General features: G+C 52.7%; 2 protein-coding genes across 2 annotated transcripts; both read left to right on the forward strand.

The window, feature by feature from the left end:
• Window positions 1-26991: 26991 nt before the first annotated feature.
• On the forward strand, window positions 26992-30768 carry LOC142825322 (maestro heat-like repeat-containing protein family member 7). The gene is made up of 10 exons (XM_075917261.1): window positions 26992-27176; window positions 27489-27611; window positions 28147-28214; window positions 28328-28433; window positions 28703-28798; window positions 28964-29068; window positions 29458-29593; window positions 29823-29917; window positions 30166-30318; window positions 30673-30768. Exons 1-10 carry the CDS (start codon window positions 27012-27014, stop codon window positions 30688-30690), a joined length of 1065 nt encoding a protein of 354 aa, XP_075773376.1. The 5' UTR covers window positions 26992-27011; the 3' UTR covers window positions 30691-30768.
• A 10803-nt stretch (window positions 30769-41571) lies between these two features.
• LOC142825319 (NTPase KAP family P-loop domain-containing protein 1-like) lies at window positions 41572-45483 on the forward strand. Its single transcript, XM_075917259.1, has 3 exons — window positions 41572-41752; window positions 42402-42811; window positions 45478-45483. Exons 1-3 carry the CDS (start codon window positions 41572-41574, stop codon window positions 45481-45483), a joined length of 597 nt encoding a protein of 198 aa, XP_075773374.1.
• Window positions 45484-70129: the final 24646 nt, after the last annotated feature.

The following is a 70129-nucleotide window of genomic DNA, read 5'->3' on the forward strand; positions in this document are numbered from 1 at the left end:
GCAGACTCAGGTTCCCAAAGTTCTGGCAGTCCCCATCACTTGGTGCCTGCGCTGGGTCTGACTCGTAGGGTTGCCAGGTAGACCCTCCCCCAAAAAAACGGACACACTTGATCCTGGGCAGGGGGGAGGGAGGAAGAGGGACTGGCTGGGGGGGGGGGGGCAGGAACTGGCTGGAAGGAAGAGGGGATGGGAAGCAGCTCTGGGGGGGAGGGGCCAGATCCTGACCCTGGCCCCCCCTTCTCCCTCCCCGAGGCCAGTCATGCTGCCTCTGACCCCCTTCCTCCCTGAGGCCAGTCGCACTGCCCCCGATCCTGACCCCGGCCTCCCCTTCTCCCTCCCCGAGGCCAGCCCTGCTCCCCAGCTCAGTGCGGGCCCCTGCTCTCTCCTTAGCTCAGTCCCACTCTGCCGACCCTGGCCCCCTCCTGGCTCCCTGCTCTGCCAGTCAGGCTGAACTGGGACTTTAGCCTCTCCCCGTTGTTCCTGGGGACTGTCAGTCTCAGGATCTTGATCTCTCATTTCCCCTGCCTTTCACTGAGTTTCAGTAAGGAGCTAGCAGCAATAATGCCTCTACTTTTTCCCCCACTCCTGTGCGGAATACATTTTGTTATGTGCACCAAGGCATGCACGGATGTGCACTGTTACGTCACGTGGAGTTTCACAGCATGGGAAGAAATCAGTGGAAATACAGAGAGCTTGAGTAGTTGCAAGTGTCCATTTTATTGCATAGCACGGAGCTAGCTAGAAAAAACCCAAACCAGCTGGGCTGACCCCCAGTGACCTCACGCAGTTACTATAACAACAAGATCTATGTCTACACCCAGTACACCACATGCATCCACCACTAGAAACACATACTACCGGCTAGCAAACTGGGCAGCATTTGAATGTCTCCTGGCTGGCCGCCCAAGAGCTCAGCTTGCAGGGAACACTGGCTAACCGTCCCCTTCCACCTGGAGAAGGGAGAGACAGGAAAGCAGCAACAGAGCATCTGCCTGGGGGAAGCCCGAATCCCATGCAGGAGTGGAGCCCTGTTCCTTGTTCCAGGCCCTTGCTAGAGTCCCCTCCCGTAGCTGCAGCTATGGCCGGCAGTTTTAAAAGCGGACTTACGCTGGCCCTGCAACCCGAGCGACTCTGTCAGTGGGTGCTTATCACTCCATCACCTCGAGCTGTTTAAGCAGCTTGTTTAACCAAGGAGGGAGGGAAAGGGAAACCTTTGGCCATTTGAGGGTTGCGTGCCAATGGAGGGAAAGGGGATGGATAAAAAGGGGCTGAGCACACGGTACTGCCTCTTTTTTAACCCAGGCCCAAAGATGTCCTGGAATTCTGGGCCACTGGCCTGAAGGAGATGGTCAAACTGCCTGGCAGCTGGACTTTTGGAGTCTTGTTATTCCTGGGCTCCTGGTAGCGATGGCTCCCATTCCAGGGGATTCCTGCCAGGTAGTTTACCTCAGACAGCAGCTTTTATTCCCCCGTGTCACTTCTCCCAGTATCTGAGACTTTGGTCATGGGGATCAAGCATTTAACATGATTCCAAGAGGAACCGGATGGTTCATCTAGCGAGCCAGGCTCACCGATATTTGAGTAGTTAATAAAAATCCCTAGTTGCTGTGTGTAGGTCTAAAAAGGGAAGGTTAGTATCATTAGTCTTATTTTACAGACAGGGAATAACCTCTCCAACCTGTGGGAGAGGCAGGAATAGAACCCAGGTTTCCTGATACCACAGTCAGGGCTTTGTTACCAGGCTACATCCTGTACTAGAAAGGATGGGCCTGAAGCATGGGCCTGGTGTAAGGCCTGAGGCCTGAACCAAAGTAAGCAAGAGTTAGCTGAAGAGAAACAGGCAGGTCGTGTCAAAAGCAGACGGTTGCCTGAAAGTCTTGGGACTTAACCCTAACTGTCTTGCCTGGAAAGGTTGAAACCATAGACAAAAGGTCCTAGAAAGTCTCCAGGAATGCTAGAGAAGCAGGAAGCGAGTTGACAGGAGGCCAGGAAAGAAAATGGAAACAGAATTTGGGGTTTTGAATTGGAAGCAGTGATGTGCCTGTTGTTGTGTGATCATGCCTGGAAGATGTGAATTAAGCCAGGAACCTGGGCAAGCAGAATCCAGCGACTTTCTTGGCTAGGGAAAGACTAAATCTTGGAACAAGAGAGATGTGAGTAGAACAGGGAATTTTTAGTCAGACGCTACTAGGTTATTTTTTTTAGTTTGTTGGACTTCTTTTTGCTAAGCACATGTAACTATCCCCCTTTACCCTGGAACTCTTCAAACTGAATCCCAGGGAAGCGATTTTCTGTGTTTTAATCTTTCTTTTTTCAGTTTCTTTGTAACACCTAGCAACCAAGTAGATACGCTGGAGGGCAGTAGATATGCTGGAGGGCAGGGATAGGGTCCAGAGTGACCTAGACAGATTAGAGGATTGGGCCAAAAGAAATCTGATGAGGTTCAACAAGGACAAGTGCAGAGTCCTGCACTTGGGATGGAAGAATCCCGAGCATAGTTCAGGCTGGGGACCGACTGGGTAAGTAGCAGTTCAGCAGAAAAGGACCTGGGGGTTACAGTGGATGAGAAGCTGGATATGAGTCAACAGTGTGACCTTGTAGCCAAGAAACCTAATGGCATATTAGGGTGCATTAGGAGGAGCATTGCCAGCAGATCCAGAGAAGTGATTATTCCCCTTCATTCGGCTCTGGTGAGGCCACATCTGGCGTATTGTGTCCAGTTCTGGGGCCCCCACTATAGAAAGGATGTGGACGCATTGGAGAGGGTCCAGCGGAGGGCGACCAAAATGATTAGGGGGCTGGAGCGCATGACCTATGAGGAGAGACTGAGGGATTTGGGTTTGTTTAGTCTGCAGAAGAGAAGAGAGAGGGGGGATTTGATAGCAGCCTTCAACTTCCTGAAGGGAGGTTCCAAAGAGGATGGAGAGAGGCTGTTCACAGTAGTGACGGATGGCAGAACAAGGAGAAATGGTCTCAAGTTACAATGGGGAAGGTCTAGGTTGGATATTAGGAAAAACTATTTCACTAGGAGGGTAGGGAAACACTGAGATGGGTTCCCTAGGGAGGTGGTGGAATCTGCATCCCTAGAGGTTTTTAAGTCTTGGCTTGACAAAGCCCTGGATGGGTTGATTTAGTTGGGATAGGTCCTGCCTTGGGCAGGGGCTGGACTTGATGACTCCTGAGGTCTCTTCCAGCTCTATGGTTCTATGATTCTAAGTAATGTTTCACCAAGTGTATTTGTTTTGTTAATAGACGTCACATTTTTAAAACCATGATCTGATTCCTGCATCCTAGAGGGCGGAAGGTTCTGTATGCACGTGCCTAAGACAGCAAGCCATACTTCTAGGAGAAATTACAGGTTTTCAAGCTCTCTCTGGAGGGAGTGTCAAGGACAAGGAAGGTACCCCACAGGAGGGAATTCTGAAATGCGCCTGTCTGGTTCTCAAAGGGGTTTGTGCATTTGGATGATGGCAGCAACACCAACACAAGCCTCCAGTGGCAGGGTATTTTAAAGTCTCTTGTGGGCCCCCACCTTCTGCACTTGGAGTGCCAGAGTGGGAAACAGCCTTGACATGACCCCTCTCCAATTTATCAACATCCATCTGGAATTCTGGTCACCAGAGCTGGGCACAGAACTCCAGCAGCAGAAGTTCAAGTGCCGAATAAAGAGGCTAAGTCGGTTCCCCACTCTGGCACTTGGAGTGCAGAAGGTGTGGGCCCAAAAGAGACCTTAAAATACCGTGTCTCTATGGGCTTCTGCTTCAAAACTCCCCAAGGTCACAGATTCCCTGAGCTTAGGAGGGTTGCTGCCTCTACCCAAGTGGAAAAAAACTTTTTCTTCTTGAACGCAGGAAGAAGTCACTTGGGAACGTATTCCAGAAGGGTACCCCAAACTCTTTTACACAAGAGCCAAAAGAAATCTGATGAGGTTCAACAAGGACAAGTGCGGAGTCCTGCACTTGGGACAGAAGAATCCCAAGCATTGTTACAGGCCTGGGACCAACCAGCTAAGTAGTAGTTCTGCAGAAAAGGACCTGGGGGTTACAGTGGATGAGAAGCTGGATATGAGTCAACAGTGTGCCCTTGTAGCCAAGAAGGCTAATGGCATATTAGGTTGCATTAGGAGGAGCATTGCCAGCAGATCCAGAGATGTCATTATTCCCTTTTATTTAGCACTTGGAAAGAAAAAAAGAAAAATGAAAACAAACTGTAATTTCTGATAGCTGTCCTCTTAGTCTTAGGCAGGTATACACAGCCCTCCTATTACTTTCCAGGATACAAAATCAGATCATAGCCTTAAAATAGGTGATTATATTAAGAAAACAAAAAGGTATTCATTTGTAAAGCTGACTTGGCTGCTAGGAGTTATAGCGCAACTGAGAAAAGAACAGATTAAAACACAGACAATTGCATCCCTGGGATTCAGTTTAAAGTTATAGTGGGGAGAGGAGGGGATATGGATTTAGCACAGAGGAGTTTAACCAAACAACAAAACAAAAAAATAACCTGATCGCATCTAAATAAACATTCTCTATCTACTCAAGTATCCACACTTCCAAGGTCCAGTCCAATTCTAGGCCCAGGTATTCTTTTTTTTAGGCATGATGTCCCTACCCAGTTCAATTCATCCCCCCCCCCCCCCCCCATCCCCTTCCACAGCTCCAGGATTAAACTCACAAAGAAAAACAGCAGACAGATTCCCTTTTAATGCAGATCTGAACTCTTTCTTCTCACTGGTGCTCCTGGCTCCCTGCCAACACTTTCTAGCTAGCTAGGTTTAACCCTTTAGTCACTGAATACTGGGATGTTCAGAAAAGAACAGTGGGCCTCCCATCCATCACAGAAGCGAGACAACCTCTTTACTCCTGCTCAAGCGTTTCCTGTTTATACATCCCAGAATTACAATAGCTTTTTAAGCCCCAACGCCACAATGGGAGCTCATGTTCTGCTGATTACCCACCATGACCTCTACATCTCTTTTCCCCGCCCTGAAAGTCTGGCCCACAGAACCATGGGAAGTGGCATAGGCTAGCCTGGGCCAGGGCAAAGGAACACGTGGGCCTTTCTCTTCTCCATCTCTCCCTCTGCATTGCACAGCAGGGCGCAGGAGTGCCAGGGGGCTCTGTGGACGCTGTTTGGCTTAATGCCAGCGAAAGCAGGGTCTACAGGAGTACTTACAGGCTCCTAGTGTTAAGAGCTGTGATGTGGTTGCCTCAGCAGCGTGGCTCAGTGCTTCTGTTCTTGGAGCTCTGGTGTTATCAGTGGTCAGTGCAGGTAACGCAGCCTGCTCCTGCTGCAGATCTCGCTGTTATGCACAAAGACCGACCACAGGCACCGTCTGGTGACAGAGGCACTTGGCCAGGTTTATAGCCGTGTAGTCACAGATCTAGTGCCCTGGATTTGCGGTTACGCGTGCACCAACTCAAGTGCTCCAGGACGAGGAGCAATTCAGTCAGTAAGTCTCTGTTGTCCCTTCGGCCATGCAAAGGGGGTAAGGCCAGGCACCCCAATATTTATAGCCTAAAATAAACTTGTGTGGTTTCGGACATTTGTTTGCTCCCTCCCCTTGTACCTAGTACCTTGAACCGAAAAATATTAGAAGAGACACTGTTGAGCATCCACTGAGGATGCGCTCGGTGAGGCTAATCTTCGTGTTTTACCTCATCCCCGTTGCAGGGTTCCAGACCAAGGAGGATATCTACTGCCTCGCTTTAGCAAAGGTCCTGTACACTGTGCCCACGCCAGTGACTGCTGGGTTTTATGCACCATGGGGACATTGCAAAAACCTGCTCTTACACAAAATCAAGGGTGAGTACTGCCCCGGGGAATGTAAGACGGGGAAGGAACCTTGTGGGGATGGGGATTAGTGGATGACAACCATCTCCAGAGAGCCAGAGCCACCCGTACTCATTTGCCGATTATGCAATCGCATAGGGGACCTGAAAATTTGGAGCAGCACTGGGTTTTCATGTCCACTCCACCCACCTGCCTCTTCCTATCCATGGTCTGTGGCTCTGCTTCCTCCAGCAGCAGAAGTTCTAGAAGATCTAGTTAATTTACAAGTGACAAAGTCTGCTCGAGCTACTAGCAGAACATCGACGACATGGTAATGAAGCCATTTAACAGGCATTTGCCAACCTCTGCTAAATGTTTGCTGAATTTACTGTGAGAGTCGACAGGACCTTAGTTTAAAATGTGTTTGTTTATTAGTGTGTGGATGAGGATTATAAAATCACATCGCTAAAAATTCAACATCCATCTGGGCTGCTGTTGGGCAGATGGGCACCAGTTTAATAGTACGGCGTAGGATCCCATCAATCCTAAGGATGGCTTTGCCAAGAGCTACCCATTCTTGATTGCTTCCCAGAAGGGAGGGATTGTGAAGCTGGAAGACCCTTCAGGAGGAGAGATTTAAGGCACTGCCAGGTACCTAACATATCTTCCTCTTTTATCTCAGAGAACATGGAAAACGAATCGAAGAAGAAAGACCAGGAGGAATTTCAGCGGACGCAGAAGATGCAGCGTGACAACACTGGCCGGGATCTACTCAAGCTCCTGTTACTCATGATCTTCTACCGGCCGGTCCTGACGGAGCAGCAGAAGTGGAGAAGGAACGTGAAACACGTCTTCATCCATTTCAGCGCCTGGGAGTACGCGGGCTGCGACCAGCTCTGGGCAGGCCTCATCACCACACTGTGTGATGGCATCGAAAGCCACTTTGGTCTCCTACCCATGAGCATTTACAGGACCATAGACAGGAAATGTAGCATCATCGAAAGACCAGGGGATCAGGAATGGGTTAGCAAGAAGTTCCTCTTCCTCCCGCTGTGGGTGGCTGTGATCCTTTTGATCATGGTAGCTATTGGGGTGGGTGGTCTCCTCCTAGTGTTTGGGATCCCCATCGGGGATGCCTCGGGAGACGCCATAGCTGTCGTGGAAGGCATTGGGGTGACGGCTGTCAGCGTCTCTGCAGCAGCTGCCATACGGCTCACTATCACAGTGGTACGAAACATTATCGTCACCCAGAAGAGCCAGCTGGAGAGACAGATGAACCAGGCGGCTCTCAGCGCACAGCTGGGCTTCATGAGCTGCGTGAAAAGCGAAGTCAGGACAATCACTGGGTTCCTGCAGTACATGGAGATCTTCCAGCCGCGGAAGCTGCGGGTGGTGCTGGAGATCACCCACTTGGATACATGCAGCCCTGACAAGGTGGTGGGCGTCCTTGATGCCATGAACATTCTCCTCTCAGATGATGACGCCCCTTTCATCTCCATCCTGGCTGTTGACTCCAGCATCATTGTCGACTGCGTGGAAAGCTCCAAGTATATGAGAGGTATGGCCAACAACGGCTACGAGTTCTTAAACCGCATCGTCACCCTGCCCTTCTCTGTCCCTCGGATGGACTGCGACACCAAGCGGAGGCTGATCAGGAATATCATCGCGCGCAAGGAGCAGCTAGAGGCAGAGGTCGGCTTCCGGCAGGATGGCAAGATGGAAGCCAGCTCTGACTTCCTCAACATCTCTCGCTACCATTCGGCCAACCACGATGCCCAGAATCCAGTTGCAGAGGACAGCCAGATACCTCTCATGGTTGGAACCCCAGCGCTGGGAACCGGCAGCTGCGGGAAAGGTATCCGAGCCAAAGACCTCATTCAAGATGCTTTCGACTACCTCCTGGATGACGCCTTGAAGGAATTCATGACAGACAACGTGGTGCAGATGCGGCGCATCGTGAACACCGTCACCATCACCATCAGGCTGCTGGCGAGTAACATCCCCAAGGATGAAGTGTGTCCGAAGAAGGTGGTGGAATGGGTGCTCCTTGCCAACCAGTGGCCGTGCCGTCTGAGCTGGCTCTTGCAGTGCATCGAGGATGAGGAGCAGAGGAGCCGAATGGGCAGCTGCCATGGAAGCCCGCTCCGCCCCGACATGTCTCTGTGGGAGGTCTACGAGAAGTACATGGAAGAGCTGGACATGCTGAAAGGCCAGATGGAAAAGCTGCTGGAACTGGACCAGGATCCCGAGCTGTTCCACACTTTCCTGTGCGGCAGGTTTCGGGTGGAGGAGGCCCTCTTCTACCTCCCCTTCACGGTCAATTTGGACCCATCCCTGAAAAGACAGATGGAGCTGCAACGTGGCAGCCACAGACTGAAACGGACAAAGAAATTCGACAAGCTCAGCGCCTGCACTCTGCTGGGTATGACGGTGGAGGATGTCTGCCGAGAGGTGGGTCACCCTTGGGTTTCCTTCCTTCGAGCAGGGCCAGCTGTCGATAGAATGTCCATGCCTCTTCATCGCAAGAAGCATGTCATTCATGTGACAGCAGCTGCCCACAGATGACGGCTACAGGCAGAGCCATCTTTGCAAATCGTGGGGCCCTGAATAATTGAGGGCCCTTCTGCAGGATTGCCTGGGCCTTTTCCCCTCATGCAGCTTCTGCTGGAGGTCTGGTCGTTCCTACTACCTCCCTACCCCAAGCAGGGCTCAGGAACTAGAGCAGAGTTGCAGATCCTCTCTGCTTGCTAGCTTGCTGCTGCTGCTGATTTGAACCCCGTAGCAGATTTGAACCTAGGCCCTCTAGGAGTGTGTCTAAACTACATGGCTCCGTCGACGGAGCCATGTAGATGAGGCTGATTGGCAGAGGGAAATGAAGCTGCGATTTAAATAATCGTGGCTTCATTTAAATTTAAATGGCTGCCGCGCTCTGCCGACCAGCTGATGATCAGCTGTTTGTCGGCAGATCGGGGCAGTCTGGACGCTTCCCCGTCGACGTGAAAGCCCTTTGTCGACCTCCCCGGTAAACCTCATCCCACGAGGCATCAGGGGGAGGTCGACAAAGGGCTTTCATGTCGACGGGAGCGTCCACACTGCCCCGATCTGCCGACAAACAGCTGATCATCAGCTGGTCGGCAGAGCGCGGCAGCCATTTACATTTAAATGAAGCCGCGATTATTTAAATCGCGGCTTCATTTCCCTCTGCCGATCAGCCTCATCTACATGGCTCCATCGATGGAACCATGTAGTTTAGACACACCCCTAGAGGCCTCGACAGCTGGAGCCATGAAGGCAGCTGGCTCCCAGCTTAGGATGTAGAGCTCCCTTGTTCTTATCTCTGGCTGTAAGAGGTCCAATTGCCACAGGAAGGGACAGTGAACCACACACACTAGGTGTGTGGATTACACTGCCAGCTGAGAGGAGCACGTGGGGGAGGGCGAAGGGAAAAGCCCTGCAGCAGACAGGACAGAGCGTCCCCAGAGACGAACCGGCAGAGGCATATCCTCAGACATACAAGAACACATGGCTGCTGCATTGGGGAACTCAAAAATTTGGTGCCCAAATTTTCCGGTGCCCTATGCAGCTACATATTTCCCATGGGCCTAGGGACAGCCCTGACTACGGGCCCCAGAGCTGAGAGAAAACTGTCCCACATAACTGGTGCATAACTGGAGGGAGAGGAGCGAGAACTAGTGGGGGTAGGATGTTGAGGGGAACAGGCGGTGTGGGATGGGGGCTTTCGGGGAAGGCACAGTGTGGGTTTGAGGCCTCAGGAGTAGGGGGGGCACATGAGGGGGAATGGGCAGAGTGAGGATGAGGGGGAAAGGGTGATGTAGGGGGCAAGGCCACAGTCCGGGCTCTGCTAGTTCCCCCACTTTCTGCTGCTCCTGACTCTTGGTTTGCACAAAAAATTTCTGCTTGGAACAACTCGGTTCCTTGCAGCTCTTTCCTCCAACCCCGAAGCCATTGGCTGGCTCTCCCCGGGTTCATCCTTTACGCTCTGAAGTGACTGGTCGGTTTTAAGACTGGGAGACCCGTAGCTGTCTGTTATGCACTCCAGAGAGAAGAGAGGCAAAAACATAAATACTCTTGCTGGAGGCCTGCAGCGTAATACCCCTTATCCAGAATAACACACAAGAACCCTGAGGCTATGTCTACACTGCTAGCTTTTGCCTGCAGAGAGCATGCTAATGAGTGCCAAGAAGTTTCTAATGAGTGCTTCATTAGCATACTCTCTGCCTGCAAAGGCCCGCAGTGTAGAAATAGCCTTAGGTCGAGAGGCCCAACTCCACCCCCGTCAGGCTGACTGCATGCTTCCCTCCAGCCTACAAGCAGGGTCAGGAAACCTTCCCTCTTCATTTCAACACACCCCTCCAGTGGTCCCTGCATTGCTAGCTTTTGCCTGCAGAGAGCATGCTATTTCCCCTGCCGTGCCAACTTGCTCAGCGGTGCCCCTAACAGAATCCAAGCACACGGCAGTGGGGTGTGCCGGGTACCATACCTGGCCCCACAGCCGGCCGGCCCGCCTTGTTTGCTAGAATCTGAGCAAGCCCAGACAGGTTCCTCTCGGGAGCTATAGCGGACCCTTCCTAAAAACGTGTTTGGCGACCTGTTCAGTAGATGCACGGCACTAACGGGTGCTCCCACTTCTCTTCCAGATGGACACAATCGGCTTGAAGGAGGAAAACGTCCCGCTGTACAAACAGAGGCTCAGGGACCATAATCTCAACGGGCGCGCGCTGGTCTACAGTGACAACACTGAAATCAAAGAGGCCCTGCACATGAGTCTTGGCGAATGGACCCTCTTTAGCATCCATTTCCTTGGAGTGTTTCCCCCGGCGAATTTGGCCTCTTCTGTGGTGTCCCCCGTCCCGTTCCACGTCAGGCCAGAGGCTCTGAAGAACATGGTTGCCTTAAGAGAGACTGTGGCGAGAGGGAGCAAGCTCTCTCTGAACAGCTCCAGGGAAGATCTTTGGGAAAAGAGATAACTCTGAATCCTGAACACAGAGGTGAAAGTGCCCTGGTGCGCAGCTCCAGCAAGAACTGCAAAGACCTGGGCTGCAATAGGACAGTACCTGTGAGAAACTGTAAAGTTACTTTCACGGCCGCCTGTACAAAACCAGAAGCAAGATCGGGGCTTTCGCCCACAGTGTACCTCTCTGCGTCTCCAGTGACATCGCACGGATGAATCATAGAATCCTAGAGTTGGAAAAGACCTCAGGAGTAATCAAGTCCAGCCCCCTGCCCAAGGCAGGGCCAATCCCAACTCAATCATCCCAGCCAGGGCTTTGTCAAACGGAGACTTAAACACCTCTAGGGATGGAGATTCCACCACCTCCCTAGGGAACCCAGCCCAGTGCTTCCCCACCCTCCTAGGGAAATAGTTTTTCCTAATATCCAACCTAGACCTCCCCCGCTGTAACCTGAGACCACTGTTCCGTGTTCTGCCATCCCTCACTACTGAGAACAGCCTCTCTCCATCCTCTTTGGAACCTCCCTTCAGGAAGTTGAAGGCTGCTATCAAATCCCCCCTCACTCTTTGCTTCTGCAGGCTAAACAAACCCAAATCCCCCAGTTTCTCCTCATAGGTCATGTGCTCCATACCCCGAATCATTTTGGTCAAGCTCCCCTGGACCCCCTCCAATGCGTCCCCATCCTTCCTGTAGTTGGGGGCCCAGAACTGGACGCAATACTCCAGATGTGGCCTCACAAGAGCCGAATAAAGGGGAATAATCACTTCTCTGGATCTGCAGGCAATGCTCCTCCTAATGCCCCCTAATATGCCATTAGCCTTCTTGGCTACAAGGCCACCCTGTTGACTCATCTCCGGCTTCTCATCCACTGTAATCCCAGGTCCTTTTCTGCTGAACTGCTGCTTAGCCAGTCGGTCCCCAGCCTGTAACAATGCTTGAAGCAATCAGATGACAAGAGAAGAATTAAGGATCCGGGGGGTGGAGGGGGGGAGGAGGGGGGGACTGTACTGGGTCTGAGGGATTTGGGGCACATTCATGTCAACGGGGCTGGTGACAGACGTTGTCGGGCCCTGGGTAATGTATGGGAGGTGGTCGGCTCAAGACCCCCTCAAAGGGGCAAGGCTCTAGACCCCCTCAAAGGGGCAAAGCTAAAGGTAGGAGGGGCAAGGCGAGGGCCATTCAGGCCTTAGCGCCACCCACCTTGCACCAGACAGAGCTCTAGGATTGATTTCATTTGCCCGGGTCTCTGGCAGTGGCGGCTGCCATAATAGTCGATACAGTGACCCAGAGGCCTGGACCCTTTTAAATCATCAGCTCCCGAGACAACTGCCCCCTTTGCCTCTCCCCCTCCCCATCCGTGGCCCCTGTCTGTGGGGCTTCAGACCCTGGTGGTCAAAGTATTTTGGTCTGGTTAGTACAGCAGGGGACAGGGAGTTGGGACATACGGGTCCTATTCCTAGCGCTGCCACTGGCTTGCTGTGTTTTTGAACAAGCTGCTCCTCCTTTTTGGGACTCAGTTGCCTCTGTAGTAAGTTGCGGGTTGGTAACATAAAATCAGCAGGCCCGAATAAAGGCCGGTAACATAAAAACAGCAACAGGCCTGAAATCTAGGAAGCAAGACTTTGGCTCAGTGGAACCGCAGGCAGGAAAGAGAAATAGTATAAGCCAGATCAAGCATAAAGGTCCAGGCACAGGTACCAAGCACATTTATAGAATCCTATAAATGGAAGAGACCTCAGGAGTCAACAAAAAATCCTCATTAAAAAAAAAAATTGTTTGGTGTTCCTCGGTCTTAAAAAGTTTAAGAAACACTCGTCTAGACAGTACTGGGTCCTGCCATGAGGGCAGGGGACTGGACTCGACCTCTCGAGGTCCCTTCCTGCCGGCTACATGTGGCAATGAAACGGTAATTCGAACTAAGTCCTTAGTTCGAATTAACTGTTACATCTCATTCTATAGCCGCGCGGCAGTTACTTCGGGCTAGTGGAATTTCAAAATGGCGACCGGACGGGAACATGCAAATAAAGCCTGGGCTATTTAAATCCCGGGCTTCATTTACAACTCCGGTTGCCTGCTTTGCCTACCTAGCTCAAATTAACGAGCTAATGTAGACATACCCTTATTGACTAATTGAGTAGTCGATGGAAATTCCACCAACTACTGGATTAGCTGATTAAGCGCAATTTAACATCCCTCGGTTGAGCTACCACATATGTTTTAGAAAGACATCCAATCTTTATGGCTTGTGTGTAGTTCAACGCATTAAATTCCAAGCAGGTTGCTGAAGTTTCTTTTTTTCATCATGATTGGCAATTTGACCAGCCTTATACAGTAATGGATCTTTACCATTCCTCTGATTTCTTTTGTTCCCGATATATTTAAACATTTCCTAATTATCCTTTATGTTACTGGTTATAGATTTTTCCCCCCAATTTTAGCTTCTCCTATCAACTGTTTGCTTTTTCATAACTCGCATCCTCCCTTTTTTCCCATTTGCTTTATATTTTTTTCTTGTGGTGTTTATGACAAAAACTAAAACATAGGACATAAACTTTGAGTCCTATTTATAGTACTTTAGGTTGGTTTAATGGAAAAATGGGTTGATACAGAGTAAATTGGAGTTCAAAATAACCCTTTCTCGGGCAATTTTTCTCTCGAAAGCCTCACCTTTTTCAGCCTCCTTCCACTAACTTCTGATTTTAAATGTCTGGATTGTTAGACATGTGCTCAGGAAACCTTACCTGTCACTAAACATAGATTTTGTTTGTGTTAATTATAGATATGAATGGAGCTAGTTAATCCCTGTTGTAAGATTCCAGTGGAGCCAAAGAAAGTAAACAAGTAACTAATTTGGGTCAATCTTTCTACTTGACAGTCCCTAGGAATCTACCGTTTCAACATTTCCTGGGAACAGAAACACAAGTTAGAACAGTGATAGAAATGTAGCCGTGTTAGTCTGGTGTAGCTGAAACGAAATACAGGACTATGTAGCACTTTAAAGACTAACAAGATGGTTTATTAGATGATGAGCTTTCGTGGGCCAGACCCACTTCCTCAGATCAAATAGTGGATCTAATAAATCATCTTGTTAGTCTTTAAAGTGCTACACAGTCCTGTATTTTGTTACAAGTTAAAACACTCATTAATTTTGGCTTCATTCAGCTTTCCCTTCGAACAAATTAAAAACATAGTTGATAAGTGGCAAAGTTGGTGCATGGGAGTGAAGGACACGTTAGCTCATTATGCCTACACAGGGGGATGTCACACTGGTCTGACCAGTTCCAAGGACAGTTGGGCTGCCATAGAAAGGGATGCAGAGCTGCTCTTCAGGAGCTCCATGGATTAGACCTATACTGCTGTTGAAGGAATTGGGGCTCTCAAATAAAAGAAGTCCCTTGCCTTAGAATCATAGAATCCCAGGGCTGGAAGAGACCTCAGGAGTCATCGAGTGCAGCCCCCTGCCCAAAAGCAGGACCAATCCCAACTCAATCATCCCAACCAGGTCTGTGTCAAACCAGGACTTAAAAACCTCTAGGGATGGAGATTCCACCATCTCCCTAGTTAGCCCATTCCAGTGCTTCCCCATTCTCTTAGGGAAAGAGTTTTTCCTAATATCCAACCTACACCTCCCCCACTGCACCTTGAGACCATCACTCCTCGTTCTGCCATCGTCACCACTGTGAACAGCCTCTCTCCATCCTCTTTGGAACCTCCCTTCAGATAGTTAAAGGCTGCTATCAAATCCCCCGTCATTCTTCTGCAGACTAAACAAGCCCAACTCCCTCAGCCTCTCCTAAGTCATGTGCTCCAGCCTCCTAATAATTTTTGTTGCCCTCCACTGGACCCTCTCCAATGCGTCCACATCCTTCCTGTAGTGGGGGGCCCAGAACTGGACACAATACTCCAGACGTGGCCTCACCACATCCCAATAAAGGGGAATAATCACTTCCCTAGATCTGCTGGCAATGTTCCTCCTAATGCACCCTAATATGCCATTAGCCTTCTTGGCTACAAGGGCACACTGTTGACTCATATCCAGCTTCTCATCCACTGTAACCCCCAGGTCCTTTTCTGCAGAACTGCTACTTAGCCAGTCGGTCCCCAGCCTATAACAATTCTTGGGATTCTTCCATTCAAGTGCAGGACTCTGCACTTGTCCTTGTTGAACCTCATCAGATTTCTTTTGGCCCAATCCTCCAATATGTCTAGGACACTCTGCACCATATACCCTACCGTCCAATGTATCTACCTTTCCCCCTAGCTTAGTGACATAGGCAAACTTGCTGAGGGTGCAATCCATCCCCTCATCCAGTCATTAATAAAGATGTTGAACAAAACCGACCGTAGAACCGGTCTTTGAGGTACTCTGCTTGAAACTGACCGCCAGTCCGACATCGAGCTATTGATCACTACCCATTGAGCCCAACAGTCTAGCCCGATTTCTATCCATCTTACAGTCCATTAATCCAATCCATACTTCCTTAACTTGCTGGCAAGAATAAGTCCAGGTATATCACATGCACTGAATTCCCCATGTCCACAGAGCCAGTTACCTCGTCATAGAAAGCAATCAGGTTCGTCAAGCATGACTTGCCCTTGGTGAATCCATGCTGACTGCTCCTGATCCCTTTCCTTATTCTAAGTGCTTCAAAATGGATTCCTTGAGGATCCCCTCCACGATTTTTCCGGGGAGTGAGGTAAGGCTGACCGGTCTGTAGTTCTGTGGATTGTCCTAAGGAACATCTTGGTACCATTTACCTCCCACAAATAAAGTACATACCGACCTATGTTCAGGACCAGGTCAAAGTTGACAGCATAACAGATAGTAAGTTGACAGTATGAAGACTAGGAAGTAAGCCCCCTTCTGCAAGGTAAGGGACGGTAACCAGGTAACAGGGGGTAGCAACCTGATACATCAGGAATGTATAAAAGTTCACCTCAAATGGTGTTCACCAGCTGACTGTGTGGGGGCACTGGATGGTGCTCAGTGGGTGTTAGGACATTGCCACGGCTTCCATAAAGTGTAGCGGCGCAGCGCTGAGTCTGTTCGCTGGCAACTATTATTGCATGTTGTTACGCAAAAAATCTGCTTGGGCGATTTCGAATCTTATCTGGTTTGTGGTCTCTGGGGACTCTGGGCACGGAGACCACATCCAGCGATAGTGACTCGGCTCTGCAACTTTAGCGAAGAGCCAGGTGGCTTGTACCTCATGCAGTAGAGAAGGCTCCAGACTTACAAACCAGGTAACAGAACTTTTGCGTTCTCCTCCAGCAGCAGGCGCTCCGACACAGCTGGACTGAGTACAACACCTGCAAATAACCCAGTTAGTTAATGCAAGCATAAAGAGAGGCAGCCTGGCCAGATGTAACCATTCATTAACTTCCAGGCCAGAGAGGGCCATTGTGATCTTCAGTCTAGCCTGGCATCCTATGAGGTGCACACAGGCCCTTCTCTTCCACTTGTTTAAACAGAGGCACCCTGGGGCACCTTAAAGACTAACACGTGTATTTGGGCATCCGCTTCCAGGGGTAAAAAACACTTGGACCTGCTTTTCCTCCGCAACAGCTGATGCCCAAATAAATCTTCAAGGTGCCACAGGACTCCTTGTTAGTAATGACTGTTGGGGTTGCCCCTCTAAGGCTATGTCTACACTGCAGGCTTTTTGCACAAGAACAGCTGTTCTTGCGCAAAAACTTGCAGAGTGTCTACACTGCGTGCGTGTTTTTGCACAAGTATTACAGTACAGCATCAGCAAACAGGGCTTCTTCCGGAAGAGTTATTCCTCTCCCCACGAGGAATAAGCCCTCTTGCACAAGAGCTCTTCCAGAAGGCGGCAGTGTAGACAGGCAACATGAATTTCTTGCGCAAAAAACCCCTACGGCTAAAATGGCCATCAGAGCTTTCTTGTGCAAGAGAGTGTCGACACTGCCATGGATGCTCTTGTGCAAAAGCACATCTCTTCTGCAAAAGCACATGGCAGTGTGGACGCGCTCGTATGGAAGACCTTTTGCACAAGAACTCTTCTGCAAAACAGTTCTTGTGCAAGAAGCCTGCAGTGTAGACAGAGCCCACGAGTTTCAGAGGGGTAGCTGAGTGAGTCTGTAACAGGAAAAACTTAAAACACAACATATAGTCAGTCACCTTAAAGATTAACAAACCGTGTCAATGGGATCATGAGCTTTCCTGGGCATAGCCCACTTCTTCAGACGACTGGAGTGTTGTATGTCCAGAACCAAAATGAACAGGGGAGGAAAAAATGGGAGGGGCGAAAAAAGGAGGCAGGGGGTATGTAAATATCAAAGGGAAAACCCAGCTGGTATGTAACAGGCACCACTGATAAGAGTTGTTGGGAATTTCCCAGGAACCGATCGGGGTTTCTTAGGAACAAGTTTAAAAAGGGGTGAGAATCGGGGTGAACTGGGTGGATGCCTGGGTGAGGGTTGGGTCGAACAACGCAGGGAGGGAAAAGCAGGAGCGTGGGGCGTGAGGGCAGGTGAGCGCTGCGGTGAAAGCCACGTGCGCAGGCCGGGCCGGGCCCCTCTCTCCTCCAGCTGACTTGCAACTTCCACTGCCGGCCCACGTGGCCCTCGAAGGGCGGAGCTTCCCCTTTCCTGCGCCCGCCCCTGGGGCCCTCCAGCCAATGGGAAGCGAGGGCTAATGTTGCTGGTGTTTCAACATTCGGAGCCGGCTGGCACAGCTGCTGCCGCGGGCCCGGGAGCTGCGAGCAGGCAGGAGGCGGAGGTGAGGGGCGGGGGGCGGTGACTCCTGGCCCCCTAGCGCAGGGGGGTCCAGGTCCGGGTCCGTCCGGGGTTACCAGGCCGTGCACTCCCCTCGCTCTTGGAGGCGACGCTGGTGCCAGTGTCTGCTTCAATGCGACCCTACAATAACAAGCCCCAATCGGCCGAGTCGCTGCTTGTTTCACCTCGTGTCCCCCTGCGCTGCAGAAATCCCGCCTCTGCTGGGCCAGCCCCGAGACACGGGGTTGCCCCTGGATTGTAAGCAAGCTGCCCCCTTCTCCCCCATGCTCCCCATTCCCTGAATATCAGTCCTGCCCCCGCAGCCTGCACAAATCTTCATCCTTTAGGACCAAATAGGAAGGGGAGGGGGCGAGGGATTATTTTCTTTATTCCCACCCCCCCTAACGGAAGGAGCTGTTCTCTGTGTCTGTGTTTACAAACCAAGGAACGTGTTTCTCCCTGGTTTGGGTTGGGGTTTTTTTTTGCCTGTTTCTTGACAAGATTGATTGAAATGTTGGTCTGACTATAGCAGTCCCCAAGTTTAGCGCCCTGCCCTGAAGCAGGACGAAGTCAACCAAGACCTACGGGTTTGTCTAACCCTGTCTAATTCTTTCTTCCCACCCATGCTTCCCCAGACGGGATCAAACAGGCTGTACACAGTGGGTGTTTAAGTCTCAGCTTGACAAAGCCCTGGCCGGGTTGATTTAGTTGGGATTGGTCCTGCCTAGAGCAGGGGGCTGGATTTGATGACCTTCTGAGGTCTCTTCCAGCTCTATGATTCTATGATTCCCTCCCCTTTCCTTCACCATCATTAATATCCTTTTGCAGTGAGTTCCAGAGGTTGATTTTACACTTCACAATACATCCGTTTTAACTAGAGCTGGAAGGAAGTTTTCTGAGGGGATGTTTTTCCATTGGAAAATGCTGATTTTAGTGACCTTTTGTTTGGAAGGGGAAAACTCCACCATTTCAGAACATTAAAATGTAGTTTTCCATTCCTGAAATGACTCTTTGTTTGGTCTCTTTAAAGTTTATCTTCCGTAATCCACCGTACTACATTTAAAAAAAGTCAAAATCTAAACAAAACGTGAATTTATTTGCAGAACTGTGTGTGATCAGGAAAAAAAAGTCAAAATCCTGGAATTTCTAGTCCCAATTCAACCCTACTTTTAGCCACCTTGGTGCCAGGGAGGTAAAATCTCATTTAATTAGCTAACCAGTTAAACAATATGTTGAACCAGTTAACCGATTAAATGGGACACGTAGGACGTGTTAAAGATGGGCTTGGAGCAGCCCACACACCTACCCCCTTGGCACACTGCTGTGACTGCTGAGCAACCCTACCCGTGGCGTGCCAGAGTGCCCTCTGCCTATGGCTGGTGGAGGGCTGCTCCAGCCCCCTCTGGTTAACCATAACCGGCTTACTGGTTAACCATTCACTTCCAAACTTGGTGTCCCCACTGCTAACATTAGGACAGTGGTCCCCAACACGGTGCCCGCATTTGTATGCGCCCGCCAAGTGCTCAGGGCTGGCCTGGCCCCGGGCACGTGGCGCATGTGCGGTGCCGGAGCTGGCCCCGGGCGCATGGTGCACGGTGAGCGCCGGCCCCGGGGGCGCCGCAGATTGGCTGCCCGCGCTATGGCCACGTGGCGCATGGGGGGAGCGCAGGCTCCGTGCGTGCGGCACTTGCAGGGTGCGCCAGCCCTGGGCGCACAGCGCTTGGAGAGCGCCGGCCCCGGCGCGCGGTGCTTGGGGGGGGGAGAGTGCCAGCGCTAGTGCCGGCCCCGGGCGCGTGGCGCTTGCAGGGTGCGCAGGCCCCGGGCACGCGGTGCTTGGGGGGAGAGCGCCGGTCCCGGGCGCGTGGCGCTTGGTGGGAGGCCCGGCCCTGGGCATGCGGTACTTGTGGGGGGGGGGCGGCCCTGGGAATGTGTCTATGGGGGGGCCCCGCCCCCGGGTGCGCAATGGGGGGCTCCGCTCCAGGGCGCCCTGTGGGCAAACAGCCACACCCCTTGGCGCCCGGCAACCTCAAATGGTTGGGGACCACTGCATTAGGAGAAGCCATTGGCTGCCTCCCCTGCCCCGCCCCATTCCTTCTTTGACATTCCCCTGCTCCCATGGGGGTCACGCTGCCCCCGTTTGAGAGCTGATGCTGAAAAGTGCTGGGAAAGCTCGGGGCGATTATCTGCCTGACCCCGGTGAATAGGAGCTGCCAAAGGCCCTGAAGTGTCACAGACCCTGGAGCTGTGACCGGCCCTTTCACCCAGCAGGATGTGCCGAATGCCCCAGAGGACCAAGGGATGGTGGGCGTGGCACTTCAAGCACACCTTGATTTTCTTCTGTCAGGGCTGGGGCATCGGACCGTCCAGGCTGGGTTCCTGTGATTTCCCGCGCGTGCTGGGCGGATGGTTTCCTGTCCAGTGCAGATCGCTGCTGGTGCGGGACCTCTGCATATAAATGCTGGGTAAGTCCTGGTGGGTTTTTAATGGGCAGTGTCATGTGGTTTGGTAACTCAGGGTGCCCCTGTATAAAACTATGGGACACCCACATCTTGAATACTGTGTACAGATGTGGTCTCCTCACCTCAAAAAAGATATTTTGGCCTTGGAAAGGGTTCAGAAAAGGGCAACTAACATGATTAGGGGTTTGGAACGAGTCCCATATGAGGAGAGGTTAAAGCGATGGGACTTTTCAGTTTAGAAAAGAGGAGACTGAGGGGGGATATGATAGAGGTCTATAAAAACATGAGTGGTGTGGAGAGGGTGAATCAAGAAAAGTGATTTATTAGTTCCCATAATAGAAGAACTAGAGGACACCAAATGAAGTTAATGGGTAGCAGGTTTAAAACTAATAAAAGAAAGTTCTTCTTCACACAGCGTGTAGTCAACCTGTGGAACTCCTTGCCAGAGGAGACTGTGAAGGCTAGGACTATAACAGGATTTAAAGAGAAGCTAGATAATTTCACGGAGGTTAGGTCCATAAAAGGCCATTAGCCAGGAGATAGAAATAGTGTCCCTGGCCTCTGTTTGTGGAAGGCTGGAGAAGGATGGCAGGAGACAAATCGCTTGATCATTGTCTTTGGTCAACCCACTTTGGGGCACCTGGTGCTGGCCACTGTCAGCAGACAGGCTACCCAGTACTGCCGTTCTTATGTTAGGGTTCTTGGTTGGGGCACAGGGCAGAGCCCATCGGTTCAGAGCTGCTAAGAGCAGAGTTATTTGCACTTACGTACCAGCCAGACTCCCTCGTATCCCCTAACACAGGGCTGGGGGGATCCTTTTTTGGGTCGGGGGCCACAGAGAAATCCGTCGGGCCTTGTAGGAGTTGGGCGGCAGGAGTGGAGCTTAGTGCCTACGGGGCCAAGGGAAACAGAGAGGGCACCATGTCCACAGGGCCGGGGTGCCATTTTCCCTAGGGCCTCCGGGGGGGTGGGGGGGGGGGAGTGTGTCTATGGTCTAGGAGCCAGGGCCCACCAAAGATGAATCCGACCCAGGCTCTGGTACATCTCTGCAGCGCTGCCGGCCGGTTCCCCCACCTCTTGGTCCTCAACCCAACTAGACCCGCTTCCCGACGGCTGGTTGCCCCCCGGCCAGCCCCGCTCCCTCCAGCCCCCTCCCAGCCAGCCCTGCTTCCCGGCGGCCGGTTCCCCCCCACCCCCTCTCTTCCAGCCAGTCCCGCCGCCCCCCCCCCCCCCCGGCCCCTGCTGTTCGGTATTTTTTTTAAACCATCTGGTAACCCTAGCAGGTGGGGGTGAAAAGTGCATGGAAATGCCCGCACAGGCGCGTCTGGGAATGAGATGCTGCTCTAACATCTCCGCCTCTGTTCACTTCCAGCCCCTGCCTCGTGGCGCTGGCCCCCCCGTGGCCTGGGAGGGCTCCCCAGGCGCACCATGGCCCGGCATAGCAAGCTGCAGAAGCACGTCCTGAGCCTATACAGGCAGTTCCTGCGCACCGGCCGGGAGAAGCCGGGATTCCTGCCTCGCATCCAGGCCGAGTTCCGGAAGAACGCCAGCATCCCCCGGGCCGACGTGATGCACATCGAGTATCTGCTCCGCCGTGGCCAGAGGCAGCTGGCGCAGCTCCGAGACGCCAACACCAAACAGATGGGCACCTTTGTCCAAGCCAAACCGGAGGAGCAGTGACCCCTGCTGGTTGGCGCAAGCGTCTGTCTTGTACTGGGACGGTTGGGGGTGAATTCACAGATCAGCCTTCCTGGTTCTCACATCCCTGTGCACCCCTCGTGTCCAAACACAGGTGCCTGGCTTGGCATTTGCTGAGCTAAGGTGTCTTTATTGGCAGCCAAGCTTTTAAACAGTTCAGGTGTGGATGGGTGATCTGGAGGAGATGCTCTTGTTTCCAGGACCTGGTACACAATTCATTCTACCCCTGCTGGCTCCTCTCTTCGGGTATGTCTACACTACAGCGCTAGTTCGAACTAAGCTAATTCGAACTAACGCGTCTAGAACTAAAAACTAGTTTTGCTAATTCGAACTAGCAAGTCCACATTGAGTGGACTCTGAACAGGGCTTAAGGATGGCCGGAAGCAGTGCCAGCAGGGCATCAGAGGAGGACTTAGAGCGTGGAGATGCAGTCTCAGGCTAGCCGAGGGCTGCGCTTAAAGGGTCCCGACCCCCACCCCGGACAGACAGTTCTAAGGGGTGCCCCGCTTGAAAACCAGTCCTGGCTTGGAGTGCCCGGAGTACCCACACTGGGCACATCACACCACTCAGCCATCAGCCCGGCTGCACTTGCCGCAGGCTGCCATCTGGGGAGAGGGGGTAATCGGGGGGCTGCAGGAGAGCTTCCACCCCCAGAAGCCTGCAGAGCCAGCCCAGTCCTCCCCATCGGGGGCTCGTACCCCATTCCTCCCTCACCTCCTTCCACTTACCCTTCCCTAGCCCCCCTTCTTATTGATGTACAAAATAAAGATAACGTTTCTTCCAACATTGACTCTGTCTTTATTGAACAAAACTGGGGGAGACTGGGAAAAGGAGGTGGGAGAGGGGAAGATTAAGGCTGGGAGAGGGGAGGGCAACTAACATGATAAGGGGTTGGGAACAGGTCTCATATGAAGAGAGGCTACAGAGACTGGGACTGTTCAGCTTAGAAAAGAGGAGACGGAGGGGGGACAGGCTAGAGGTCTCTAAAAGCAGGGGTTGGGTGGAGAGGGTGCATTCAGAAAAGTTCTTCCTGAGTTCCCATAAAGAAGGACTAGAGGACACCAAAGGAAAGGACTGGGTAGCAGGCTTGAAACTAGTAAGAGAAAGTTGTTCTTCTTGACAAAGCAAATAGTTAACCGGTGGAACTCCTTGCTGCAGGAGGCTGTGAAGGCTACAACTAGAACAGAGTTTAAAGGGAAGTGAGATCAAGTCATGGAGGTTGGGTCCATGGAGTAGTCTTAGCCAGGGGGTAGGAGTGGTGTCCCTGCCCAAAGTTTGTGCAAGGCTGGAGAGGGATGGCACGAGACAAATGGCTTGGTCACTGTCTTTGGTCCATCCCCTCCACGGTCCCTAGGGTTGGCCGCTGTCGGCAGACAGGCTACTGGGCTAGATGGACCTTTGGTCTGACCCAGGACGGCCATTGTAAGCTCAGGGCTCAGGGTCAGGGGTCTCAGTGGACCCCCTTGATTTTCATGCAAACCTGCTCCTGGGTGGCCAGGCTGGCAGCTCTCCTGCCCTAGATGGCCACTTTCCTGTGCCTAGTGCGGAGATCGTGGACGAGGTCCACGATGTCCGCACTAGCCCAGGAATGTACCCGCCTCTTGCGGTCCCGGGCAAGCTTCCGGGAGCCGCCAGCCTGGTCCCGGGAAGAGGGGGTGGGCTGGGGGACATCGGGTGGGTGGCTCTGTGCCGTGCCAGGTGCAGGGTCTGCTGGCTGGGTGCTAGCAGGCTTGCACCTGGCACGGGCACCGTAGCCAGCCCGTGCCCCTTTAAGAGGTCCGGGGCCGGGCATGGAGTTTCCCTGGTGTTGGCCAGAGTGGCCACCAGGGAAACCTGGGGAGGGCTAGCCTCCCACTCGTTCGAATTAAGGGGCTACACAGCCCTTAATTCGAACTAGTAAGTTCGAACTAGGCTTAAGCCTCGTAAAATGAGGTTTTCCTAGTTCGAACTAAGCGCTCCGCTAGTTCGATTCAAATTCGAACTAGCGGAGCGCTAGTGTAGCGGCTATGAATGTTAGTTCGAACTAACGTCCGTTAGTTCGAACTAACATTGTAGTGTAGACATACCCTTCCATCCTTAGCCAAAGAGGAACAAGCCAGTTAGCCCAGGGAAATAAAAGAAAGGGAGAGCGGTGACGGAAAACCCTGTGTCTGTCATTTTTTCAAATGATCTATCTTGCCTAAAAGCCTGCCAGGGATTGGGCTCTGTTGCAGGAGGTGCTGGCGAAACACTCCGTGGATTTGGGTGCTACAATTCCTGAGTGTCGTCCGCCTTCCTGCCCCCTCCCCCCACCGAAGCGCTTTGGAAGGCTCACAAAGGACAGAGACCTGCCTTTTGAAAATCCGACTCCCCACCGGTGTCTCAAGACAGGCGGCTCTCTCTCGCCAAAAACGGAGGCAGCAGCGTGGGATGACAGGCAGCCAGGTCGCAAGGGGAGGTGCTTTTTAGACCAGTTCCCTCCTGGCACTCCGTACTGCTGCCTCTGTATCAGAGGCAGCAGCACAAGCTGGCAGCAGCCCTTGCCTGGGGGCTGGGTCTGAGCTTCTGGACCTGGTGCAAACTGGAACTGAGCGAGGCTGCCTGCCTGCCTGGCTCCTAACACACTGTAAATGCAGAGCCGCAGAGGGGGTAGGTCCCGCACCCAGCGCGAGCCAGGACTGAGACAGCTGGCCCCTGGGGACTATCGAAAAGTCAAGTAACCGATAAGAAATCATGAGGTTAATTGACTACTCAGTGAATATCTAACGTCCCTAATCCCTTTTCATAGTTCCCCTCTAGACTCTCTCCCCTAAAGCATGGCCCTGAGATCTGGACACAGTGCTCCAGCTGAGGCCTCCTCCGTGCCAAATAGCTAGGAGAGTGACCTCCCATGTCTGCCGTACGTCTCCTACCACGCCCCAGGGCTATGCCCTCTTACTGAAGGGCTTTGTGTCTGAGATCGCTTCTCTCCTAGGCTACGTCTACACAACGAGTTTTTTTGGCAACAAATATGCTAACGAGGGACTCTATGACACGCAATGTCATTTGCATATTTTCTGCCGATCCGTTTTTGTGCTCGGGGTTTGTGCGCAAAACGAAGCCGTGTGGATGTTTACTTTTTGTGCAAAAAAACCCCTTTTCCCACAAGATCCCTATTTCTGCAAAAAGGCCGACCGATCTTGTGCAAAAAGGGGCTTTTGCCTAAAAAGAAAACATCCACATGGCTTGTTTTTGCGTGTTCTTGCGAAAAAACTTGTGGCGCGTCTACACTCTACGTGTGTTCTTGCAGAAGTAAATTTGCAGTAAAGCATCAGAGAACAGGGCTCCTTGCACAGGAGTTATTCCTCTCCCGACGATGACTAAGCCCCCTTTGTGCAAGAGCTGTTGTGCAAGAAGGCAGCGTGGACGGGCACCAGGGGCTTCTTGAGCAAGACACTTTTATGGCTAAAATGACCATCAGAGCTTTCTTGCACAAGAGAGCGTTCACACTGCCATGGACGCTCTTGTGCAAAAGCCCATGGCAGGGTGGAGGCACTCTTGCACGAGACCTTTTGCGCAAGAACTCCGGCGTGAAACAGCTCTCGTGCAAGAAGCCTGCAGTGTAGGGCAGGGAGCAGCCTATGAGGGAGGGGGAGGGACCCCTAGTAATGGCTCAAACTTCCCAGGGGGGTGGCCAGAGGCAGGACGTTTGCCTGGCAGGGTGGGGGGGGGGCGGTGACCTCACAGGGGCTTTGGGCAGCCCTCAGCATATAAGGCAAAGGGCAGGTGGGGAGGTGATGACCTCACAGAGGGACCCACATCTCAGGCTGATAAAAGCGGGGGGCGGGCCCAGGGGACTTTGGAGACCCCCGGTTGCTTTAGCTCTGGTGCGTCTCCTCCTCACGGTTCCTTCGCGTTCTGTGAGTTCCACATCCCGACACCTTTGTGACGAAGGTAAGAGCCCCCAGGGGTTGGATCCCGCCCGGGGCCGGCTGGGTTCCAGGCAGGCCCAGCCCTCGGTCAAGGGCCAGAAGGTGATTCCTCACCTGGGCTGCGTCCTTAGCGCCACTGGGGCTTTCTCCTGGTTGGTTTCCCTTTTCCTCCATCCCCCCACATTTCTGCTCTGTTCTTGCCTCCTCTGTGACCTTCCCTTGCTGCCTCCCCCAGCTTGGGACCCAACAGACTAGCTGAAGGACGGGGGGTGGTTTGCAGGAGCCGTGGGGTGGGGGATGCAGCCCCCATTGTGGGGACTGGGGAGGTGGGGTTGGAACAAGTCTATGCCGGTGTCTTTGGGGAGAACGCTCCACCCCCCACACCTTAGATTCTCCCCTGATTGGCCAAGAAGGGGCAGTTGATGGGCAGGAGACTCGTGGAATGAGGAGTAACGGTAGTTTGAACTAGGAAGCCTAGTTCAAACTACCTAGTTCGTGCCCCGTGTAGCCGCGCTGCACGGGGTTCGAACGAGCGGGGTTTTAAAAATGGCGGCTCCCCGCTTATGCAAATGAAGCCCGGGAAATTCAAATCCCGGGCTTCATTTGCAAGTGCGGTATGCCTACATTACCCTCCTAGTTCGAACTAGCGGGGTAGTGTAGACATACCCTCAGGTCCTTGCAGTGCCTGTGCAAGACCGAACCGATAAGCAAGGGGCCATTTGGGGGCTGGGGGCAGTCGCTCTGGGGAGCTGGAACCCCTGGATTTCATTCATCAGGCTGCGCCCCAAGCTCCCCTTTGCTCCCCTCATTTGCAGCATGGCCAAACGTTTTCGGTTGTGGTTCAAGAAAGCCCTGAAGATGGCCCCAGGGCCGGTGGGGAGCAGCTTCTCCGTCCCCGCGGGTGGGGAAGCTGGATCCCACCAGCTCGGGGCGACTCGCCCACCGGCCAGGCCCCCCCGGACCTGGCTCCAGAGGCGGCTGGGCAGGCGGGACCCAGCCCAGCGGGAGAGCCGGGTAGGGTGGCTCCGGGGCCTCCTCTGTGGAGAGAAACACCTGCCCCGGGAGCCCAGCCCCCATTACCACCAGGGGGCATCGCCCTGCCCGGCCCCCGGGGACCTGCCAGTCTCCGGGAGCCCCCAGCCCGTCGCTCCCCGCACCAGCCCCTGCAGCTGTGGGTCCAGGTCCATCAGCAGCAGCGCCTGGGCCTCCAGCTGCAGCCGGGCCACCTCCCGCAGCCGCTCAGACCCAGGTGAGGGGCCGTGAACACGCTGGGCCCAGGGGCTCACCCAGTACCCGGGGGGGGGGGAGGGGCAGCCCCAGTGTCTGCCCCGCAGCCAGGGCAATGGATGGGGGGGGGGCTGCTTGGCTCTCTTGTTGCTGGTGGGGGCTCTGCTGAGGGCGTTGGCAGATGTGAGGGTGGAAGGGGGATGGGTCCCTGCGAGGGGCGTGTGGGGCCCAACCTGCCCTGGGTCCCTGACATGGGGGCGCGTGACCCCTGCTGGCTGCTGGAGTCACCCTGGTCCCTTCCCTCCCGCACAGAGCCCCCCTGCGCCTCGGCGGAGCTCTGCCAGGAGCGGGTGGACTCCCGGGTGGAGGAAGGGGCCATCTATGACATCGAAGAGCAGCTCCACACCCGGGACACGGTAGGAACCTTCTCCACACGGGGGGGACCCGAGATTGTCCGGCCCCTTCCCAGCACGTCCCCCCCTCCGGGAGGGGCTTGTCCCTGGGGATCCCCCTGGGGCCCCTTCTCCTGCATGACCTGGGCCCCCCAAGCTGGGGGCTCTTGTCATGCACCAGCTGGGCCCCCACAAGCCTGGGGCAGCAGTTGGGGGGGGAGTGTGGGTGCTTGGACAACCGGCAGCTCCCACCTCCACTCCTGGGAGGCCTGAGCCCTGCAGCTGTCCGTGGGGGGCAGGCAGGCCCCAGGCTCACAGACTCTCTCTGGGGTGCAGAGCCCAGCCGCCCTGCAGCGGTTCCTCTTGGCCATCCCCCTCGCCTGCCTCGCCGCCCTCCAAAGGGGCGAGGACACCCTGGCGCCGCGCTGCTGCAAGGACACCATGATGGCCAGGATCGTTGTAAGCGAGTCGCGGCAGCCGGGAGGAGGGAAGGGGATACGTGGGGTGGACAGGGGTCTGCCTGGGCCATGGCGGCGGGTGGGGGTGCTGGAAACGGGATGGGTGGAGCCAGGAGGGCTGGAGGTGGACATGGGGAGGGTGGGTGGGGATGCTGGAGGAGGGAGGGACACAGAAATGGGGCAGGTCTGGGGTGCCGGACAGGAAGGGGGATTCGGGACAGGGAGGGGTCTCCCCGGGCCATGGGGGGCTGGAAGGGAGCCGAGCGGGCTGCTGGGGATGCGCCTGGGGAGCAGGGATGAGGAGGTTCAGAGGCTGGTCACCAGGGCAGGGAGGGGCAGGAGACGGCCTGGGGACAAGGATTGAGCTGGTCCCGGGTTGGGAGGGGGGTGCTGGGAGGGGCCCTGTGTCGGGCAGGGGGGCTACAGGGCAGCGGGAGGCAGTGGGGTTGGATCCTGCTGGGTGGGGGCGCTGGCCGTGTGAGCGTCTCTTGGGGGCCCCAGCCTCACACGCCCCTTTGTCTCCTTGGGTCTCCCAGGAGATCATGGAGGACTCGCCCCCCCCGCTGGTCTTGGCCGACTGCCTCAACGCCGCCTGCAGCCTCAGGTACCGACCCCCCCCCCCCCGACTCCCCCCAGAGCAGATCCCCTGGCCAGGGAGTGGGAAAGTCTCTGTCTCCTGCTGCTGAATTAACAGTCTCTGCCCCTCTCTCCTGCCAGCACCTTGCAGCCTCCCCTGCGGGCCCAGCTCCTGAGCCCCCTGCTGACGGCGGCCGTAGGACAGACAGTGTCTGGGGACTGGCAGCAGGAGCCCATCCACACGCAGGTACGTCCCTCCGGGCCCTGCTCCCGGGCTGGGCTGGAGCTCCAGAGAGGAGGGGGGGTGGCAGAGGGAGGGAAGAAGCTGCAGGTTTGGATCCTTCCCTCCAGGGTTCCCGTTGCTCTCCCGGGGGGCCCGTCCCGTCCATGCCCAGCCTGGGCTCCTCCCTGCTCTGCGAGGCGGCTCAGACCCTGCTCAAGGCTGCACCCCGGAGCCAGTGGGTGGCCTGGATTCCCCAACCCCCCTCTCACCCAGGGCTCCCCCTTGTCTTGCAGCAGTTCATCCGGGCCCTTCCCTACGACCTCCAGGCCCTACTGGCGAGCCTCCTCGCCGAGTCCCCAGACACCGCCCGGCTGCAGCTCATAATGGAGGTGAGCCCCGTGGGGGGGACGGGGCCATTGTCCCTGCTTCCTCGGGGGGGGGCCGAGAGAGGAGCAGTGTCAGTGGCTGGGGGGGGCACAGTCCGAGAGGAGCCCCAGGCTCTGCCCAGAACCGGCACCTCCCTACGGGTCCTGACCTGTCTCTTTCCCCCCCAGCACCTGAGCCCATGGCTGGAGTCCCGCCTGCCCCAGGAGCGAGCCAGGGCCCTTCGCAGCACCACGGCCCTGCTGGGAGTCGCCACCACCCTCCCGGGGTTTGACGTAAGTGACCTCGGAGCCGGGGGGTCTGGGGCTGCAGGGCGCGGGGCTGGGAGCGTCCCCGGGAGGCAGAGGCAGGGCCGGGAATGGGCCGGGAATGGGCCGCGTTCTCCTTTCCCCGGGGAGGGGCGACCCTGGGCCCTTCAGGGGGGCTCTTGAGGGACTGGGCCTGGGGACTGGGGAGTGGCCGTTAGTGGATCCCCTTGTTCCACCCCCGGAGTGACCCTTCAGTCGGGGCCATTGCTCAGGGTTGTCTCCTCGCAAGGCCGGCCCCGCCCCGCCCCGGGAGGTGTCTCTGTCCGTCCCCCGAGCTCAGACCCGCCTCGGCGGCCGTTTGCATGGGACGTGCAGCCCCAGGATGCTGAGGGACCCCCCCTCTTCTCTCCCCTCAGAACTCCGCCGACTGGCCGAGGATGGGTCACCACGTGGCCCAGCTGGGCCTTTTTATTTCGGACCCATCCGAAGACGTCAGCCGGCTGGCCCGGGAGGGGGTGCACAGCCTGTATCAACTCCTCCTGCACCACAGGGGTAAGGAACCCAGCCGGGACCTGGGCCCCAGGGACACCCTGAGGGTGCCGGCGGCGGGGGGAGGGGACCCAGCCCTTTTCCCCCAGACTGGCCCAAGGGGGGATGCGTCCCTCTGTGTTCCCCTTCTGCCCCCTGTGCCCCTCCATTTGCCCAGGGATGCCTGCAGGGACCCGTGGGAGGGGAAGGGCTCAGACCTGCCAGCAGAATGACCCTGTTGTGTCTCTTGCAGGCCTCAACATCCACCAGGCAGAGGACCTGTGGTGCAGACACTACTACAAAGAAAGATGGGTCCTGGCTCACAGCAACAGCGTGAGGGTGGGAGAGGTAAGGACGCGCTGCCAGGGCAGGGCAGGGCTCGGGGGTGGGGCTGGCTGGGGCCCTTGTGGGGGTAGGAGGGTCTTGGGGGCAGGAGGAAGCTGTGACCTGGGGCAGGGGTTGGGGTGCCGGGTGAGGAGAGCGTCTGGGTGCAGGGTCTGGAAGGGAGTTTGGGGGAGGAGGAAGCTGTTTTAGCCCCAGGAGTTGGGGCCGGGCTCTGGGCCGTCAGCTGAAACCTCCTGTGCTCTTGATTCCAGGTCTTTGGGCAGCTCTTTACACCAGAGCAGGAGAATTGCTTTTTGGACAAGGCTCTGCTCGCTGCCCGCTCCCCCCTGCGGCGCCCCAGCCAGGCCGGGCTGGTCCTGGCCCACGCCCTGCATGGGCAGGCCCATCAGCACCTGGAATACATGGTGAGCAGCCGGAGCAGATCAGGAGAGTGGGGCAGGGCCAGGGTCTCCTTCCCATCCCCTCAGGGAGTCCCCCGCCCCTTTCCTCAGGCTGCCCCCACCCCACGTCCCTGCTGGCAGAATCCCTCCTGCCCCTGCGAGCGTCCCTGGGGGTGGGGGAGGCTCTGAACACAGAAACTGTCCTAGGAGGCGGGAGGGGGCCGAGGTGTCAGGAGCTCTGGGGGGGGGGTCAGGAGCTCACCCTGCGGGCCTGACGGGGGGTGACCAGAGAGCAGGGGGGAGGAGGGTGGAAATGCTGGGGGGCCAGTTCCCCTGAGTCCCCAGGGATGAATGTGACGGATTCTGCTTCCCTTGCAGCAGGAAGACACCCAGTGAGAGCAGCAAGAGCTGAGGAGCCAGCAGCTGCGTCCCCCTCCCCCCAACCCTCCCAATTGTATTGAATTGTATTTACATTCTCATTAAACAATGTTTCAAAAAACATTTGGATCAGGCTTGGTCAATAATTTGTAATGGGGGGGCCATTTTGGCAACTGATCAAGGGCCACATTTCTACCGAGGGGTTTGGGGTCTGGGACGGGGCGGTTGGGTGCAGAAGGGAGCTTAGGGGTGGAGCCTGGGTGCAGGGGGGGGGTATGATCTGGGGCGGTGGATAGGGGTGCAGGGTCCAGGAGGGGGTATGGGCGCAGGAGAGGACTCTGGCCTGGGGGAGGGGCTCTAGAGGGGTGCAGGGTCAGGGAGGGAGCTGTGACCTGGGTGAAGGGGGAGCAGAAGGTTTGGGGGAGGGGGTGCGGGTGCCAGAGAGGAGTCTGGCCTGGGGGAGGGGTGTCGGGGGGGTGCAGGGTCAGGGAGGGAGCTGTGACCTGGGTGAAGGGGGAGCAGAGGGTTTGGGGGAGGGGGTGCGGGTGCCAGAGAGGAGTCTGGCCTGGGGGAGGGGTGTCGGGGGGTGCAGGGTCAGGGAGGGAGCTGTGATCTGAGGGAATGGGGGACGCAGGTTCAGGTGGTCGCCTGGGACAGGCAGTCGGGGAGGGGACGTGGGCGCCAGGGGCAGGCTCTGGCTGCGGAGGTGCCTACCTAGGCAGCTGTGTATGGGGGAGCCCGACTGTCACCTGAGAGGATGGGGGAGCTCAATTTTCAACTGCGGGGAATGGAGGAAATACTGTGGAGTGGAGGGAGCGAGATGGGGGGGGGCTGAATTGTTCCCGGAGGGGAGATCTCCCTGGCTTGGGGGGGGGGGGGCGTTTCCAGCAAAGCCCTCACATAAGAGGGGGACAGACGGGGGGAGGGAGAGGACGGGGATGGGCAGGGCAGGGCAGGTGGAAATGGGGAGGGGCAGGAGAAGGGAAGGGGGAGGAGATGGAGGAGAGCAGGGGATAGGAGTGGGGGCGGGGATGAGGAGCAGGACAGAGGCAGGGCAGTGGTGGTGATGGCTGGCGGCTTTGCCAGAATAGCTGTGCCGGGGGAGGGGGGGCTTTTGCCACACACCCAAGCCAAGCCAGCTGTGGCGGCAAAGCCTTGTGATGTAACCTAAGCCCTTGGCAAGGTCGGGATCAACCTGCTCTGACAATTTCTCGGACCGGCGGGTTGAGAAACAAGGATCGTGCAGGGAGATGGGGATGACTAGGAAGCGAATCCAGGTGTGGGGGGAATATCCTGGGTTGGAGGGTCAGTCGATACCCCCGCCTGCCACTGTCTGCCGGGGCTCTGCCCGCAAGATGGAACCAACAGCTGAGTTTGCTTTTCTGCCCCGTCGTGGGCACAAAAGGCCCAGAGCAGCCTCCTGCTATCTTGGAGGAAAGGGGCCAAAGTTCAGGAAGCAGGTGCCAGGCTGGGCTGGAATCCGCGAGCGCCGCTTTTGCTTTGCCCTTCCTGGAAGCTGGGCTGCAGGTGAGTGGCGGTTTCATCTCCGCTCTTGGGGTGTTTCTTGTGGGTTCCGAGTGTGGATCTGAGAGGGGCTGCGCAGGGGCAGTGTCATGAACGAGCTGTAAGCGTTACAGCCCCTTCTGCGCAGGCTGGCTCCAGCCTCCCGTCTGTCTCCAAGCCCTGGGGGAGAGGCGGGAGGCCAGCAGCATGGCCTAGTGGAGGGGGCAGGGGGTTGGGTGTAAGAACTCCCGGGTTCTAATCTAATGCCACCTAGTGACTAAGGCACAGAGTTGTGTGTTAGACCCTTGCTCCTCAATTCTGCGCTCACTCTCGCGCTGGTCACCTTGGAGAGGCCTTTCAGGTCTCCCTTTTCCTGTCCATCAAAGGCAGGCAAGTGCGATGTAATGCCCTGGAGCAAGTGCTTTGGGACGTGTCGCACAAGTGTGCCTGGCTCACAAGCGTGTCAGCACAGGTGTGTAAAAGCGTGACGAAGGCTTTGAGATCGACGCCGAAGGCTTGTGAGGCTGTGGCTGGCCAAGTGACAGGGAAATGAAAGGTCAGAGTTTGGTCAGTTAGATTTTATGGTAATACACTGAGACGAAGCACTTTGGGCGTATATACGATAATGTCTTTCCAAGTGCGTTAGTTCAAGCCGTGTCCTAGGAGCCAAGAGGTGAGACAAACATGCTTGGTCCTGTCTCGGTGCAGGGGTGGACTAGATCAGTGCTTCTCGACCAGTGGTACGAGTCCCCTTAAAGGTACTCAAGAGATGTCTGGGGGACACGTCAACACAACTGAAATTTGGAGAAAACTGAATTTTAGTTTTCAGTTTGACAGCGCTTTATTCTTTTTGTACCTTTTACACCCAAAAATGCCATCGCCCGCCCGGCTACGATGCAGTTGTTTAAACAAATGTGTTGCAACGGTAGAAAAAAATTGTGTGTGTCTGAAAACTGTAGGTACTGGGGGTACTTACACATTTTTTTTTAAAGGGGGTACATTATAAAAAAAGTTTGCGAAACACTGGACCTATCATGGTCCCTTCCACTCAGACTTTTCTATGATTCTGTGACAGGGCTGGGCGATAATTTTCAGAAGGGGGCCACTTAATGGATTTTGGTATGGGGTCATAGGCCGGCTCCACCCACAGAAGGGGCGGAGCCTGAGGCAGAAGGGGCGGTGTTGTGGACTAGCCCACCCTCAGAGTTCTCCGTGGCTGAGGCTTTCAATTAAAAGCACAGAAAAGAGCTCACAGATTTGCCACTACTGGCAGCTGTCCAGCGTGGCTACAGCTTTTTAAAGGGCTCGTGGCTCCTGCCCCTGCTGTAACCATGAGCCGTGAATCATTTAAAATTGGATCCTGCTGCCTGAGTCCCCACTTAGAATTCGGCGGCATGGGAAGCAGGATCTAAACAGAAAGCGGCCAGATCACAGTGTTTGGTAGGTTGCATCTTACCCAGCCCTGTTCTCTGAGCTGGTTTCGAAACCTCCGTGTCCTCCTTATGGTCTGACAGCTGCAGATTTACTGCCTGTCTCTCCTCTCGTGGCCCAGCCTAGCCGCAGCTAATGGACTAACTCAGGTTAGCATCACCTGCCCTGTCTTGGTGACTCTTCACAGCTGAACGGCCTATAAGGCATCGTGCTGGTCTTCTGATCTCTTGGTGACTCCTCTGCCTTCTGTTTATTTCTTTCTCCCTAGCTGGCCGATCAAGTCAAGCCCTGTCAGTGCGTGAAGGCCCCAGGAATTACGAGTGCGATGGTCTCCCATGCCCAAGGTAATCGGCTGGCTAGTAATGGATGGGCTGCTTGGTTATCAGGTTAGGCTGCACAAGCCAGGTCTATGGGACCCTATGGCCAGCTGGCACCTGGTTCACAGCTGTACTAATCTGAAAATGGCTGGAAGACACCACCATCATTAGGCTCCAGAGTCAACAGCACTTGCTCCTCTTGGAGCTACTTGTCCGTGGCAGGCAGCACAGCTTAGCAGCTCATTGGGACGTCTCCTTTCTGTTGTGAGATCTGGGCACTTTAGAATGGCTGTAGCTATTTAGCAAAGGTGCACAGCTATAGGCATGGGGGTTTCCAGCTTTATTCACCTAGGTGGCTGATTCCAGGAAGCAAGGGTGTGGGGGGGGGGGGGGGAGCCCTGTACAGAGGGTTCCCTGGCCCCTCTGCTTCCATGGCTGTGCAACTGCCACCAGGTGGATTAGAACCTGGGACTTTTGGAGCTTAGCGCAGGAGCTGCTATAGCTTGAGTTATAAGTCAGTTGCCTCTCAGCATAGGCTGAAGAGCTCCCTTGTAATAATTGCTTGCTGGAAGTGGTCTCAGTGCCACTCCATAGGATAGTGACCCACATCAGGTGGGTGGGTTACAGCTGCAGCCCTGCTCCCAGCATGGGGATCTGCTCTCTGGGCGGCGTCTATAACTCTGTGGCTGCAGCCCTGCTCCCAGCATGCGGATCTGCTTTCTGGGTGGCGTCTACAACTCTGTGGCTGCAGCCCTGCTCCCAGGACTGGATCTGCTCTCTGCCCATTGGCGTGCGCAGCACATTTCATTAGGGTGTGCACCCAAAGAATGTTTTTAAATGTACTCTTTGACCCCCATTAGCCACACCCCCTGACTCCCATTAGCCACGCCTCTGGAGGTAACACTTTCAGGGCAATATGGACACATGACCAGAAATAAAAGGTGTCATGTGACCTCCCCCCCCCCAAGGACTTTTCCCACCATCCACTTACCAATAGGGATTAGTTTGGCCCTCACCAAACCCCCCTCATGCAACGATCCTGCAATTGCATTAACCCAATGTGTGAGACATTAACTTGGGGGGTGGGGAGGCTGGGGGAAGTGTTCCCTCTAAGAGTTTCCTCCCATGAGCACAATACATTTTGTGTTGTGCACCAGTACTGAGTGTGGCTTGTTTGGATGTGCCATGGTGGCACCCAAGTTATTCATAAATATCTTATGAACCACTTACCTTTCCCCTCTGCTGCCCTGTCTCCTTCCCTTCCTCCATCAGCTCCCCTGGTGCCTACTGCCCCCCCAACCCCTCACCCACCTCTGCTGTCCTGACTCCTGCCCTTCTCACTGCCCTCGGCCTTCCCGAGACCTGCCCCCTCCAGTAGCCTTTCTCTCTCCCCCTGTGCCCACTCCTCCAGTAGCCCCACTCTGACCATGTGAGCTACCCCTCCTCCTCCCCTCTTCTAACACCTCCCTCTACACACCTGTCCTGCCTCTCTCCTCTGCTGCTGGTCCCTCCCCTGCAGGTGTCTGCCCTTCTGCTTCACCCCCCGGACTCCCTGGCACCTGCACCTTCCCTTACCCCTGCACCCTCTTGGTGCCTCCCCCTTCCCTCACTGCCCCTACCCACTTTGCCCACTCCCTCACCACCCTCTGCCCCCGTTCCCCTCATGCCCCTGTGCCTTTACACGTGCCTTGCTCCATCTCCGCCTTCCTCATGCCCACCCCTTCTTTCAAGCCTTCTCCCAGCACCTCCCCTTCTCCCCTCTAGCCCCCAAAGCCCTTCCCCTCTCCTCTCCTAGCATCATCCTGTCCCCCCCCCCCCCCCACTGACACCTCCCCTCCTGTCCTTTTCCTCATTGTCTCCACTTGGCCCCAAGGCATTTGTCTGTCTCCTACACCCTGTCCCTTAGTGCCTTCCCCTTTCATCTCCTGACCTGCCACAAACCCCCACCCCGCAGACTCAGGTTCCCAAAGTTCTGGCAGTCCCCATCACTTGGTGCCTGCGCTGGGTCTGACTCGTAGGGTTGCGAGGTAGACCCTCCCCCCAAAAAATGGACACACTTGATCCTGGGCAGGGGGGAGGGAGGAAGAGGGACTGGCTGGGGGGGGGGGGGCAGGAACTGGCTGGAAGGAAGAGGGGATGGGGAGCAGCTCTGGGGGGGAAGGGCCAGATCCTGACCCTGGCCCCCCCTTCTCCCTCCCCGAGGCCAGTCATGCTGCCCCTGACCCCCCCTTCCTCCCTGAGGCCAGTCGCACTGCCCCCGATCCTGACCCCGGCCTCCCCTTCTCCCTCCCCGAGGCCAGTCATGCTGCCTCTGACCCCCTTCCTCCCTGAGGCCAGTCGCACTGCCCCCGATCCTGACCCCGGCCTCCCCTTCTCCCTCCCCGAGGCCAGCCCTGCTCCCCAGCTCAGTGCGGGCCCCTGCTCTCTCCTTAGCTCAGTCCCACTCTGCCGACCCTGGCTCCCTCCTGGCTCCCTGCTCTGCCAGTCAGGCTGAACTGGGACTTTAGCCTCTCCCCGTTGTTCCTGGGGACTGTCAGTCTCAGGATCTTGATCTCTCATTTCCCCTGCCTTTCACTGAGTTTCAGTAAGGAGCTAGCGGCAATAATGCCTCTACTTTTTCCCCCACTCCTGTGCGGAATACATTTTGTTATGTGCACCAAGGCATGCACGGATGTGCACTGTTACGTCACGTGGAGTTTCACAGCATGGGAAGAAATCAGTGGAAATACAGAGAGCTTGATTAGTTGCAAGTGTCCATTTTATTGCATAGCACGGAGCTAGCTAGAAAAAACCCAAACCAGCTGGGCTGACCCCCAGTGACCTAACGCAGTTACTATAACAACAAGATCTATGTCTACACCCAGTACACCACATGCACCACCACTAGAAACACATGCTACCGGCTAGCAAACTGGGCAGCATTTGAATGTCTCCTGGCTGGCCGCCCAAGAGCTCAGCTTGCAGGGAACACTGGCTAACCGTCCCCTTCCACCTGGAGAAGGGAGAGACAGGAAAGCAGCAACAGAGCATCTGCCTGGGGGAAGCCCGAATCCCATGCAGGAGTGGAGCCCTGTTCCTTGTTCCAGGCCCTTGCTAGAGTCCCCTCCCGTAGCTGCAGCTATGGCCGGCAGTTTTAAAAGCGGACTTACGCTGGCCCTGCAACCCGAGCGACTCTGTCAGTGGGTGCTTATCACTCCATCACCTCGAGCTGTTTAACCAGCTTGTTTAACCAAGGAGGGAGGGAAAGGGAAACCTTTGGCCATTTGAGGGTTGCGTGCCAATGGAGGGAAAGGGGATGGATAAAAAGGGGCTGAGCACACGGTACTGCCTCTTTTTAAACCCAGGCCCAAAGATGTCCTGGAATTCTGGGCCACTGGCCTGAAGGAGATGGTCAAACTGCCTGGCAGCTGGACTTTTGGAGTCTTGTTATTCCTGGGCTCCTGGTAGCGATGGCTCCCATTCCAGGGGATTCCTGCCAGGTAGTTTACCTCAGACAGCAGCTTTTATTCCCCCCTGTCACTTCTCCCAGTATCTGAGACTTTGGTCATGGGGATCAAGCATTTAACATGATTCCAAGAGGAACCGGATGGTTCATCTAGCGAGCCAGGCTCACCGATATTTGAGTAGTTAATAAAAATCCCTAGTTGCTGTGTGTAGGTCTAAAAAGGGAAGGTTAGTATCATTAGTCTTATTTTACAGACAGGGAATAACCTCTCCAACCTGTGGGAGAGGCAGGAATAGAACGCAGGTTTCCTGATACCACAGTCAGGGCTTTGTTACCAGGCTACATCCTGTACTAGAAAGGATGGGCCTGAAGCATGGGCCTGGTGTAAGGCCTGAGGCCTGAACCAAAGTAAGCAAGAGTTAGCTGAAGAGAAACAGGCAGGTCGTGTCAAAAGCAGACGGTTGCCTGAAAGTCTTGGGACTTAACCCTAACTGTCTTGCCTGGAAAGGTTGAAACCATAGACAAAAGGTCCTAGAAAGTCTCCAGGAATGCTAGAGAAGCAGGAAGCGAGTTGACAGGAGGCCAGGAAAGAAAATGGAAACAGAATTTGGGGTTTTGAATTGGAAGCAGTGATGTGCCTGTTGTGTGATCATGCCTGGAAGATGTGAATTAAGCCAGGAACCTGGGCAAGCAGAATCCAGCGACTTTCTTGGCTAGGGAAAGACTAAATCTTGGAACAAGAGAGATGTGAGTAGAACAGGGAATTTTTAGTCAGACGCTACTAGGTTATTTTCTTTATTTTTTTAGTTTGTTGGACTTCTTTTTGCTAAGCACATGTAACTATCCCCCTTTACCCTAGAACTCTTCAAACTGAATCCCAGGGAAGCGATTTTCTGTGTTTTAATCTTTCTTTTTTCAGTTTCTTTGTAACACCAGTTTCTCCAAGATATGCTGGAGGGCAGGGATAGGGTCCAGAGTGACCTAGACAGATTAGAGGATTGGGCCAAAAGAAATCTGATGAGGTTCAACAAGGACAAGTGCAGAGTCCTGCACTTGGGATGGAAGAATCCCGAGCATAGTTACAGGCTGGGGACCGACTGGCTAAGTAGCAGTTCAGCAGAAAAGGACCTGGGGGTTACAGTGGATGAGAAGCTGGATATGAGTCAACAGTGTGACCTTGTAGCCAAGAAACCTAATGGCATATTAGGGTGCATTAGGAGGAGCATTGCCAGCAGATCCAGAGAAGTGATTATTCCCCTTCATTCGGCTCTGGTGAGGCCACATCTGGCGTATTGTGTCCAGTTCTGGGGCCCCCACTATAGAAAGGATGTGGATGCATTGGAGAGGGTCCAGCGGAGGGCGACCAAAATGATTAGGGGGCTGGAGCGCATGACCTATGAGGAGAGACTGAGGGATTTGGGTTTGTTTAGTCTGCAGAAGAGAAGAGCGAGGGGGGTTTGATAGCAGCCTTCAACTTCCTGAAGGGAGGTTCCAAAGAGGATGGAGAGAGGCTGTTCACAGTAGTGACGGATGGCAGAACAAGGAGAAATGGTCTCAAGTTACAATGGGGAAGGTCTAGGTTGGATATTAGGAAAAACTATTTCACTAGGAGGGTAGGGAAACACTGAGATGGGTTCCCTAGGGAGGTGGTGGAATCTGCATCCCTAGAGGTTTTTAAGTCTTGGCTTGACAAAGCCCTGGATGGGTTGATTTAGTTGGGATCGGTCCTGCCTTGGGCAGGGGCTGGACTTGATGACTCCTGAGGTCTCTTCCAGCTCTATGGTTCTATGATTCTAAGTAATGTTTCACCAAGTGTATTTGTTTTGTTAATAGACGTCACATTTTTAAAACCATGATCTGATTCCTGCATCCTAGAGGGCGGAAGGTTCTGTATGCACGTGCCTAAGACAGCAAGCCATACTTCTAGGAGAAATTACAGGTTTTCAAGCTCTCTCTGGAGGGAGTGTCAAGGACAAGGAAGGTACCCCACAGGAGGGAATTCTGAAATGCGCCTGTCTGGTTCTCAAAGGGGTTTGTGCATTTGGATGATGGCAGCAACACCAACACAAGCCTCCAGTGGCAGGGTATTTTAAAGTCTCTTGTGGGCCCCCACCTTCTGCACTTGGAGTGCCAGAGTGGGAAACAGCCTTCACATGACCCCTCTCCAATTTATCAACATCCATCTGGAATTCTGGTCACCAGAGCTGGGCACAGAACTCCAGCAGCAGAAGTTCAAGTGCCGAATAAAGAGGCTAAGTCGGTTCCCCACTCTGGCACTTGGAGTGCAGAAGGTGTGGGCCCAAAAGAGACCTTAAAATACCGTGTCTCTATGGGCTTCTGCTTCAAAACTCCCCAAGGTCACAGATTCCCTGAGCTTAGGAGGGTTGCTGCCTCTACCCAAGTGGAAAAAAACTTTTTCTTCTTGAACGCAGGAAGAAGTCACTTGGGAACGTATTCCAGAAGGGTACCCCAAACTCTTTTACACAAGAGCCAAAAGAAATCTGATGAGGTTCAACAAGGACAAGTGCGGAGTCCTGCACTTGGGACAGAAGAATCCCAAGCATTGTTACAGGCCTGGGACCAACCAGCTAAGTAGTAGTTCTGCAGAAAAGGACCTGGGGGTTACAGTGGATGAGAAGCTGGAGATGAGTCAACAGTGTGCCCTTGTAGCCAAGAAGGCTAATGGCATATTAGGTTGCATTAGGAGGAGCATTGCCAGCAGATCCAGAGATGTCATTATTCCCTTTTATTTAGCACTTGGAAAGAAAAAAAGAAAAATGAAAACAAACTGTAATTTCTGATAGCTGTCCTCTTAGTCTTAGGCAGGTATACACAGACCTCCTATTACTTTCCAGGATACAAAATCAGATCATAGCCTTAAAATAGGTGATTATATTAAGAAAACAAAAAGGTATTCATTTGTAAAGCTGACTTGGCTGCTAGGAGTTATAGCGCAACTGAGAAAAGAACAGATTAAAACACAGACAATTGCATCCCTGGGATTCAGTTTAAAGTTATAGTGGGGAGAGGAGGGGATATGGATTTAGCACAGAGGAGTTTAACCAAACAACAAAACAAAAAAATAACCTGATCGCATCTAAATAAACATTCTCTATCTACTCAAGGATCCACACTTCCAAGGTCCAGTCCAATTCTAGGCCCAGGTATTCTTTTTTTTAGGCATGATGTCCCTGCCCAGTTCAATTCATCCCCCCCCTCATCCCCTTCCACAGCTCCAGGATTAAACTCACAAAGAAAAACAGCAGACAGATTCCCTTTTAATGCAGATCTGAACTCTTTCTTCTCACTGGTGCTCCTGGCTCCCTGCCAACACTTTCTAGCTAGCTAGGTTTAACCCTTTAGTCACTGAATACTGGGATGTTCAGAAAAGAACAGTGGGCCTCCCATCCATCACAGAAGCGAGACAGCCTCTTTACTCCTGCTCAAGCGTTTCCTGTTTATACATCCCAGAATTACAATAGCTTTTTAAGCCCCAACGCCACAATGGGAGCTCATGTTCTGCTGATTACCCACCATGACCTCTACATCTCTTTTCCCCGCCCTGCAAGTCTGGCCCACAGAACCATGGGAAGTGGCATAGGCTAGCCTGGGCCAGGGCAAAGGAACACGTGGGCCTTTCTCTTCTCCATCTCTCCCTCTGCATTGCACAGCAGGGCGCAGGAGTGCCAGGGGGCTCTGTGGACGCTGTTTGGCTTAATGCCAGCGAAAGCAGGGTCTACAGGAGTACTTACGGGCTCCTAGTGTTAAGAGCTGTGATGTGGTTGCCTCAGCAGCGTGGCTCAGTGCTTCTGTTCTTGGAGCTCTGGTGTTATCAGTGGTCAGTGCAGGTAACGCAGCCTGCTCCTGCTGCAGATCTCGCTGTTATGCACAAAGACCGACCACAGACACCGTCTGGTGACAGAGGCACTTGGCCAGGTTTATAGCCCTGTAGTCACAGATCTAGTGCCCTGGATTTGCGGTTACACGTGCACCAACTCATGAGTGCCCCAGGACGAGGAGCAATTCAGTCAGTAAGTCTCTGTTGTCCCTTCGGCCATGCAAAGGGGGTAAGGCCAGGCACCCCAATATTTATAGCCTAAAATAAACTTGTCTGGTTTCGGACATTTGTTTGCTCCCTCCCCTTGTACCTAGTACCTTGAACCGAAAAATATTAGCGGAGACACTGTTGAGCATCCACTGAGGATGCGCTCGGTGAGGCTAATCTTCGTGTTTTACCTCATCCCCGTTGCAGGGTTCCAGACCAAGGAGGATATCTACTGCCTCGCTTTAGCGAAGGCCCTGTACACTGTGCCCACGCCAGTGACTGCTGGGTTTTATGCACCATGGGGACATTGCAAAAACCTGCTCTTACACAAAATCAAGGGTGAGTACTGCCCCGGGGAACGTAAGACGGGGAAGGAACCTTGTGGGGATGGGGATTAGTGGATGACAACTATCTCCAAAGAGCCAGAGCCACCCGTACTCATTTGCCGATTATGCAATCGCATAGGGGACCTGAAAATTTGGAGCAGCACTGGGTTTTCATGTCCACTCCACCCACCTGCCTCTTCCTATCCATGGTCTGTGGCTCTGCTTCCTCCAGCAGCAGAAGTTCTAGAAGATCTAGTTAATTTACAAGTGACAAAGTCTGCTCGAGCTACTGGCAGAACATCGACGACATGGTAATGAAGCCATTTAACAGGCATTTGCCAACCTCTGCTAAATGTTTGCTGAATTTACTGTGAGAGTCGACAGGACCTTAGTTTAAAATGTGTTTGTTTATTAGTGTGTGGATGAGGATTATAAAATCACATCGCTAAAAATTCAACATCCATCTGGGCTGCTGTTGGGCAGATGGGCACCAGTTTAATAGTATGGCGTAGGATCCCATCAATCCTAAGGATGGCTTTGCCAAGAGCTACCCATTCTTGATTGCTTCCCAGAAGGGAGGGATTGTGAAGCTGGAAGACCCTTCAGGAGGAGAGATTTAAGGCACTGCCAGGTACCTAACATATCTTCCTCTTTTATCTCAGAGAACATGGAAAACGAATCGAAGAAGAAAGACCAGGAGGAATTTCAGCGGACGCAGAAGATGCAGCGTGACAACACTGGCCGGGATCTACTCAAGCTCCTGTTACTCATGATCTTCTACCGGCCGGTCCTGACGGAGCAGCAGAAGTGGAGAAGGAACGTGAAACACGTCTTCATCCATTTCAGCGCCTGGGAGTACGCGGGCTGCGACCAGCTCTGGGCAGGCCTCATTACCACACTGTGCGACGGCATCGAAAGCCACTTTGGTCTCCTACCCATGAGCATTTACAGGACCATAGACAGGAAATGTAGCATCATCGAAAGACCAGGGGATCAGGAATGGGTTAGCAAGAAGTTCCTCTTCCTCCCGCTGTGGGTGGCTGTGATCCTTTTGATCATGGTAGCTATTGGAGTGGGTGGTCTCCTCCTAGTGTTTGGGATCCCCATCGGGGATGCCTCGGGAGACGCCATAGCTGTCGTGGAAGGCATTGGGGTGACGGCTGTCAGCGTCTCTGCAGCAGCTGCCATACGGCTCACTATCACAGTGGTACGAAACATTATCGTCACCCAGAAGAGCCAGCTGGAGAGACAGATGAACCAGACGGCTCTCAGCGCACAGCTGGGCTTCATGAGCTGCGTGAAAAGCGAAGTCAGGACAATCACTGGGTTCCTGCAGTACATGGAGATCTTCCAGCGGCGGAAGCTGCGGGTGGTGCTGGAGATCACCCACTTGGATACATGCAGCCCTGACAAGGTGGTGGGCGTCCTTGATGCCATGAACATCCTCCTCTCAGACGATGACGCCCCTTTCATCTCCATCCTGGCTGTTGACTCCAGCATCATTGTCGACTGCGTGGAAAGCTCCAAGTATATGAGAGGTATGGCCAACAACGGCTACGAGTTCTTAAACCGCATCATCACCCTGCCCTTCTCTGTCCCTCGGATGGACTGCGACACCAAGCGGAGGCTGATCAGGAATATCATCGCGCGCAAGGAGCAGCTAGAGGCAGAGGTCGGCTTCCGGCAGGATGGCAAGATGGAAGCCAGCTCTGACTTCCTCAACATCTCTCGCTACCATGCCCAGAATCCAGTTGCAGAGGACAGCCAGATACCTCTCATGGTTGGAACCCCAGCGCTGGGAACCGGCAGCTGCGGGAAAGGTATCCGAGCCAAAGACCTCATTCAAGATGCTTTCGACTACCTCCTGGATGACGCCTTGAAGGAATTCATGACAGACAACGTGGTGCAGATGCGGCGCATCGTGAACACCGTCACCATCACCATCAGGCTGCTGGCGAGTAACATCCCCAAGGATGAAGTGTGTCCGAAGAAGGTGGTGGAATGGGTGCTCCTTGCCAACCAGTGGCCGTGCCGTCTGAGCTGGCTCTTGCAGTGCATCGAGGATGAGGAGCAGAGGAGTCGAATGGGCAGCTGCCATGGAAGCCCGCTCCGCCCCGACATGTCTCTGTGGGAGGTCTACGAGAAGTACATGGAAGAGCTGGACATGCTGAAAGGCCAGATGGAAAAGCTGCTGGAACTGGACCAGGATCCCGAGCTGTTCCACACTTTCCTGTGCGGCAGGTTTCGGGTGGAGGAGGCCCTCTTCTACCTCCCCTTCACGGTCAATTTGGACCCATCCCTGAAAAGACAGATGGAGCTGCAACGTGGCAGCCACAGACTGAAACGGACAAAGAAATTCGACAAGCTCAGCACCTGCACTCTGCTGGGTATGACGGTGGAGGATGTCTGCCGAGAGGTGGGTCACCCTTGGGTTTCCTTCCTTCGAGCAGGGCCAGCTGTCGATAGAATGTCCATGCCTCTTCATCGCAAGAAGCATGTCATTCATGTGACAGCAGCTGCCCACAGATGATGGCTACAGGCAGAGCCATCTTTGCAAATCGTGGGGCCCTGAATAATTAAGGGCCCTTCTGCAGGATTGCCTGGGCCTTTTCCCCTCATGCAGCTTCTGCTGGAGGTCTGGTCGTTCCTTCTACCTCCCTACCCCAAGCAGGGCTCAGGAACTAGAGCAGAGTTGCAGATCCTCTCTGTTTGCTAGCTTGCTGCTGCTGCTGATTTGAACCCCGTAGCAGATTTGAACCTAGGCCCTCTAGGAGTGTGTCTAAACTACATGGCTCCGTCGACGGAGCCATGTAGATGAGGCTGATCGGCAGAGGGAAATGAAGCCGCGATTTAAATAATCGTGGCTTCATTTAAATTTAAATGGCTGCCGCGCTCTGCCGACCAGCTGATGATCAGCTGTTTGTCGGCAGATCGGGGCAGTCTGGACGCTTCCCCGTCGACGTGAAAGCCCTTTGTCGACCTCCCCGGTAAACCTCATCCCACGAGGCATCAGGGGGAGGTCGACAAAGGGCTTTCATGTCGACGGGAGCGTCCACACTGCCCCGATCTGCCGACAAACAGCTGATCATCAGCTGGTCGGCAGAGCGCGGCAGCCATTTAAATTTAAATGAAGCCGCGATTATTTAAATCGCGGCTTCATTTCCCTCTGCCGATCAGCCTCATCTACATGGCTCCATCGATGGAGCCATGTAGTTTAGACACACCCCTAGAGGCCTCGACAGCTGGAGCCATGAAGGCAGCTGGCTCCCAGCTTAGGATGTAGAGCTCCCTTGTTCTTATCTCTGGCTGTAAGAGGTCCAATTGCCACACGAAGGGACAGTGAACCACACACACTAGGTGTGTGGATTACACTGCCAGCTGAGAGGAGCACGTGGGGGAGGGCGAAGGGAAAAGCCCTGCAGCAGACAGGACACACCGTCCCCAGAGACGAACCGGCAGAGGCATATCCTCAGACATACAAGAACACATGGCTGCTGCATTGGGGAACTCAAAAATTTGGTGCCCAAATTTTCCGGTGCCCTATGCAGCTACATATTTCCCATGGGCCTAGGGACAGCCCTGACTACGGGCCCCAGAGCTGGGAGAAAACTGTCCCACATAACTGGTGCATAACTGGAGGGAGAGGAGCGAGAACTAGTGGGGGTAGGATGTTGAGGGGAACAGGCGGTGTGGGATGGGGGCTTTCGGGGAAGGCACAGTGTGGGTTTGAGGCCTCAGGAGTAGGGTGGGCACATGAGAGGGAATGGGCAGAGTGAGGATGAGGGGGAAAGGGTGATGTAGGGGGCAAGGCCACAGTCCGGGCTCTGCTAGTTCCCCCACTTTCTGCTGCTCCTGACTCTTGGTTTGCACAAAACATTTCTTCTTGGAACAACTCGGTTCCTTGGAGCTCTTTCCTCCAACCCCGAAGCCATTGGCTGGCTCTCCCCGGGTTCATCCTTTACGCTCTGAAATGACTTGGGTCGGTTTTAAGACTGGGAGACCCGTAGCTGTCTGTTATGCACTCCAGAGAGAAGAGAGGCAAAAACATAAATACTCTTGCTGGAGGCCTGCAGTGTAATACCCCTTATCCAGAATAACACACAAGAACCCTGAGGCTATGTCTACACTGCTAGCTTTTGCCTGCAGAGAGCATGCTAGGATGTGTCTAGACTACATGCCTCCGTCGACGGAGGCATGTAGATTAGACAGATCGGCAGAGGGAAATGAAGCCGCGATTAAAATAATCGCGGCTTCATTTAAATTTAAATGGCTGCCCTGCTCTGCCGATCAGCTGTTTGTCGGCAGATCGGGGCAGTCTGGACGTTCCCCTGTCGACAGAAAACCCTTTTGTCGACCGCCCCGTTATGCCTCGTGGGATGAGGTTTACCGGGGCGGTCGACAAAAGGGTTTTCTGTCGACAGGGGAACATCCAGACTGCCCCGATCTGCCGACAAACAGCTGATCGGCAGAGCAGGGCAGCCATTTAAATTTAAATGAAGCCGCGATTATTTTAATCGTGGCTTCATTTCCCTCTGCCGATCTGTCTAATCTACATGCCTCCGTCGACGGAGGCATGTAGTCCAGACACACCCCTAATGAAGCACAAGAAGTTGCTAACGAGTGCTTCATTAGCATACTCTCTGCCTGCAAAGGCCCGCAGTGTAGATATAGCCTTAGGTCGAGAGGCCCAACTCCACCCCCGTCAGGCTGACTGTATGCTTCCCTCCAGCCTACAAGCAGGGTCAGGAAACCTTCCCTCTTCATTTCAACACACCCCTCCAGTGGTCCCTGCATTGCTAGCTTTTGCCTGCAGAGAGCATGCTATTTCCCCTGCCGTGCCAACTTGCTCAGCGGTGCCCCTAGCAGAATCCAAGCACACGGCAGTGGGGTGTGCAGGGTACCATACCTGGCCCCACAGCCGGCCGGCCCGCCTTGTTTGCTAGAATCTGAGCAAGCCCAGACAGGTTCCTCTCGGGAGCTATAGCGGACCCTTCCTAAAAACGTGTTTGGCGACCTGTTCAGTAGATGCACGGCACTAACGGGTGCTCCCACTTCTCTTCCAGATGGACACAATCGGCTTGAAGGAGGAAAACGTCCCGCTGTACAAACAGAGGCTCAGGGACCATAATCTCAACGGGCGCGCGTTGGTCTATAGTGACAACACTGAAATCAAAGAGGCCCTGCACATGAGTCTTGGCGAATGGACCCTCTTTAGCATCCATTTCCTTGGAGTGTTTCCCCCGGCGAATTTGGCCTCTTCTGTGGTGTCCCCCGTCCCGTTCCACGTCAGGCCAGAGGCTCTGAAGAACATGGTTGCCTTAAGAGAGACTGTGGCGAGAGGGAGCAAGCTCTCTCTGAACAGCTCCAGGGAAGATCTTTGGGAAAAGAGATAACTCTGAATCCTGAACACAGAGGTGAAAGTGCCCTGGTGCGCAGCTCCAGCAAGAACTGCAAAGACCTGGGCTGCAACAGGACAGTACCTGTGAGAAACTGTAAAGTTACTTTCACGGCCGCCTGTACAAAACCAGAAGCAAGATCGGGGCTTTCGCCCACAGTGTACCTCCCTGCGTCTCCAGTGACATCGCACGGATGAATCATAGAATCCTAGAGTTGGAAAAGACCTCAGGAGTCATCAAGTCCAGCCCCCTGCCCAAGGCAGGACCAACCCCAACTCAATCATCCCAGCCAGGGCTTTGTCAAACCGAGACTTAAAAACCTCTAGGGATGGAGATTCCACCACCTCCCTAGGGAACCCAGCCCAGGGCTTCCCCACCCTCCTAGGGAAATAGTTTTTCTTAATATCCAACCTAGACCTCCCCCGCTGTAACCTGAGACCACTGTTCCGTGTTCTGCCATCCCTCACTACTGAGAACAGCCTCTCTCCATCCTCTTTGGAACCTCCCTTCAGGAAGTTGAAGGCTGCTATCAAATCCCCCCTCACTCTTTGCTTCTGCAGGCTAAACAAACCCAAATCCCCCAGTTTCTCCTCATAGGTCATGTGCTCCATACCCCGAATCATTTTGGTCAAGCTCCCCTGGACCCCCTCCAATGCGTCCCCATCCTTCCTGTAGTTGGGGGCCCAGAACTGGACGCAATACTCCAGATGTGGCCTCACCAGAGCCGAATAAAGGGGAATAATCACTTCTCTGGATCTGCAGGCAATGCTCCTCCTAATGCCCCCTAATATGCCATTAGCCTTCTTGGCTACAAGGCCACCCTGTTGACTCATCTCCGGCTTCTCATCCACTGGAATACCCAGGTCCTTTTCTGCTGAACTGCTGCTTAGCCAGTCGGTCCCCAGCCTGTAACAATGCTTGAAGCAATCAGATGACAAGAGAAGAATTAAGGATCCGGGGGGGGAAGGAGGGGGGGACTGTACTGGGTCTGAGGGATTTGGGGCACATTCATGTCAACGGGGCTGGTGACAGACGTTGTCGGGCCCTGGGTAATGTATGGGAGGGGGTCGGCTCAAGACCCCCTCAAAGGGGCAAGGCTCTAGACCCCCTCAAAGGGGCAAAGCTAAAGGTAGGAGGGGCAAGGCGAGGGCCAATCAGGCCTTAGCGCCACCCACCTTGCACCAGACAGAGCTCTAGGACTGATTTCATTTGCCCGGGTCTCTGGCAGTGGCGGCTGCCATAATAGTCGATACAGTGACCCAGAGGCCTGGACCCTTTTAAATCATCAGCTCCCGAGACAACTGCCCCCTTTGCCTCTCCCCCTCCCCATCCGTGGCCCCTGTCTGTGGGGCTTCAGACCCTGGTGGTCAAAGTTGTGAAAGTAGAAAGAATTATACTGTAAGAAAAAGATGAATTGTGCTGTAATAACTGAATAAGTTGAAGGAATTCTGTTTGTCTTTTTAAGAGAAAGAAGAAAAGTATGTTAATGTTGATTGTAGGTATGCAGATCAAGGTGCTAGCCAATTTGGGCCTGAGTTTAACAGGAAAAGGAACATTAAGTGTTAGACAGGAAACAATTCCAGATAATCAGGGAGATATAGCCAGGAGATTGCTGTGTGCTTAATATTGAAATGAAGATACTTAACCACACTAATAATGTGAAGTTTTGCCACATCCTTTGATCTTGTTAACTTGGCCTTTTGACTGTATATAATCAAGGGGTTTGAACCTTGTATGGCACTCACATTTTCTCCATGCATTTTAGCAAAGCTTTGCTGAAATAAACAGAGCAGTCTGCCAAATCTGTGAGTCCTGTCTGACTTTGACAATTTGGAGGTCCCACTGAGATGGCAACCGTCTTCGCTGAGGCTGTGTGATCCCTGACTGTTTTGCAGGATGACCGTGGTAGCCGGCACCTGGGCATTTGGCCCGAGCGGTCCTCCGCCAGAACGGAAAGGTGCACAACCACAGCGAAGTCTACGCCATCGAACCTGTTGGTTCCTGCTCTGTTCTGGTAGGGATCCCGGGATCTAACATCAGGACTCTGGTCAGGTAATTATTTTGTCCGGACTGAGGACTGTCTTGTCTCTGTGTCTATCCGTCTTCCCTGTGGTGTGAGTGAGTCTGGGAGCCATCCCTGTCCAGGGACTGGCCGACCAAGGGGCTCCTGTCCCCGCGGTCTGTGTGACTGGAATCTGCACAATCGCAGCCGCACCGCACCTTGGATAAAATCCTTGGAGTGAACGCAAGGGCGATTGAGGCAGTAGCCTGTGGGCTTCTTTTGTGTGTTGCACTGGGCACCGCTCTGACGAACCCGAATTTCCTCCTTGTGTAATTGGTGTATGAAGTCCTCCTGTATGGGTAACTAGACGTCTAAGCAGGGATAGTTCCCTAAAGGGACCCTGGCTCAGTTTATATATTTTAGAAAGGGTCCGGACTCCTGTAAATTTCTGGAAAAATGATCTAGATTGACTCTGGGGGGATCCCAAAACTCAGTGGCCACTGTTAGGATCTTGGAACAAAGACCAAGTGGACGTCTTAAAAGACAAACTTGGCCTTCCCAAAAACTAAATTGGCTAGAGGAGAGGTAGATTGCTTCATGCAGTGGTGGGACGAGGCAAATCTTAAATGAACTGAATCGAAGCTCGCCTCCCTTAAAAATTCTAATTATAAGAAAAAGCTTTATTGGAAACCTCCTCTCCCACCACCAGATCGAGCGCTTCCCTTTACCCCGTCCTCCAAGAAGACTCAGACCGGTCCTACTTGAAGCTATAAACCCTTGGCCCACACGGAGCTCCACTCGATTTTAAAAGGTTTTCCAAAGCCCCAGGAAAACCCTACCAAATTTGCAGAGAAATTTTGCTAGTGTGCAATGCCTATGAACCCTCTGAAGCAGACCTCCTGCAACTGTGTAAACTACTTATAACCCCGTAAACAGCAACAAAGAAAAAAACCCGGGCAACTATCACACAGACTGACTGATGGTTTTTTTGTTTGGTTGGTTGGGTTTTTTTGGGTTTTTTGGGATACAGCAACCAGGTAAAAATGGACAGGGCGCCCTGGCGCATGCGTTTGTTAATAGCCTCTTATCTGCTATTAGCAGTATGTTAAAGCAAATAAGTGTTGGATGGGAGGCCAAGACCATGGACAAATTGCAAGCAGTGGCAGAGCATTGCCACTACACTCTAAAAAGAAAGAGAAGCAGTCCTCACAAAAGTTGATAGCTCTGCAAATACAGCATTATTCAGGGCAGGGCAGACAGTACTGGGAATGGGGAGGGTACCAAGAATGGGGATAAGGTCAGAGAAGGGGTCGTGGCACCGGGTTTTTGGGATTTAAAGGTTTCAGCTCCGATCATATCCACCCTGTGGGAACAAGGCATTATTGTCCCCTGTTCCAGCCCCTGTAACACCCCTATCCTCCTCCCAGTTCGAAAAGCTGATGGTAAATCATGGGCTACGTCTACACTGGCCCCTTTTCTGGAAGGGGCATGTAAATTTCACTAGTCGTCGTAGGGAAATCCGCGGGGGATTTAAATATCCCCCGCGGCATTTAAATAAAAATGTCTGCCGCTTTTTTCCGGCTTTTAAAAAAGCCGGAAAAGAGCGTCTAGTCTGGCCCCGATCCTCCGGAAAAAGTGCCCTTTTCCGGAGGCTCTTATTCTTACTTTGAAGTAAGACAGAAAGCCCGTCTTACTTTTCCCAAGCATTAGCCAAAGACCTTGTTGACCTGGTCTTCCCCTCTGGGTCCACATTGGTCCAATGTGTAAATGATCTACTCCTCTGTTCCCCTTCATTATCTGCCTCAGAAACTGACTCTTTAGTGCTTCTCACTGCCCCCCCCCCGCCACCTTAGGGTTACCTGACTACTGTAAGCCTTTACGCTTTTCTGCCACGAGCAATCTGGTTGTGCACTTGGGGTTCTTACTCAGGAGCATGGTGGCAAAAATCGTCCAGTAGCTTATTTCTCTGCCACCTTGGATCCTGTTGCCCAAGGTCTACCCCCCTGTCTGCGTGCTGTGGCTGCCGCGGCACGCCTAATTGAAATGTCTGAGTCCCTTGTCCTCCGCTCTCCTGTTTCTCTCATGGTCCCTCACTCTATAGATACTCTCCTGCTACAATGTAATACAGCTCACCTTTCCTCCGCCCGCCTCACTTTTACTGCTTTCGGCTTCGCATATCACCATAAAGTGCTGTTCTCAGTTGAACCCTGCCACTCTCCTTCCTCTGTCTAATGACGGTGAACCCCACGACTGCCTTGCAAGTGTCTCTGCTGTCACCGTCTCATGCCCCGACCTTTCTGATGTCCCTCTCTCTAACTCCGACCTTGTGTTATTCACTGACGGTTCCTGCTTTAGAGATAGCCAAGGTCGTCTCCTCGCAGGATACGCTGTGGTATCACTCTCTGAAACCCTAGAAGCTGCGCCTTTACCTTCTGTGACCTCAGCACAAGTCGCTGAACTAGTTGCCCTAACCCGCGCTTGCTTTCTGGCTGAGGGACGCTCCGCCACCATTTATACTGATTCTCGATATGCTTTTGGGGTTGTACATGACTTTGGCACCCTCTGGCAAGCTCGGGGTTTCCTTACCTCTGCTGGTACCCCTATCAAGAATGGCCCCTACATTGCTGCTCTCCTGTATGCACTCCCATCTGCATTAGCTATTGTTAAGTGCCCTGGTCACTCCACAGCAGATACTGATGTTGCTAAGGGTAATGCTGCCATAGAACCTTCCCCAGGTGCGTTTCTCGGTTCCCTTTCTGTTTCTGTACCACCGCAGTCCCTTTCTAAAGTCACCCTGCTCCTGGTTTTTGATCTGTGGAAGTGGGTCTGGCCCACGAAAGCTCATCATCTAATAAACCATCTTGTTAGTCTTTAAAGTGCTACATTGTCCTGCATTTTGCTTCACCTGCTCCAAGACTCTGCCTCAGAAACAGAAAAAGACTCCTGGGTCGCCCAGGGTTGCTCTCTACACCCTGATTCCCTTTGGCGCCCCCTTATTGGTGCCTTTGTGGCCCCCTTTTCGCTCTACCCAGCTCTGGCCGCCCTGCTACACGGCGTTTCGCATGTCGGAAAGGAGGGTATGATCTCTGCTGTAACTAAGGCAGAATGGTGGGCCCCCCATTTCAGCTCTTTTGCAGCTCACCACTGTGCCGCCTGTACCACTTGCCAAAGCTACAATGTTGGCAAACCTGTAAAGGTAGCTCAAGGGTTCTGGGGCCTGCCCCAAGCACTGTTCTTGCATTGGCAGCTTGATTTTGTACAAATGCCTGTGTGTCAACTATATGAATTTATTTGGGTTATGGTATGCTTATTTTCGGGTTGGATTGAAGTCTTTCCTTGTTGCAAAGCTGATTCGCTGTCTGTTGCCAAATGTTTGTTAAATCATATTATGCCTGCCAAAGAAACTCCTGCCACTCTGTCCAGTGACCGGGGTACACGTTTTACTGAACAACTTGTTCAGCACCTGGATCGTGTGTTACATGTCACACACCTGCTGCACTGTCCCTACCATCCCAAAGACATAAACTAAGTCCTTTTGAAATTGTTTATGTGAACAATGGCTACCATTACTCCAGTCTCAGACTTGAACTTGACTCACAGTACACTCCTTCAGTACTGCAAGGGACTAATGCAAGCTGTAAGTCACTTCCATTCACAGGTTCGAGCCGCCTGGCCGACGGAACCCACCTCGGATGCCTGCCACACTCTCGAGACAGGTGATTGGGTCTACGTACGACACCACCAATGAAAACACGCCATGGAACCCCGGTGGAAGGGCCTGCATCAGGTGCTGCTCACTGCCCAGACGGCTGTTAAGTTATCCGGCATCGCAGCATGGATACAGGCTTCGCAGTGTAAGAAGGCACCATCCCCAGCGGACCAATCATCACCTCAGGACCATGCAGAGTCAATTTTGACTCCAGAAGAAGACGTAGAGGAACAGCCTGCAATACCTTACAACCTACGTTCACGTAAGGATTGCCTGAAGCAGATGAGGACCAAAAGCAAGGCCCAAGAAGAAGCAGTAGTGAGCCTAGCGCCTGCTGCCTGGTGGACATAAAACCGTAACTGCGGTTCCCTCAGTGGAGGTTGTCAGAACCAAAAGGGTCTTGCCTCCAACATGTGCCTCTGGTGGGGGCTGTTCCTCGGCCACTGGTGTCTTAAGATCTGGGGAATCCACAATGACAATGACAATTCTTTTATCCACCAGCAAGTATGGATCGCTCAGACCCTTAATATCTCTAATTGCTGGGTCTGCAGCCACATTCCATCCCACTCACAAGCTGGTTCCTGTCTTGGCAATCCCACTTAATTCCCCAGGCCTCACCCGTTTAACAAGACATGGAACAGTAATGACACTTGGGAAGCAGTGGGAATAATTGTGGGAATAAATGTATCTAAACGGATAAGTGTGGAGGAGAAAAAAGGTCACTGGTGTTTGGTGTGTAATGGGACGGGGCTGAATCTGGGGAGGAGCAGTTGTCTCCAGCATATTGTAACATCAGTACAATCTTTAATGCCATGCAAATAACACCACTCCCCGTAAGGAGAATCACCGTGTGCCCTTCGGGGGATATTACTCCTCCTTTGTAGACACCTATATGGCAAAGGGGTGCAACCGACCCTTCCCGGCTTTGATAGGGCATCATTGGGTCTGTGGAACAAAGGCCTATACCACATTACCAGTTAACTGGTCAGGTATCTGTTATCCCGCCCAACTCTTCCCACCATTCCGAGTGTTAGAGTCCTTCCCATGAGAACGCCTCCGTAATTTTAGGCGAAAAAGAAGGGACTTGTCGGATGCCCAATGGTATGTGAATCACATAAGCCCTTTAACTTGGGAAGAGGCTATTGGTGGTTCCTTTGACCCACTTGGGGGAGTAATACATCATGCAAAAAGGCTTCTGAGGTTACAAACAGTAGTTAAAATCATGGAAAATGAAACTGGAAAAAGTTTAAGGGCCCTGGCCAAAGAAACAGGAGCGATCAGACAAGTGGTCCTCCAAAACCGTCAGGCATTGGATATAGTGCTGGCAGCAAAAGGAGGGACCTGTGCTCTCATTGGCAAAGAATGTTGTGTATATATACCAGACAACACCAATGATATAATAGATCGCGCTAGCTACTTAAAAAAGATTGCATACCTTTCCAACGAAGAGCCAAGTTCCCTGTGAAAATGGCTAAGTAACTTGTCCAATTTCTCTGGCATAGGAAACTGGTTGTTTCAGGAAGCCCTGACTATCCTATTTGGAATCTTAATAATTTTTGTATGTTTTCAGTTAATCTCCTGTTGTATCCAAAACTGTGCAAGACATGTCACAGACATGTCCCCTCACCAGAGTGCTAATCTGATGCTTTTAAATATCACTAATGAACAAAAAGACAAAGAACGGTTAATGCAAGGAACCCAGTAATTGTTGGTCATAGGCGAGGCTTGACCAAAAGGAGGGATTGTGAAAGTAGAAAGAATTATACTGTAGGAGAAAGATGAATTGTACTGTAATAATTGAATAAGTTGAAGGAATTCTGTTTGTCTTTTAAGAGGAAGAAGAAAAGTATGTTAATGTTGATTGTAGGTATGCAGATCAAGGTGCTAGCCAATTTGGGCCTGAGTTTAACAGGAAGAGAAACATTAGGTGTTAGACAGAAAGCAATTCTAGATAATCAGGGAGATATAGCCAGGAGATTGCTGTGTGCTTGATATTGAAATGAAGATACTTAACCACACTAATAATGTGAAGTTTTGCCACACCCTTTGATCTTGTTAACTTGGCCTTTTGACTGTATAAAATCAAGGGGTTTGAACCTTGTATGGTACTCACATTTTCTGAATGCATTTTAGCAAAGCTTTGCTGAAATAAACAGAGCAGTCTGCCAAATCTGTGAGTCCTGTCTGACTTTGACACTTCCCAGGGTGCCCTGGTGGCCACTCCAGCCTCAACCAAGATCACTCCTCTCCTTCCTCCCTCCCCGGAGCCTTTAGGGGTTGACTCTGGCCACAGTGTCTGTGCCAGTTCCAAGCCTGCCAGGCCAGAGCCAGCAGTCACTACCCCTGATCCAGTGGCCCCCAAACATGAGCCAGCAAAGACTGGCAGCCAGCCCTCCACCACTCGCCAGGAGCAGTCTGCCAGCTCCCAGGAGCCTGACAGGGGCTGGAGAAGGCGGGCGCCTTCCTGGTCCAGGGTGGAGATCATGGACCTTATTCAGGTTTGGGGGGATTGCCCCCAATGTCCATGATCTCTGCACTAGAGAGAGGAATGCGGCCGTCAATGGCAGGATAGCTGCCAGCGTGGCACTAAAGGCCACATGTGAACCCAGGAGCAAGTTTGAATGAAAATCAAGTTGGTCTGGAGAGCCCCCCAACCCTGAGCCTTGACCTTCCCCTCCCCTTTCTTCCCCTTGCTTCCTCCCCCCAAGTTTTCCCCCTTCCCTCTCCCCCCCCCTCTTCTCCTCTCTCCCGCCTCCTTTCCCCAGTCTCACCAGAGTTTCATTCTCCCCCCTCTCCCCCGGGGTTTTGTTAAATAAAGATAGTTTGTGTTCATGAAAATACGTGTATTTTATTTGACATCAGGAAGGGGGCTGAGAGAGAGGTAAGTGGAAGGACGTGAGGGAGGAATGAGGCACAAGCCCCCAGTGGGGCAGACCAGAGAGGCTCTGAGGGCTCCTCAGGATGGAAGCTCTCCCGCAGGGCCTCCTGGATACTGACAGCCCCCTGATGGACCTCTCAGATGGCAGCCTGCAGAAAGTTCAGACAGGTCCGCAGCAACGCGTCCACGAAAAGCACCAGAGTGCCCAGGGGCAGCTCTGGCTTCACGTTGCAGAGTGCTGTGATGTCCCGAGTGAAGGCAACCAGAGCACACAGAGACAAAATGGTTTCCTGTCCCTCATGGAGGTAGGCAAGCAAGCAGGGAAACCTGAGAACTGGCTGTCCAGGGGGGTGCCTTTAAGCACAGGCCTCAGACAGCCTCAGGCAGCAGCCACACAAAGTAACTCCTGACCTGATGCCCTGCCGGACCTGGTTATGTCCGGCCTTAAATGCGATTCACCGTCCACTCAGTGTGGACGCGCTATTTCGAAATAGCAAAACGCTATTTCAAAATGCATTTTGTGTGTAGACGCGCTATTTCGAAATAAGATATTTTGAAATAATGCTGTAGTGTAGACATACTCTGAAAGAAGAAATCAGGCCCCTGAGTAATTGAAACAGATACTTCAAAGAGTTTAATTGGAAACATGTGCACAGTAAATACAAACACTATATTATTTACAGGGGAGGGTTATTTACAGGTGACTGTTTGTGAGACACAGCATGGCCAGCACCTGAGAAATAAACTTAAAGAGTCATCAGCATTTGTACAATGCCCCTTAATAAATATAATAACATGGGTTGGGATTAAGCTGCTGGATATGGAATGGAAAACAATCTCCAAAACAGGAAACACCACAAGATTAGGGGAACTCCTATTACCTAATATAGTGAATTATCAGAAAGTGTCAATTCAACAGGGGAAAACACTGATCCCCTTCCCATATTCAGCCATCACAGGAAGATTCTCTCCCCATTGAGAACCACAGACAATGATATCCCAGACCCCCTCAGCCTTTTACCCTCCTTTGCTAACTGTTGTCTGGTGACTCCTCATAGGCCCAGAACCCAGGAGGGCAAGAGTAAAGTGCTGAGAGAGACTAGAAACCTAACTATTCAGGAAACTTTTTCTATGAGGTGGAGGATCATAGCCTCTAAATTTGGAGGACGAATGATATCTGCTGAGTACCTTCTTTGAAGGGCAGAGTGTTCTGAACTCCCAATATCATCAGAGGGAGTTTGAGGACACTCAGCAACTTATGAGACTGGACAATACAAGCACAGTTAAAGGCCCTGGATATCTAAAGGAAATCACCAAAATCCACAGTTAGATGCTTAAATGCCAATTAAAGCCACCCTTAGTGAATTCCCCCGGCATGTGGAATCCCCTAAGTAGTATAAGGGCCCTACCATCAATCAAACGTTAGCCCTGCCCCCTGATCCCGGAAGTCCCGCCCCCTGACCGCCAGAATTCCCTTCTCCCCTGTCACCAGAAGTCCGGCCACTGGATGGTAGTACATCCGGGTCAAGAGGGACAGCTGACCGGGTGTCATGTGACCCCCGTTAGGCCCGTCCCCTGTCACCGGAAGTCCTGCCTTTGGGGGTAATACATCCGGGGTCAAGAGGGGCAGGTGACCGGAAGTAAGGAGTGTCATGTGACCCCTCTAAGGACTCGCCCCGCCTCCCTCAACCAATCAGGAAGGGTTTTTCCCCTGTAGGACCGCCCCGCGAACCGCTTTAACCAAGCGGGGGGGCAGTTCTGGGACCGGATGACCCGCCCCGCAGTGGGTTGTGTGACCCCTCTAAGAACTTGCCCCGCCTCCCTCCACCAATCAGGAGGGGGTTTTTCCCTGTAGGACCGCCCCGCGAACCCCTTTGACCAATCGGGGGGCAGTTTTGGGACCGGATGACCCACCCAGCAGTGGGTTGTGTGACCCCTCTAAGAACTCGCCCTGCCTCCCTCTACCAATCAGGAGGGGTTTTTTCCCTGTAGGACCACCCCACAAATCGCTTTAACCAATCCGGGGAGTGCAGTTCCGGGACCCGTTGACCAGACCGAAGACGGGTCGTGTGACCCCTCTAAGAGCTTCCCGTGACACCCTTTGCCAATCAGAGCATAGCACTTCCGCGTAAGTTCTAGCGCCACACAAAAGAGGCCATCTTGTTCCAAGAGCGCGTGTTTCAGAGAGCGTGCAAACGCTGAGCGGAAACATGGCTTCTTTCACCAACTTTGTTTTGGTGCCGAGAAGAAAGCGCTACATCAGCGACAGTTCCGAGGAGGAAGGAGAAGTTGAAGGGAGCCCTTTGACCCACCCGCTGATGGATACACCAATATCTGACACCGAAACCCAACCGCTCACGATGCAGCCAGACAAGCTAGATAGCCTGGAGGAAGAAGGTGCCCATGGCTCCCAGGAGTCGGACAAGACGCATGGAAAAGAAGCCAAATAGGTAAATGAAAGATCGAAGTTGGGGCATCATGGGGTTAGGAATCCGGGATTTTGTAAACTTTAAAAAAAAAATGACCAGAGCGTCTTACATTATTTCTTTCTGGCAATCTTTTGACAGCTTGACGATGCCTTTCTAGCTGACCGTCAGACCCAGGACAGCATTGCATCGGACGAGGAAGACGAACCGGGCCCACCTTGTTTTTGCTCAACACCGATACAAAGCATTGAAGAGAACGCCTAGGATGACGGCCATGAAGAATTCAGGAGGTGGCTGTGCATTGACCTAGTTGAGCCAGTGCCACATCATAAGCGTAAAAAAGTTATGCGCTCTATTGTACGCATTAGTGTTTATACCGTCCTTAGTCACTGTCTTAGGGAAAAGCTTTTTGAGGACTGTGAGGGTTGTGTCATAAATGCGCCAGCCCAGCGGTACCATGACTGTTTGACTTGGACTCCAGAGGGTATAAACTGCAAGCTCCAGGGCCTATGTGCTGAACTGTGTTTGGAAATCTTATTAAATACTGTTATTGCCGTAGGTCCGTGGTCCCCAACACGGTGCCCACGGGCGCTATGGCGCCCGCAGGGGCATTTGCATGCACCCGCCAGGTGCTCGGGTCTGACCTGGCCCTGGGCACATAGCGCGTGGCGCTTGCACGGGGGAGCGCGCCGGCCCCGGGCGCGCGGCGCTTGGCAGGGGGAGTGCCGGCCTCGGGCGCGTGGCGCTTGGCAGGGGGAGTGCCAGCCTCGGGCGCGCGGCGCTTGGCGGGGGGAGCGCCGGCCCCGGGCGCGCGGCACTTGGCAGGGGGAGCGCCGGCCTCGGGCGCGCGGCGCTTGGCGGGGGGAGCGCCGGCCCCGGCCCCGGGCGCGCGGCGCTTGCGGGGGGAGCGCCGGCCCCGGGTGCGCAGCGCTTGGCGGAGATGAGCATTACTATGGGGTTCTGGATGTGAAAAAGTTGTTCGGAGCGAAAAATTATTGAGAGTTTTGCCACACAGTATACAGTCATGACCACTCTTGCAGGTATTGTTGCCGCCTCTGCTTGAGCGGAACGTGCTCAGACAGCGTGGGCGTGCCGCTGCGGTGTCCTAGCTGTATCTTGGAACAAGATGGCCTCTTTTGTGTGGCGCTAGAACTTATGGGGAAGTGCTATACTCTGATTGACAGAGGGTGTCACGGGAAGCTCTTAGAGGGGTCACACGACCAGCTTCCGGTCTGGTCAACGGGTCCCAGAACTGCACCCCCCGAATGGTCAAAGCGATTTGTGGGGCGGTCCTACAGGGAAAAAAACCCTCCTGATTGGTAGAGGGAGGCAGGGTGAGTTCTTAGAGGGGTCACACGACCCACTTCTGGGCGGGTCATCCGTTCCCGGAACTGCCCCCCGATTGGTCAAAGCAGTTCACGAGGCGGTCCTACAGGGAAAAAACTCCTCCTGATTGGTGGAGGGAGGCGGGGTGAGTTCTTAGAGGGGTCACACGACCCACTTCTGGGCGGGTCATCCGTTCCCGGAACTGCCCCCCGATTGGTCAAAGCGGTTCGCGGGGCGTTCCTACGGGGAAAGCCCTTCCTGATTGGTAGAGGGAGGAGGGGCAAGTCCTTAGAGGGGTCACATGACACCCCTTACTTCCGGTCACCTGCCCCTCTTTACCCCGGATGTATTACCCCCAAGGGCGGGACTTCCGGTGACAGGGGACGGGCCTAACCGGGGTCACATGACATCCTTTTTTACTTCCGGTCACCTGTCCCTCTCGACCCGGATGTACTACCTTCCAGGGGCGGGACTGCCAGTGACAAGGGAGAAGGGACTTCCGGGGAGTCGGGGGGGGGGGACTTCCAGGGTCAGGGGGCGGGGCTAATGTTTGATTGACGGTAGGGCCCTTATACTACTCCCCTACCCCATAGACAGCTAGCAGATATAGCGTTCAGTCTAGCTTCCCACCCAAGTATATGATGTGCAAGCTGGAAACAGAAGCAGGAGCTCTTTCTTCTATTTGTCTGTGCTTCATTCCCCGAGCACTCATCCAGGTCAGATGTCTCTTAAGACCTGAGTTGCCACCAGCTGGACAATGGGACTTGGGTCATTCTGTAGGACCTGGAGAGCTGGAATTACAGAGAATATGACTCACTTTTCATATAGTCACCTATGCCTGCAGTAGCTGGAGATTTAGTACCAGTGAGTACCAAGCTCCAGAAGCTCTCTGTACAAACAAAGCTTTAGGTTCCTCCATTGGGATCCTTCCAAGCTCCAAACTGAGATGGAGGAGGGGGGAGAGGGGAGACCCTGACCCTACCAGAAACTCATCCAATTGGGAGGTGCTCCATTGACTCAATAGCTTCTGCTTTTAAGTTATTTTACATCTCCTGACAGAAATAAATCTGATGGTGTGGAGTTTGGGGTAGCAAAAAGTGGCTCCCAGGGAGCCGATGGAGCCCAAAGAGTGGATCACACAGGTTGGGAAGAGGCATTGCCAGGGTAGCCAGGAGATGCACTGACTTATATCACACTGGCTGCAGTTTCCTCCAGGTACGTCTACACCGCAAAGTTAATTCAAAATAACAGCTGTTCTTTTGAATTCACTTTAATAGCATCTATACATGCAAACCGCTATTTCGAAATTAATTCGAAATAGCAGAGCGCTTAATTCAAATTTGGTAAACCTCATTCTACGAGGAGTAACACCAAATTTGAAAGAGCTATTTCAAATTAAGTGCTGTGTAGACAATTAATTCAAAATAGGGGGCCTCCAGCCCTTCCCAGGGAGCCCTGGTGGCCACTCTGGGCACAACCAGGAAAACTTCCTCTCCTCTCCCCCTGGCCCCAGAGCCATTAAAGGGATAAACCCTGGCCTGTGCCAGATCCAAGCCTACCAGCCAAGAGCCAGCAGTGGCCACCGGGGCCCCTGAGCCAGTAGCCACAAAACGTGAGCCAGCAAGGCACTGGCAGCCAACCCTCCACTGCTCCTCAGGAGCAGTCTGCCAGCACCCAGGAGCCTGACAGGGGCTGGAGAAGGCGGGTGCCTTCCTGGTCCAGGGTGGAGATCATGGACCTTATTCAGGTTTGGGAGGGATGCCCCAGCATCCATGATCTCCGCACTAGACAGAGGAACACGGCCGTCAATGGCAGGATAGCTGCCAGCCTGGCCACCAAAGGCCACATGCGAACCCAGGAGCAGGTTTGCATGACAATCAAGTTGGTGCGGTGAGACCCCCAACCTTGGGCCCTGATCTTCCCTTCCCCCTTCTTCCCTTTGCTTCTCCCTTCCAACTTCCTCCTCCCAGGTTTCACCCTCCCCTCTCCCACCCACTCTATTCCTCTCTCCCACCTCCTTTTCCCAGTCTCCCCAGAGGTTCACCCTGTTGTTCAATAAACCCAGTTTCTATTTTTGAACATACATGTCTTTTATTTGACATCAGGAAGGGAGGCTAGGGAGGAGTAAGTAGATGGACGTGAGGGAGGAATGGGGCACGAGCCCCCGGTGGGGAGGACCGGGGTGGCTCTGAGGGCTCCTCGGGGTGGACACTCTCCTGCAGGGCCTCCTGGATCCTGACAGCCCCCCGATGGACTCCCCGGACGGTAGCCTGCAGCAAGTGCAGCTGGGCTGATGGCAACAACCCTATGAGACGCACCGGTGTGCCCAGGGGCAGCTCTGGCTCCATGTGGCCGAGTGCTGTGGTGTCCCGAGTGCAGGCACTCAGGGCACTCCAAGACAGGACTGCTTTGCTCTCCCTCATCGGGGTAGACAAGCGAGCGGGGAACCCTGAGAACTGTCTGTTCGGGGTGGGGGTAGGGTCCCGTGAAGCACGGAGCTCAGTTAGCCTGAGGCAGCAGCCCCACACACTATGTCCTAACCTGATGCCCTGCCAGCACTGGTTCCGGCCAGCCTGAACTTCGGTTCAGGGTCCACTCAGTGTGGACGCGCTATTTCAAAATAACAAAATGCTATTTTGAAATAGGTTTTGTGTATAGATGCATAATTCGAATTAGCTTAATTCAAATTAACTATTTCGAATTAAGTTAACTTGAATTAACGCTGTAGTGTAGACGTACCTCTTTCAGAGCAGACTAAAGCTGAATCTGTCCTTTGATGTGTGGCTGATGCACTTCACACCTGTGGTATCAGTTACTGCTTGCTTGTCAGCTAAATTTCTTTATAACTCACTAATGAATAGGATTTCACCTGTATTTGTTACTTACAGGTCAACAGATGTTCCATGTCCAGCCATTTCATATTCTTGGTGTCCGTATGTTCCAGGATGATGCCTAAATAAGCAGTGTAAAATAAACATCAATAAAAAACCTTCTCTTGTTAAGTGCAAGGTGATAACATTGGCCCTTTGGCTTCTATTGTGGGTCTAAGGTGAGCTGTAGGCAAGAAAATACTAGAAAAGTTTAGCGTCCACACTGAAGAGAAAAAAATTAAGAATGTTTACATAAAACCTCATTTGCTTTAAACAATCTATGTTCCTCTTGCCACTGCTGTCAGTTATTGGAGATAAACTAGGATAGTGTATTAATCTAGTGGTGTGAACAAAGGGCTGGGGCCAGGAATAAGTGCGTACGAAGCAAGGATCTCACATGGATAAATTAATTAGGCCACAATGCTTGCCTGGCTTGCATGGGTGTGCTAAGGAAAGGATGGCACAGGGCCAAAGGGGAGGAATCTAGTGCTTCCTGGGCAAGGCAATCAGGAACCTGCAACAGCAGGCACTGTGTGGCGGTGGCCTGCCTACCTCCCAGTGATGAAGCACCAGTAAGGAACAGTCAACAACACTGAGCTTAGGTCTATAGTTTGAGTCCACACTAACTCTGACTACTAAAAATAGAGTGCAGGTCAGATGACAGAAGCAGTCGGAGGAGCTAGCCACCTTGAGAACAGACTTTTGGGTTTGGATGGGATCATCCTTGGAATAGTTAACCCCTCCTGCTACTCCTGCCACAGCTACTCTATTTTTAGCACACTAGTTTGATCGGAGAATAAACATACCCTACGTGACAGTGTGCCAGCCTCTGCTACTAAATGACTGCGCCATCTCAAAGCATTCTATTGCAAATTACAAATTCCTCCTAACACCACACTGGAGAAGTAGGAGAACATTAACATCTCCATTTATGCATGAGAAGTCACAGCACGGAGAGATTAATAGTAGCTCAGTGCTGCACACAGGGACTTTTTCTGTCTACCTCAAAGGGAATACCAAAAGGGACACGGCACACTTTCTCTCACCAGCTAACTTGGCTGCAACTGCCCGGATCTCTTCCCAGCTGCTGCAGAAGTATGTGATGGTGCTTTTGTAAAAGTTCTCCAGTAGCTCAGCCTTCTCTTTGGCCTAGAGAAAATCAGGGACACATGAGCTCTCTCTGGCTAGAAATGCCCTTTGACTGCCAACACATGCCTTTACAAACCACAAGTAAACAGTCTGTGTTCCTCTTGCCACTGCTGTCAGTTATTGGACTCACTCAGACTTTTTTTTTAATTTAAACAAGTAAATAAAAGAAAGGACAGGAGGCTGTGTAGAAGTGGGGAAAGTGGGAATCTATGGCAGATTTACATTCCTCTCACCCTCAGTCCTGTATCCCACTCTAATAGGGTACGTCTACACTACAACGTTAATTCGAACTAACTTAGTTCGAATTACTTAATTCGAACAAAGCTAATTAAAACTAACGGATCTAGACTAAAAAACTAGTTCGAATTAGCGTTTTACTAATTCGAACTAGCATGTCCACATTAAATGGACCCTGAACCGGGCTTAAGGATGGCCGGAAGCAGTGCCGGCAGGACATCAGAGGAGGACTAAGAGCGTGGAGATGCTGTCTCAGGCTAGCCGAGGGCTGTGCTTAAAGGGTCCCAACCCCCACGCCGGACAGACAGTTCTCAGGGGTGCCCCGCTTGCAAAGCAGTCTTGGCTTGGAGTGCCCGGAGTGCCCACACTGGGCACATCACAGCACTTGGCCATCAGACCGGCTGCACTTGCCGCAGGCTGCCATCTGGGGGGATGGGGTAATCGGGGGGCTGCAGGAGAGCTTCCACCACAAAAGCCCGCAGAGCCAGCCCAGTCCTCCCCATCGGGGGCGCGTACCCCATTCCGCCCTCAACTCCTTCCACTTACCCTTCCCTAGCCCCTCTTCTTGATGTACAAAATAAAGGACAATTGTGTTCAAAAATGGAATCTGTCTTTATTGAACAAAACTGGGGGAGACTGGGAAAAGGGGGTGGGAGAGGGGCAGAGAGAGGGTGGCAGAGGGGAGGGCAACTAAAATGATCAGGGGTTGGGAACAGGTCTCATATGAAGAGAGGCTAAAGAGACTGGGACTTTTCAGCTTAGAAAAGAGGAGACGGAGGGGGGACAGGATAGAGGTCTCTAAAAGCAGGAGTTGGGTGGAGAGGGTGCATTCAGAAAAGTTCTTCATTAGTTCCCATAAAGAAGGACTAGAGGACACCAAAGGAAAGGAATGGGTAACAGGCTTCAAACTAGTAACAGAAAGTTGTTCTTCACAAAGCACAGAGTCAACCTGTGGAACTCCTTGCTGCAGGAGGCTGTGAAGGCTACAACTAGAACAGAGTTTAAAGGGAAGTGAGATCAAGCCATGGAGGTTGGGTCCATGGAGTGGTATTAGCCAGGGGGTAGGAGTGGTGTCCCTGCCCAAAGTTTGTGGAAGGCTGGAGAGGGATGGCACGAGACAAATGGCTTGGTCACTGTCTTCGGTCCATCCCCTCCAGGGTCCCTAGGGTTGGCCGCTGTCGGCAGACAGGCTACTGGGATAGATGAACCTTTGTTCTGACCCAGGATGGCCATTGTAAGCTCAGGGCTCAGGGTCGGGGGTCTCAGTGGACCACCTTGATTTTCATGCACTCCTGCTCCTGGGTGGCCAGGCTGGCAGCTCTTCTGCCCTAGCCGGCCACCTTCCTGTGCCTAGTGCGGAGATCGTGGACGAGGTCCACGATGTCCGCACTAGCCCAGGAGGGAGCCTGCCTTTTGCGGTCCCGGGCAAGCTCCCAGGACCCGCCAGCCTGGTCCCGGGAACAGGGGGAGGGCTGGGGGGCATCGGGTGGGTGGCTCGATCCGCACCAGGTGCAGGGTCTGCCTGCTGGGTGCTGGCAGGCTTGCACCTGGCATGGGCACCGTAGCCATCCCGTGCCCCTTTAAGGGGTCCGGGGCCGGGAGGGGGGCATACGAGTTTCCCTGGTGTTGGCCGGAGTGGCCACCAGGGAAACCTGGGGGGGGCTAGCCTCCCACTAGTTCGCATTAAGGGGCTACACAGCCCTTAATTCGAACTAGTAAATTTGAACTAGGCTTAATCCTCGTGGAATGAGGATTACCTAGTTCGAACTAAGCGCTCCGTTAGTTCGAATTAAATTCAAACTAACGGAGCGCTAGTGTAGCGCCTATGAAAGTTAGTTCGAACTAACGTCCGTTAGTTCAAACTAACTTTGTAGCGTAGACATACCCATAGATACTTCCATTGCCCATCACACATTCCCCCTGCTTCTACACCACAAGCCTATGCTGTCAATAATCTCATATAATTCCATAGGTCACTCACAAGGTGTCTGCAGATATCCATCTGGAGCTCCTCAGGGTTCAGCTCGGTTCTCCAACTAAGATGCTCATTAAGTATAGTTTGGAGCCTCTTCAGTCCCAAAAATGGGGCACAGAGATGAAATGTAGCTCTGCACTCCTGAAAAAGAGGGTTGCACCATTGAATTGTTCCATAACACGTATTGTGCTCATTCAAATGGAACTCATGTCCTTGACTGCTCATCTACCCCAAGAATAAAAGGGATTCCCCTGAAGTAATAGACAGAAAATATGCCAGCATGACTTTAATAGGGGGAAAGGGATTCTACTTCTGGAGTATTGCATCCAATTCTGGGCACCCCATTACTTAAAAAATGTTGATACATTGGAGAAAGTCCAACGGAGGGCAACAAAAATGATTAGGAGGCTGGAACACATGATTTACAAGGAGAGGCTGAGGGATTTGGGATTATTTAGTCTTCAGAAGAGAAGAGTGAGGGGAGCTTTGATAGAAGGCTTTAACTACCTGAAGGGGGATTTCAAAGAGGATGGAGAGAGGCTGTTCTCAGTGGTACTAGATGACTGAATGAGGAGCAATGGTCTCAAGTTACAGTGGGGGAGGTCTAGGTTGGATAGTCGGAAAAACTATTTTACTAGGAAGGTGGTGAAGCACTGGAATGGGTTACCTAGGGAGGCAACGGAACCTCTAAATCTAGAGTTTTCAAGTCCTAGCTTGACAAAGCCCTGGCTGGGATTGTTTAGTTGAGGCTGGTCCTGTTTTGGGCAGGAGGTTGGACTCAGTGACCTCCTGAGGTCTCCTCCAAACCTATGGTTCTATGATTTTATAATACTGAAAACTGGAGATAGCAGCAATGTTTTTTCAGAACGGATGTAGCTATGAAAGCTGCTTCACTAGGCATAGCTGTGGTCTTTCCTCTGTTGTGGGGAGGCAGGAACGTGGGGTGCAGAGATAGGCAGGAATGAACTCTTGGGATCAGACCCATGACCTATCCTGAACTCCAGTGAGACAACCCTGGCTGCTAAGGACCAGCCTGTCTGGGATTAACTCAAAAGGAGGGCAATGAACTGAGGGAAGAATTTAGGTCTCCACTGCGGGAAGGAATAGCAGAGCTCCCCTGGCATCAGGAGGAAGATTCTTTTTGCTTAGTAATTAAGTCACTGTCATTCTTACCATTGAAACCTCAGGGCTTGGATCTTGCAGGTGCATAAGAAGCGTGACCCAGCTCTGTCTAACCTGCTTGGCAAAATAGTCCTTCCATTTTCTCTTTGCAGAGCCGGCCAGGATACCAAACAGGACAAAGGCCAATGCACGAAGAGTGTTGTCCTCCTATAGCCAAGAAAGCCACAGAGGTTGGTAACGAAGAGATAACCACATCATGTATCTAGCACAGCTGTCTCTTCTACATTAGGGTAGAGTGATTCCAACGACAGAAGTTTAAAAGAACTGGAATTAATCAAGTTTGGGCCAAATGTGTTGATTCATCAAAATACTTTGAAGACAGTTCAATTTTGACAAAATTCTTCCAGAAGCCAAGTAGGGGTACTTGGTCAGCTTCTTGGTGACCCATCTAGCAGGCTGACTGGGATCTTGGGCTTCCTGGCCCTCACCTTCAGAACAGCCTGTCTGGCAGGCTGACAAGGAGCCAGGAAATGTGCACCCTGGCACCTCTAATTCCCAGTGTTTCCAGGTTCCCTGTCTCCAGCATAGTCTGCCAGTAGACTGCCCTCAGGCAAGGCTCCCAGTAGAGCTGGGTTGAGAATAGTATTACTGTTTCACAAAGAGTTTTGAAATTTGGGCTGGGGGGGTGTGTCCCCCAAATAGGAACAAAACCAAAATTTGAAATCTCAAACTTCTCTGCAAAATGGAATAATTTCAACCATCTGACATAAAAATCGTATGGAGCAGGCCCAAAACAGTCTATTACACCCTGTATGCCCATTTTCCTTGTTATGCAGCTACCTAATCTAGTATTCATACTTCCTTTGCCATTCTCATTGGAAATAAAGATGAACAGAAGGGTGAGACTGAAGGAGCAGGGATGGCATCCTCATTTTCTTAATTCTCTGCTCCTCCATAAAACACATCTCTTCCCTAAGGCCTAAAATCACTTCATTCTGACATGAACAATGCCCAGTGAGGACACATCATGCATTGTAAATGGAGCCTCATCAATGTCAGCTGAACTGGGGTTGAAGGCTTCTGTTCACGTACATTATCGAAGTACTTCCGGATCTGTGTGGTGAGGTCTCTGAAGGAAGAACCTATGTCCTTCCCTTTCAGCTCCTTAAGGACTTTGGCCAGTGCCTTCATGCTTTCGACGACTTCAGAACTGAAAGTGTCTTCTAAAGTCCTGATCAGTGCCTCCAGAAGAAACTTCTTGTACTTTTTCACCTGTTCAGACGTATGACATTAAAAAACACTTTCCACTAACCACATTTCTAATATGTTTTTTTTAGCAATTATGAAGCAGTGGGAATTTCATCTGCCCCCCTAGTGACCTATAGCTATATTTTACATCAGGTACTAGCTACAATAAGCCAAACTCTGTGCCATATTACGCCTATGTAATCCTATTAGATTTCTAATTACTTAGATTTGAAGGCCAAAAGGGACCATTGTGATCATTCAGTCTGACCTCCTTCACAACACAGAACCTCCCCAAAATAATGTCTGTTTGACTAGAGCACCTCTTTTAGAAAAACAGCCCATCTTGTTTTTAAAGTTGCTACTGATAGAGACCCCACCACAACCCTTGGTAAATGGTTCCAATGATTAAAATTACCATTAAAATGTATGCCTTACTAGCAGTCTGAATTAGTTTAGCTTCATTCCCCACCCCCCCCCCCCCCATTGAATCTAAAGGCACATTTTCTAGCCCTTTGAAAATTCTTGTGACTCTTCTCCAATTTATCAGCATCCTTCTTGAATTGCAGGCATGATCCTGACATAGTATTCTAGCAGTTCTCACACCAGTGCCATAAGCAGAGGTAAAATAACTTCTTTATTCTTATTCAGAATCCCTCTGTCTATGCCTCCGAGGATCACCTCAGCTCTTTTGGTCACAGCTTTGTACTGGGCGCTTACGTTCAGCTGATTATCTATCATGATTTGAGTTTTTTAGTGTCTCTGTTTCCTGGAATAGAATCTCTCATCTTGGAAATAAAGCCTACACTCTTCATTCCTGGGAGTATACATTTACATATGATCATATTAAGTCCATATTGTTTCCTTATGCCCAGCTTACCAAGGGAACAAACCTGCTGTGTATTGACTGCAAAGAGGTTACAGGGGTATGAGAGAGCAGAAGTTGGCCTAGTGCATTGTGCATGGCCTCTGTAAATCCTGAGCAATTGTTTCCTTTAGTTTCTCTAGTTATGCTGCATTGTATTCAGTATTCTATCTTACCTTCTCAGGTGCCCCATAGACTAAATTGCCTAGGCCTCTTACAGCCATTTGACGGACAATGCTGTTATTGTCCCGTGACCTTTCTTCTAATATATGTAAGGCAGACTTAAGGGTCTTCTTCTCCCTGAGTATGGGATCAGTCATTAGCTGAAATAAAATCAACATGTCCATTAGCTCTAATCTGTTCATTAAGATAGCGAATATAATTTGAGGAGACACGTAATACACTGTAATTTATTATTCTATATGAATGAGTACTGTGTTAAAAACATGGATTTTTTCCTTTTAGGCACTATAATGGGGGATTGCTCATCCCTTGAAAGCCTCTCAGTGACTGCATTTGATACCACAGTCCTTTTCTCTCCCAGGTGCATCCTGCCAGTCGATCTTAGTGAGTCTTCCATGGCTCAGCCCTCTGGCCAAGTCCCAAAGTCCAAACGAATGCCTTTTAGGTCCTGTTGCCCTCACTAGGGTCTTCAGCCCCAACTCTGGACCCTTTATATTCTGTTCTTTGTTCAACCTCTCCATAAGCCTTGTCCCCTTCATCGGGTTTATGCCACTGGGGAACCTGGGCCTGCCCACTACTCTTGGTTCCAACCTAGAAATAGCAGCGAGTCATTGCTTCATTTCAGTTTATTGCTACTTTTTCCTTGGGTTCTTCCTATGGGGCCACTTTCAGTTTCTCCCTCTAATTATATGTTGAAGGCTCGTAAGGACTCTCTCTCTGCAAATTCAGCTTCAGAAAATGCTGCCTGAAATAAACCCCTGTGAATTGGTTTGGCCAGAGAATAGCATCCTTTCTTGGCCCTCCACTTCCTGAAAGGAACTGACCTAATAAAGCCCTGTAGCTCCATAGATCTGAGCCAGCTGGGCTCTGATTGGCAGCTTTCATGAGGCCTCTCTAGGCAGACCTTGAAAACCCACGTTTGTGACTCCTTTCCTAGGTGGGGTGTAGAAAGATTTGGGGGCACAAACAGATTCCTAGAACCACCAGATGAGCCTCTAAAATAGCGA

Source organism: Pelodiscus sinensis, unplaced genomic scaffold (assembly GCF_049634645.1).
Source record: "Pelodiscus sinensis isolate JC-2024 unplaced genomic scaffold, ASM4963464v1 ctg50, whole genome shotgun sequence".
In the NCBI taxonomy this organism is placed as follows: Eukaryota; Metazoa; Chordata; order Testudines; family Trionychidae; genus Pelodiscus; species Pelodiscus sinensis.

Excerpts from the sequence above, each read along its gene's own strand:
- LOC142825322 (XM_075917261.1), top strand. The coding sequence starts at position 27,012 with ATGGGGGCGCGTGACCCCTGCTGGCTGCTGGAGTCACCCTGGTCCCTT. Across the intron at positions 28,434-28,702 it reads AGGAGCCCATCCACACGCAG|CAGTTCATCCGGGCCCTTCC; the intron begins GTACGTCCCTCC and ends CTTGTCTTGCAG. Across the intron at positions 29,594-29,822 it reads ACTCCTCCTGCACCACAGGG|GCCTCAACATCCACCAGGCA; the intron begins GTAAGGAACCCA and ends TGTCTCTTGCAG.
- LOC142825319 (XM_075917259.1), top strand. The coding sequence starts at position 41,572 with ATGCGCTCGGTGAGGCTAATCTTCGTGTTTTACCTCATCCCCGTTGCA. Across the intron at positions 41,753-42,401 it reads GCTCTTACACAAAATCAAGG|AGAACATGGAAAACGAATCG; the intron begins GTGAGTACTGCC and ends CTTTTATCTCAG.